This window comes from Gadus macrocephalus, chromosome 9, assembly GCF_031168955.1.
Source record: "Gadus macrocephalus chromosome 9, ASM3116895v1".
NCBI lineage: Eukaryota > Metazoa > Chordata > Actinopteri > Gadiformes > Gadidae > Gadus > Gadus macrocephalus.
In genome coordinates, this window is record NC_082390.1 from 23168941 (window position 1) to 23241029 (window position 72089).

General features: G+C 46.0%; 1 protein-coding gene and 3 long non-coding RNA genes across 7 annotated transcripts; 1 reads left to right on the plus strand and 3 right to left on the minus strand.

The window, feature by feature from the left end:
* Positions 1-13678: 13678 nt before the first annotated feature.
* Positions 13679-46056, minus strand: cpt1ab (carnitine palmitoyltransferase 1Ab (liver)). 4 transcript variants are annotated; one of them, XM_060061536.1, is made up of 19 exons: positions 45915-46056; positions 43698-43863; positions 39719-39861; positions 36101-36272; positions 34908-35009; positions 32543-32680; positions 31084-31161; positions 29838-29945; positions 28094-28178; positions 25162-25357; positions 24782-24970; positions 24389-24494; positions 22875-22988; positions 20098-20262; positions 19516-19647; positions 17998-18150; positions 16874-16987; positions 16033-16125; positions 13679-15392 (listed from the first exon to the last, which is right to left on the minus strand). In XM_060061536.1, exons 2-19 carry the CDS (start codon positions 43836-43838, stop codon positions 15306-15308), a joined length of 2316 nt encoding a protein of 771 aa, XP_059917519.1. In that variant the 5' UTR covers positions 43839-43863; positions 45915-46056; the 3' UTR covers positions 13679-15305. The 4 variants fall into 4 exon arrangements, with proteins under 4 accessions (XP_059917519.1, XP_059917516.1, XP_059917517.1 ...); XM_060061533.1 differs by lacking the exon at positions 28094-28178 and adding an exon at positions 28811-28898; XM_060061534.1 differs by lacking the exons at positions 28094-28178; positions 45915-46056 and adding exons at positions 28811-28898; positions 44554-44722.
* LOC132464896 (uncharacterized) lies at positions 31271-32536 on the minus strand. Its single transcript, XR_009527385.1, has 2 exons — positions 31805-32536; positions 31271-31466 (listed from the first exon to the last, which is right to left on the minus strand). It is a non-coding gene; the product is annotated as an uncharacterized LOC132464896 (long non-coding RNA).
* Positions 36966-37634, minus strand: LOC132464897 (uncharacterized). The gene is made up of 2 exons (XR_009527386.1): positions 37503-37634; positions 36966-37265 (listed from the first exon to the last, which is right to left on the minus strand). It is a non-coding gene; the product is annotated as an uncharacterized LOC132464897 (long non-coding RNA).
* On the plus strand, positions 44835-47568 carry LOC132464895 (uncharacterized). The gene is made up of 3 exons (XR_009527384.1): positions 44835-45723; positions 45820-46125; positions 46239-47568. It is a non-coding gene; the product is annotated as an uncharacterized LOC132464895 (long non-coding RNA).
* Positions 47569-72089: the final 24521 nt, after the last annotated feature.

Sequence of the window (72089 nt, forward strand, 5' to 3'; positions counted from 1 at the left end):
GCCGGCCCCGCCTCTCGCCCCCGTATCTGACGATATGCAGGGCGAGTGCTTTCGCACCCCATCTTCTTCCCGACGGGTTACCCAGTGCCCCTTGTTTCCGCCTGTGCAGCACTTGTTCACTGCTGCCGGTGGGAACCCTTTGACCCTGAAGGCCCCGGTGAAATCTTACACGGATTTCACCAACGTGGAGGGGTGGGCCGATACTCAGCCTCCCCTGGCAGCGCTTCTTTGTCCGGGCGCCGGACGGCGCCCTAACGAAAAGCCGCTGCCCCCCGACCGCCTCCAGAAGCAGATTGTCGGCCTAACGGACAGGGTGTTCGTTTGTGCCTCTCAATCCGCGGCGGCGGTCAACAACATCGCCCTGCTCTCCTCCGCCATGGTCTCCTTGTCGGCTGACAGGGAGGCCTACGGCCCGGAGGAAGCCGCGAGATGGCTGGCGGTTTCCCGCTTTTCCAGCGCCATCCTCCAGCTATGCCAGCCGATAGCCGTTTCGGCCGGCCGGCATATGGCGTGGGCAACCATGATACAGAGGGTCATATGGCTCTCCCACACTGCGGTGCCGGAACGGGAGCAGGCCAGCCTGGTCCAGGGTCCATTAGCGCTGGATGGCCTATTTGGTCCCCCGTTCTCCGAGGTTCTCGCGCACCAGCAGTCTGTCCGTGAGAATCGTTCCCGGTCCCACCAGCAGGCCGGGAGGAAGCGTGGTCCAGGCCGGTCCCAGCGTTCCAGGGGACCTCCTCCGAGCCCCGGTGCCGCAGCAACAGCCGCCGCCGCAGATGGGTAGAGCAGCGCCACGGACCGGGAAGTTCCAGAAGCTTGCTCCTACTTCTTCCTTCCCAAACAATAAAGAAAAAGTAAAGACCGTTCGGCCGAACGGCAGTACATGGTACCTAAAGAGCGATATTCCTTAGGCCACCTGCGTCCTACTGCGCCCTACTACGTGGTGCGTTCCTCCATATTGCCTCTTTCCCCCCCTCAGCCCGGTGGCTGTAGGGTGGCGGTCGGACGGCGTGTTCACATGGCCTCTGGTTCTCCTGCTTCTAAGAAGCGGCGTCCCTTGGAGCCTCGTGGACGGATCAGAGACTCGTTGCACGAGCCCGTGGATACGGCCGCTTGTACCGGTCTCCTGGTTCCCCACATTATCCCCTCTACCTCCCTTCAACAGTTTGTGGGAGGTGAGGAGACGGGTCCGCGCGCTGTGGCTACAGCCTGCGGACAGCGCATGCGCACAGGTGCGGCGGCCGGATGGCTCGCTCCCTGTTCAGCGGGCACGAGCGCGACTTCTAGACAGCTCGTTGTTTTTACAGCGGCTGGTTCTGGTACGTCTCCTACGCTCGCTGAGCCTCCTCCCTTTCATGGGAAGCCCCCCTTGGTTCACACGCAGTGTGGAGGCGGTAGGGGCCGAGGAATACGGGTTATTCCTGGACGGTCTTCCTCAGCTGTCGGCTCGCCCTCTCTCTGACCGCTATGCGTGTTGGCAAGAGCGGTGCGTTCTGCCATCGTGGTTGGACACCACGCTGAGATGGGGCCATCCCATACAGTCCCCCACCCTTTATGGGGTTGGTGGAGACCACGCTACGGGACCCGGCTGCGAGCACGGCTCTGGCAGCAGAGGTGGCACGTCTCTTGGTGAAGGGAGCCATCACTGTCGTTCCCCCCCACGAGTCTCACCTAGGGTTTTTATTCCCGCTACTCCCTGGTTTTCCAAGAAGTCAGGCGGAATGAGACCTATTCTGGATCTTCGCGTGTTCAACAGATTCGTTGCCACAAGGAAGTTCAGAATGCTCACTGTCGGAGCGTTGTTACGGTGTGTGAGAGAGGGCGATTGGTTCACATCCCTGGATCTCAAGGATGCTTACTTCCACCTCCCTGTTCGGCAGGCGCACAGGAAGTTTCTCCGCTTTGCCTTTATGGGGATGGCGTACGAGTACCAGTGTCTGCCGTTCGGCTACTCCCTGGCTCCGCGCACCTTCTCGAAGTGTGTGGAGACGGCGTTGGAACCGCTCAGGCGTCAGGGAAAGAGGATTCTCTTCTACCTAGACAACCTGCTTATTCTGAGCAACTCAGAAGAGACCTCGAGAAGGGACACCATGTTGGTGATAAACCATCTCTCTTTCCTGGGTTTTGCCATCAACTGGGAGAAGAGCTCCCCGCTCCCCAGCCGGCAGACAGTCTACTTGGGGCTTTGCCTAGACTCAGCCACCATGACTGCGATGCTTTCGCCTCCTCGGCGAGACGCCATCCTGTCAGCGCTCTCCCGTTTTCGCGTTCACAGAAACGTGACCGCACTGTCCACCATGTGCCTGTTAGGGCTGATGGCAGCTGCCCACCCCGTGGTCCCCCTGGGTCTGCTTTTTATGCGCAGACTCCAGCGGTGGTTTGCTCGCCGACGGTTGGAGCCCAGGCGACACAAGCTCAGGGTGCTCCTCGTTCCCCCTTCGGTGTCGCCAGACCCCGAATATTGGAAAATAGTCGAGCTCTGGCTTTGGGCTCATCAATATCTCCTCAATCTGAGAGCCCTGCATATCGCGGGCGCCCAGAACTTTGGGGCGGACCTCATGTCTCGAGGCGGACCCGCCGAGACGAGTGGCGGTTACATCCTGACATTGTCAGACTGATCTGGCAGAGGTTCCGGACGGCGCAGGTGGACCTCTTCGCGTCCAGGGAGAACACGCACTGCAGGAGGTGGTTCTCCCTCAGCCCTCGGGATCTTCCCCCGTTGGGGGTAGATGCGTTGGCACACACACCTTGGCCGCGGGCTCTCTTGTATGCGTTTCCCCCGCTCCAGCTGATCCTTCCTCTTCTGGAACGGGTCAGACAGGAGAGACTGTCCCTGAATTAGTGGACCCGGAGAACCGTTCAGCTCTGTGGTTTCCAGAGCTGGCCGCGCTCTTGCGGTCGGCGCCGTGGCCAGTACAGTTCAGGCCGGATGCGCTTTCACAGGCCCACGGGACGATGCACCACCCGCCCGATGTCTCGGGACGGCTGTTGGTTTGCCTCCTGAGAGGTTGATCCTGCAGGGCAAAGGTTTGCCTGAGACGGTTATCAACACTATTCAGAGTGGTGCGCCTTTTCTATTTGGTGTGAGAGGAACCACGCTGTCCCATCTCAATGCGAGGTGGGAAGCGTGCTTTCGTTTCTGCAAAACTTATTGGAAAAAGGTTTGGCCTTCTCCACTATCAAGGTCTATGCGGCAGCCATTTCGGCTGGCCATGCAGGCTGTGATGTTGGACCGATCTTCAGCCATCCACTGGTCAAGAGATTCTTGCGTGGGGCTAGACGGGTTAGGCCTGTTTCACGCGTGCTTACACCACGCTGGGATCTCCCCACCGTGTTGCGCGGATTGTCCAGGGATCCTTTCGAGCCTCTTTCTCAGGCCCCTTTGGATGCCCTGTCCTTTAAGACGGCGCTCTTGTTGGCCTTGGTTTCTGCCAAGCGGGCCGGTGAGCTAACCGCTCTGTCTGACAGCCCGAGTTGCTTGTTGCTAAACGAGGACAGCTCCTTCGCGTTGCTCAGACCTAATCCTGCGTTCCTCCCGAAGAACATTAATAGTTATTTTCGGTCTAGGGATATTGTGCTTGAGGCTTTTCACCCCCCGCCTCATTCTAGTGAGGCGGAGGCGGAGTTGCATCTCCTGTGCCCGGTTCGGGCATATGTACGTGAATCGCTCAGCCGCGTTCCGCTCCACACAACAGTTGTTTGTGTGTTGTGTGTTATAGCGACGCTAGCAGGGGCCGCGCTCTCTCTAAGCAGCTTTTCTCGCTGGGTATGTGAGGGTGTTTGCTTAGCCTACTCTCGGCAGGGCTTGGCGCCACCGTTGGGCGTTAAAGCTCACTCCACACGGAGCGTGGCCGCTTCAACGGCTCTACTCAAGGGCGTTTCGGTGGAAGACATCTGCGCGGCTGCGTCTTGGTCTTCCCCCGGCCCCTTTGTCAGTTTTTACATGTTAGACATGTCCAGGGGCTCACTCGGCAACTCTGTGCTGGAGTCCGGGACCCCTTTTACGGCTTAACCCATTGGCGCCGGATGCTGCGTCGCGCAACATTGCCCCTCCTGCCGGGATCTGCGTAGCGCAACATTAGCTCCTCTACCGGCTGCTGCGTGGCGCAGCATTTTGTACACGTGATTGTTTTCATGACGAATTCAGCAAATAACTCACTCTGGTTGGTTAAAATAAACATGAGGTGGGTCTTAAGGCTTTGGTAAAGATCTGGTGACCACCAAAATGCACTTTGGTTGGCTGAAAATCACGTCAATCAATCAGATATACACGTGATTTTCTATCTTTGTTTTTAGCGATACGGCTAGCTGGCGACCGAGAAGTAGCAATGAACATGGAGGATTTTGATAGCGATGGCAGTGATATTGACATAGAATTCAAGGGATTTGAGTCTGAGAGCGAGGACGAGAATGATTTTGTGCCGGTTGATCCACTGGATCGGGCACAGGAGTGGGAATTTTTGGACACCGAAGGAGAGGAGGAGGATGACTTTCGGGGGATTCCAGGTGGACTGGAGAACCGGTAATTACCAGCCTCGGAAAACAAAGACATTCTCTCGCACACCGGGGGTGAAACAAACGATCCCCTTGGATGCTAGCCCACTCGATGTGTTTTCCAGGATCTTTACCGATCCTGGAAAACAGGACGATCTTTACCGATCCCTATCAGTCGGTACGAGCTCAGACCCCCCCGACCTCAAAGTGGACCGCGGTCTCGAAAACAGAAATGAAAACATTCCTCGGGCTGTGTCTTTGCTTTGGAATTTTAAAGCTACCAGCACGCCGCGATTACTGGAGGCAGACTAACGTCCCCAGGGCAATGTCAAGGGACCGTTTCGACATGATCTGGAGGTAATTATTTATTTTTTCTTTTCTTGTGCTCTCTTCCGAGTTCCATTCTCTTCTCTTAGAAAACGGAATGGCCAGTAATGATAGTGGTGCTATAGCAATTACTAATGGTGATGAGTGTTGATAATGAATAAATACAATAATGTTAGTTATAAATACAATAATGGAATAATGAATAAATAGCGTAATAAATAGTAATACAATTATGAATAAATATAAATACTATAAATAACATAATACAAATAAACACAATGATGGAAATAAATGTCAGGCTCAAATTCTTTGTCATATATGCATTTTCAGATATCTACATCTAGAAGATAACTTGGACCCTGCCTTGGATAAATCCGATAAGCTGTGGAAGATCCGGCGGTTCATGGACCTCCTCTTGCATCAGTTCCAGGCCCTCTATGAGGTCAATGGGTTTGTGAGCGTGGATGAGTCCATGGTAAAATACAAGGGACGCCTTGCCTTCCGGCAGTACCTCCCCATGAAGCCGGTGAAGTGGGTGATAAAGGTGTGGGTCATGGCAGAGAGCAATACAGGCTACGTAAACAATTTTCAAGTTTACACAGGGGCCATTGCAGGCAAGACCGAGACAGGCCTGGCTTACCGGATTGTGTCAGACCTGGCTAAACCGTATATTGGGTCAAACTTGTGTGTTTACATGGACAACTTTTACACCAGCGTGAAGTTGTTGCTGGATCTGCAGGTCAGGGGTGTGCAAGCGTGTGGCACGGTGCGTGCCGGGAGGAAGGACCTCCCTAAAAACAAGGAGCTGACTAAATAAGCTGGTCTAAACAAACACCAATTCAATGTGGCACAGCAGTGCAATGTCCCTCTGCACCGCGAGTGCTTCACGTACCACGTTGGTCGCGAGACCAGTTTCACCAGTTCCACCTCAGGACTTTCCCATGGGTTGGAACTGTGGTTCTGACCTTTACAATACTTTGGTAAAAATGTTATTGGTTGTATTTTATATCATTGATTTATACTGTTTTTTCTTCTTAATCTTGTTTTGAGAATGTTTTTAAAATGTTGCTGTTATGGTTGTGCTCAGGGAGCATGTCTTAATAAAACCTGTAATTCTTACCTTTACAATGCTTTTTATTTCATGTTTCTAGGTGCTCCAGAGGCTTAGATATTAAGGTTTATGTAGACGTTGACAATTCTTACTATTTCCTCAGAAAACCCTCAGGAAATGAGGTTCGTTGACAATTCTTACTATTTCCTCAGAAAACCCTCAGGAAATGAATTCCGGATGACCGTGCTTTAGCACTGGATGTTCCATCTCACGCATGCGCAGGTCGAGTAATTATACCAAAAAAGTCACCTGTGACACCTGGGTGACCCGAGAAAGTCTATATATTCCGGAGTAACCCGAGGATCTGTTCCAACTGGATCTTCTCGCGGAATCTGAGAAGTCTGAGTGACAGAGAACTCTGGCGGTCATCCGGAATTCATAGAACCGTAGGTACATACGTAACTATCGTTCTATTTCATTCCTACTGACCGCCAGAGGCGGTGCTTTAGCACTGGATGACTAATACCAAAAAGGTCACGAAGAGTGCTCACTTCAATCAAGGGCTCGAAGCCGCCGACAAGACAGCCGTCCCCACAGGATGAGGAGCAGCGACATTAACCCTGTAGTATCGGGCAAACGTACATGATGAGGACCATGTAGCCGCGGAGCAAATGTCCTGAAGTGGAACCCCCTTCAAGGCAGCCCATGATGTAGCCATACTCCTGGTAGAGTGGCACTTTATGGCCAAGGGCATAGGGAGCCCCTGTGCCCTATAGACATTCAAGACCACATCCACAACCCAGTGGGAGAGTCTCTGTTTCGACAGGGCAGCCCCCTTCCTGCAGCCCCCGTAACATACAAAGAGGTTATCTGTCTTACGCAAGCTGGTTGTCGCTTCAACATATGCCCTAAGCGCCCGCACCGGGACACAACAGGTCTGACACTCTTTCTGCACCCCCTGGAGAGCCTGGGGGATTGAAAGCAGCCAACTCGATTGATTGGTTTACATGATGGGGAGACAATCGTTTGGGTAGGAAGGATGGGTTCGGCCAGAGCACCACTCCTGACCCATCTGCGTGCCAGCGCAAACACGCATGGCTCACTGACAAGGCATGGAGTTCACCGACCCGTTTTGCAGTCGCAATGGCAAGGAGAAATGCCGTCTTCATGGACAGCCGCGTCAGGTCTGCCTGACTTAGTGGCTCAAATGGGGGTAGACATAAGGACCTCAGAGCTACTTGCAGGTCCCATGATGGTGCCCTCAGGGATCGCGCCGGTTGAAGCCTCTGGGCCCCCTTCAGAAACTGCCTGATTAGGTAGTGGGACCCTACCGTCTGGTTATCCACCCTTGCGTGTGTGGCCGAGATCGCGGCCATATAAACGTGCAGGGTAGACGCAGCTCTTCTGTTGTCCAACACAGACTGCAGAAAGTGTAGTATCACTACCACTGAGCAAGTCTCCGGGACTTCTCCCCGCGCCATGCACCACTGTGAAAACAACTTCCACCTGTTTGCATAGAGCAACCTAGTGGGGGGTGCCCTTGAACTAAAAATGGTACGGACCACTGACTGGTCGCAAGACGTCAGCAGTGGGTCCTGGCTCTCAGGGGCCATACGCACAGCCGCAGGCACCCTGGATTCGTGTGCCATATGCGTCCGCCTACCTGAGACAGAAGGTCCTGTCTCTCTGGGAGGCACCAAGGCTCTCCGTTGAGGAGTTTCAGTAATGGTGGGAACCATGGCCTTCCTGGCCAATGTGGAGCCACCAGAAGTAGGCTGTGACTGCCACGCTGGACCCTGTCCAGCGTTGCCAGTAAAAGGGGAATTGGAAGAAATGCATAAAGCAGGCTGTCTGGCCAAGCATGAGCCAGAGCGTCCTGCCCTAGGGGACTGGTCCTCTCCATCAAGGAGAACCAAAGGGGACAGTGGGTGGTCTCTTCGGAAGCAAAGAGATCCGCCACTGCCCTGCCATACCTGTCCCAAATCATCCCCACCACCTCCGGATGGAGTCTCCACTCTCCGGGGGGTGGCCCTTGGCGAGAGAGAAGGTCTGCCGCTGTGTTCTGGACACCTGGAACATGGAGAGCCCTCAGGCTTAGAAAATGGGGGAACGCCCACGGAAGGAGCCTTTGCGTGACCCGCAGGCTCTGCCTCGATCTGGTGCCGCCCTAATGGTTGACGTGGTAGACTGTGGAGGTGTTGTCTGTCCGGACAAGAACATGTCGGTCCCTCAGAACTGGAAGGAAGTGCCTGAGAGCACACCAAGAACACCGCAAGGAGTTCCAGCACATTTATATGCTCCAGTCTCTGCTGGGCAGCCCCAGCCAGAAAGGGAGGCGTCCGTCTCCACAACCTCCCGCCGGGAAGCTATCCTCCCTAAGGGCGACCCCGCAATCAGGTATGCCCTCTCTCTCCAGGGTCTGAGGGCCCGAAGGCACCGCCCAGACACCCTGACCATCCTGTGTCTCTGGCACTTGGGGTCCAAGTGGAGACCATTCACCCAGACCTGAAGGGGACGCAACTCCAGAAGGCCTAGTGGGACCACCATGGATGCGAGGTCAGCATACCTATCAGTCGAAGGAAGAGGCTGTATTCCAGCAACTTCCCCCTCCTGAAGCGCTGTAGCAGCTGCAAAATGGCAGCTACGCGCTTTGGAGAGAGGCAGGCTCGCATGGCCACCGAGTCGAGCACCAGCCCCAGATAGCTCAAAACCTGACATGGTGTAAGGTTGCTCTTGGCAAAGTTGACCATGAGGCCAAGCCGGTCCACATGGCTGAGGAGCATGGTTGTGTCCCTGACCGCCTGCTCCCAAGTTGGGGAAATGACCAACCAGTCGTCCAGGTATGGCATTATCGCCTGTGACGTTGGGTAATAGGGACGTGAAAGTAAGCGTCTTTCAGGTCTATTAATACGAACCAGTCCCCCTGAGCGATAGCCTGGAGGACGTCCGCAACACGCAGCATGTGGAAGGGAAGAACCTTGAGGAACTGGAATTGGAGTGTGTACCCGTTGGATAGCGTGGACACTATCCAAGGGTCTGTGGTCTGCTCTTGCCAGTAGCTCAGGTGCTGCTGAGAAAAGTGTCCGACGACCAGCCCTTGGACTTCAGTACCTACCCCCCCTGCCCCTAGGGGCCCTCGGAGGGCGACGGTTGGGCGCCAAACCTCTTGGCGCCTGAAATGCCACCCGTGGCGCAGAGCTACGGCGCTGGTCAGCCCATGCTGAGAAGTGCTGGCCCCTCGATTGTCCACCTGAACGTGGTTGAGAGCTATTGGCACAGGGTAACGCAGAGGCCCCCGGCCTAAAATAAACCAGAGGTGCACGTCGTAAGCTAGCAAACTGCTGGCCAACCTGGCCAACCTGTACACTTCGCTCCAGGGCCTGAAGAGCAGCTGGCCCAAACGTCTGGCCTGGGACCACTGGAAGAGAACGGAGGGTCCGTCGACACACCTCCGACAGGGGTGACTGCGCCAGCCAAACCTGGCGGCGCGCCAACGTAACAGTTGACATTAACCTGCCTAGCTCCCTAGTCATGTACGCAAAAGTTTGCAGTGAAGCATCACTGAGGGTCTGTGCTGAAGGATCAGCACCTGACCCCCGTATAGTCTAAGACAGCGCCAGAACGATGTGAGAAAGCGAATTCCCAAGACGTCCCACACGGGCAGCAATGTTGTAACTCCTGATAAGGAGGTCATCTGTAATCCGGCACTGGGGCCGAGGGAAGCGCGCATCGGTTCTCAGAGCCTCGTCCGGGGAGACAACCAGGGACGCTATAGCAGGCTCAATCGGAGCTAACCGGTCCAAGTCAAAAGAATCAGCAATGGCCATAGTTGCCAGAACTCTGCTATCACTAGTGTGCTGGGAGAGAGCCCTTGAATCTGGCCAGCATCTATGAAGCTCTGCAATGTACGGCTCCGAGGGGGGCAAAGAGAAAACGGAAGGTTGAGCGGCCTGTGGAAAAAAGGCGTTCACAGGTGCAGATGAAACAGGAGCTTCATCCAACCCCAGTCTTGCCAGGGCCATTCGCACGGCTGGTCTAACAGTGTCGCGTCCGGACACTGACCCTTTAGCCGAGCCGCCCAGAGACCCTTGAGAGAACGCCTGAGAGGCCAGGGACGCTTGCTCTTCCTCCTCTGTAAAGAGGCTACAGGACGCAGCTGTAGACAGCATGTCATCCTCTGTATAAGTGGGTTGCGCAGCCGCAGGAGCCACGGCTGGTACACCCTGAGCTGGTTGGAGGTTCTGTAGGAGGGCTTTAATCTGAGCAACCTCATCCGAAAGCGTATCCACTTGGTTCGCCAAGTTTTTGACCTTACGGGACTTCCCGGGGTGTCCCCCAGCTGCCGAGGCACGGCGCCTGATGCCACTAGGACCAAGACCCGAAGGGGGCAACCCTGGTCTGCCCTCCACCTCAGCCAACCTATCTAGCCTCAGTGCATGAGGCATGAAACTACAGTTCATGCACGGGTTATCTGACACTGCTTCCCTCAGGTGTTCAACCCCGAGACACGCAGGGCACTGGTCATGGCCATCCTCCGCCTGCAGGGAGGCCATGCAGGCGACACAATTATGGGCGCTTAGCATGTCGGCAAATTAATTGCAAGCAAATTAATCAGTAGGCTAGGCAATCAAGCTTTAGGCGAGAGCACCCGAGCAACGACGCGACACCCCGACAATAACAGTGACGGCAAGCTACAGGCGAGAGCACCCAAGCGACGCGACAATAACAGTGACGGCGAGCCTTGGAAACCCAAGCAGCCCACTGGAGAGCAAATGAACACAGGCTAGGCAATCGAGCTTTAGGCGAGAGCACCCGAGCAACGACGCGACAGCCCGACAATAACAGTGATGGCAGGCTACAGGCGAGAGCACCCAAGCGACGTGACACCCCGACAATAACAGTGACGGCGAGCCTTGGAAACCCAAGCAACCCACTGGAGAGCAAATTAACACAGGCTAGGCAATCGAGCTTTAGGCGAGAGCACCCGAGCAACGACGCGACACCCCGACAATAACAGTGAAGGCGAGCCTTGGAAACCCAAGCAGCCCACTGGAGAGCAAATTAACACAGGCTAGGCAATCAAGCTACAGGCGAGAGCACCCGAGCAATGACGCGACACCCCGGCAACAACACAGTGACGGCGAGCCTTGGTAATCCAAGCAGCCCACCGGAGAGCAATCAGCGCACGCTAGGCAATCAAGCTACAGGCGAGAGCACCCGAGCAACAATGCGCCAGACAATACAGTGACGGCACCAGGAAGATACAGTGACGGCTTTTGGAAACCCAAGCCACTCACTGGCGATCAAATCAAAGAACGCAACTGGCTAAATAAATAGTGACTGCGGCTTGGACCCCAAGCCGCGCACTGGCGCATACAAATGAGCAACCGGGCTTAGGCAAACGCACACGAGAAACGGTGCGAGACCGAAAGAATAACACAGCGACTGAAAACTAGCCGCCAATTAATGCTCTAAGCAAATTAATGCAACGGGTAGAAAGGTGAAATCAGCTGCCGCGCTAGCCAACGGCTAGTCGGCGACGCGTAGCCTACACACTTTACTCACCCCTGCCGAAATCAAACAAATTGCAAGTCGCAGCCCTTGGTGGACGAAGTCAAATCGAGGCACCAACCCTTGGGTTACAAGGCTACTTGCGACAAGCTAATATGGTATCTCTTACAACAAACAATGTTTGTGTGTCCTGCTAGTACGCTACCGCGAGAAAATAGAAGGAACAGATCCTCGGGTGACTCCGGAATATATAGACTTTCTCGGGTCACCCAGGTGTCACAGGTGACTTTTTTGGTATAATTACTCGACCTGCGCATGCGCGAGATGGAACATCCAGTGCTAAAGCATCGCCTCTGGCGGTCAGTAGGAATGAAATAGAACGGCCGAGAGAGACACCTTATTGGAGAGCCGGATTCCGTAGCTTCGCCCCCGGTGGTAGCGGCGGACCTAATGGAAACCATGTTGCTCTGGTTTTTCTTTTCCTTTTCATGGGTTCCATGAAGCACGGATTTGAGCCGGAGTCTTTACAGACTCACTTTTTTCTCCCTTGATCATTGCCTTGCTTGATCTAGGAGGAATTCGTTTTTTATTAAGCTGTTGTGTTTTACACTTCCTTGGCTTTTTTTAGTCTTAATGTGCTCTGGTGACTTAGGTCGTTTTGACCGGGGTCCAGCAGGAGTACATTGATCGGGCTCTGCTCGCAGCTTCACCTTAGCCCATAAGGCGAAGCCTAGACGGCGTAGCCTACATGAAATAGAACGATAGTTATGTTATTATAACTCTAGTTCTATGATTGTAGGCTTAGCCGTCTAGTTTCCCACCTGCTGTACCCTCCAAATGCTGAAAGAAAAGCGTGGAGGATGAGCGACAGTATATAACGCGTTATATAGACACGATACCGTGGGGAAATGTGGGCGGCGCCCACGCTGATTGTTGCATAGTTTGAATTTTCAGGGACAAGCCCATAAGGCGAAGCCTAGACGGCTACGCCTACAATTATAGAACTAGAGTTATAATAACATAACTATCGTTTCTTTGATCTTTCGCCAGACTCGCTGATTTTGGTGAGTTGATCAAGCTTGTGAAATGTCAGTGTCGGTTTTCGTGACGCTATTACAGATTCAACCCCGGAAAATTGACGAATGTCGAATATAAATCCTATTTCACCCCGGTGATTTACAATCGTGTCCATAAACTAAATTTAGGGAATATCAATGTGTACATAAATGTTGTAAAATGTAGATATTTCTGTTAATTGTAAACCAAATACTGGGGTCACATAGTTGAACAAAAACACTCGATGTGTAAATCCGTGTGCATGGTTTTGTTAATCCATTCCCTCGTATTCCCAATCGTTGCTCATGGATATGGTTCATTCTACGGATTAGGCATTCACCATGAGGCATTTGGACGGCTTCCTGGTCCTACCCACGCCTCAAGCAATGAGGAGAAGATATATTCAAGATAATGCAAACATAGTGTTCATCATCATTAAAAGAACTTCCAATTAACAGAGATATCTACATATTCCAACATTCATGATATTCAGCGATATTCTCTCAGTTTAGTTTATGGACTTTTGTAAATCAGCAGTTAGGCTCCAACATGATTGTAATGCCAACCTAACAGTACAGTCAAATGTGAAAAGATAAACCCTATTCAGTCATTCATACTGTATAAATGATAACCTCTACATTATAAGAACGTTGCAACAAAGGATAATTGTATGAATTCAATAACTTTTAACTTTCAAAAAAATTCACAAAATGTTTCCCTTTTCTCCACTACAAATAAGTGTATCGTTTTTTTTTGTTGCCTTTTCTGGAAATATTTAAGACGACCGGGAGTTGGAAATTGCTGTGCTATATGACCCAACCCTGCTGTAGGCCTACTGCACTAGTATTTTTAGTGGGATTTGAAAGAAGTCCTCACATGACAATAGACAGTATAGGTAGTACTTATAATAGTAATAATGGCTGTAAATGTCCATAAGATTAATAGTAATTAAACTGATAAATTGTAAGGATAACTTTCATGTATAACATTTCAGATTGCCTGCCCTGATTTGACGAGTGTCGAAGCCTCTGCAATAGAAAGCAGGCACCTCTGCGCAGCTTGTGAATATTGGTTTAATAATAGTGTATTATTGTTTTTCTAAAAGATAGTTTGTTTTGGGTTACTGTTTTTTGGGGGAATGCCTGTCATATCTTTCAAGATTCAAAGGGCTTGAATGGCATGGGAAAAAGAGAATTCACCCACATGCACACATGAATACAAAAGATATTGACCAGGTGATAGTTGTTTACATTCACTTTTATTGTGTTAAAACTTGTTTTGGTATATCCGCTGCTCGTATTTTTGACACAAAGTTTGACACCAACTTACAGCTCCCTCTGTGACATCATGCAGCAGGTTTTATAACCAGGTCTACAGAACGCAGGCCGTTAAGCTACACCACATTTTCTAGGTCTGCATCAACAAAACCTCTGCTCTGTTAAAAAGGAATCATAAAACATTTTGTCCTTAGTCATTTCGGCAAACATCAAATATTAACTTAGTGCTCATCCTTAGCTGGACAGTAAATAAATCCGGACTAAATGACTTGCAGGGCGGGAGAATCAAAAGCTAAACATTGATAATAAATAAATAAACATGAACAGGAAATAGGTTTGCATTGCCACCCGTACCCAAAGTACATCTTGACTGTCGTTCCTCTGTATTTACATCTTCACCGCAGCACAACAACGATGCTAGACGGCAACATGGTAACCAAGGCGACTACTACAACACCACAACGCTGTCCCAGAAGTGTTTTCAGACACCGCAGGTCCAACACGGGTCGCGTGCTGGGCTGAGACGGGTCGAAGCGTGACGCCAGCTGAACGCCGAATCTGGGGGCAAGGTGTGGCAGTGCGGGTTCACTCTGAGATCATGGGCCGCTGCTAGTGAGGGGCCTAACCCAGGGCACATGAACCCTCTGCTGAACTCACCACCCACCGTGTGCAAATGAGAACAAAAAGCCACCAGCCCGTGTTTGACCCAACGTGGGAAAACATCACTCTACCCTATAAATGCCTGCCCCCGGACAGAGCAGAGCAACGTGAGCCGGACCACTAGGTCTGCTTAATGTACATGCGGACGTGGGTAATAGTCGTGCACTGCTACAACCAGGGCTCGGTGAGAATGCTAGGCCAAGTGAATAAAAACCTGAGCATGAAAATTATGAATCAAAAACAGAACAGATGTGATCCGATGACGCCACACAATGCTCGCAGCTACCAAAGAAGAAACAAAAGTGTTACATACAATCGTCAGAAAGGCAATGGAGGAGATATTGTTCCTCAACTGAATTTGCTGTTGAGATTGAACTATGGAGGCCTTTTATCCCGATCCCTAAACAACAGGAGTGATCCTACGCGAGGAGAGGACAGCCAAAACAATGAGACAAAACCTTCAACACCAGCGCTGGACGGGCATCCAGCTACAATGGTCCACCGGAACTATTGCACCAACTCAACCTCCTATAAACGTACGGACGACTCCTGGTGATGCAGACTGGGTCTTTACGCTGCAGAACCCTCTCTTCCTACTGATCGTGTTCTTGAGTGGCTCTGTAAGGCACCGTGCAGACAGGCCAGCACGGACACAGACGCTCCCTGCACAAGCAGTCCACTAGAACCGTGTCGACGTTCACGAGCGCACACTCGCGCATACACACACACACACAAAACCAATCACAAAATAATCAATAATCTATCAAAATAGAACCCAAAACATGTGAAAGAAAAATCTTCCCACAATTCTTTCAACATCGATTAGAAATAAAATCCTACTGCAATTTCTTATTTTTCCTCTCTCTGTACAAGTGTCATGGATAATCTGCATTTACAAAACTTTCTGATGTGATTCACTTGGTGGGAAATCACTTGTTGGACTTCTTATCCAGTTGGAAGAGAGCCAGAATGTCCAACATGGCCTGTCTGATGTTGCCTCCAAAACGGTGGGAGTCCTAGACGAGAGCGAGAGAGTAGATGGACACACACACACACACACACACACACACACACACACACACACACACACACACACACACACACACACACACACACACACACACACACACACACACACACACACACACACACACACACACACACACAATTTTCCAGTACAATGAACACAACAAGTGGATACAATAAATAAAATAATTGGCTGAAAAAGGCTAAAAACAAGATTCCAACTAGGGATGCACCGAATATTCGGCCACCGAACATGTTCGGCCGAAAATGGCCCAAAACATAATGTTTGTTTTCGGCCGAAGGAGTAAAAAGGCACATTGTTCTTAAATTTTTCCTATAAGGTCTGCTGGAATGTTAGAAAACGTTCAGTATTAAATAAATATTTTTTATCAAATTTGTAATTGATTTTTTTTTATTGAAAAGCAAGACAAAAAAGTTTATAAAGGACATTTAATTGTTTGATTTATGCAATGGTGAAAAATTAAAGCAAAATGAATGAAAAACAGTAAAAGACACATTCGGTATTCGGTTTTGGCTGTCGGCCAACTGTTTCAGTATATTCGGTTTCGGGCAAGAGTTTTCATTTTGGTGCATCCCTAATTCAAACTCAACAAAAGCCGGCCCACTTACAGTTTCTGGGCTGGAGTGCTTGCTGGAGATGTGGAAGTTGATGAGGTTCTCACCAACAATGATGTAAGACACACCATAGCCATCGTCAGCCACCTAACATGTGCAGACAGACAGGTGGGAAAGAAGCGTCAGTTGACAGTTTTGTCAACTTTAACATAAAGGACAATGAGGTCAACCAACCTTCCTACTATAGGGTTCAGGGAAAGCCAATCACTTTTAAAACAAGTAAAACGCATTCAGAGAGTAGATGGTAATGAAATACACAGATAACAATCTATTGAGTGGTATAACAGACATGTATACATTGACACTGTATTGACCTTTAGATCCTACTTGAAAGACACAACCATATTGGAGAGGCAGAGACTGGCCTGTAAACATTTACATTGAGTAGTACTATGTAGTAGGGCTGCACAATATATCTAATTTTTATCGCGATGACGATATTGGCGTCCCACGATGACACGTAGTGTTCTCGCGATATCTTTTTTTTTTTAAATAATGCATCCGCAAAAAAAAGAAAAACAAAAAAGAAACAAGCCCCGCCCATGCAGTATACGCTCTACCTCTGCTGCAAAGCAAACCAAGCGCTCCCTGTACACCTGTCTGCGACTGCGTGAGTCCATCCTGCACACAGCGGCCCAAAGCCTGAAAGGGGGGGGGGGAGGCGTGGCCTGAAGGCAATTTGCCGCTGAGCACAGTGTGTGGCTCCTACCACTAGGGGGTGGGAGAAATTCTAAAGATATCAATATTGATCAAAATAATCGTGATAATCAATTTGGCAATAATCGTGCAGCCCTACTATGTAGTACTACGTGTCTAAGTGTACAGAGCTACTTACTGGGCCGAATCCTCCCCCAGAAGACACGTACTCCGGGTGTCTGACGAGGTCGAACAGTTCCACCTGCTGCAGGGGGGTCTGGCTGGTGGACAGCCTCCATGGCTCGGACAGCACCTGGAGGGGAAACACACACACACACACACACACACACACACACAGGAGATGTATTGTAACCTGACATCTCCAGACCAATTCGCTAATGAATATTAGCCTGGATCCTCATTTTATCCTCGCTTAATTTTAGGTTTCCAAAGGGCCAGAATGCCTCTGGTTGCATTTGGATAGACCAACAACCAATCAGAGCAATGCAACGTGTGACACATTACAAGATGGCGTCATTGGATGTTTTGTTGGTGATACTCACATCGAGAGGACTCGAAAGCTGTATTGTTATAAAATACTTAATCAACGTAAATATACCATAACCTAATTGCTAATGAAAACTTTGTTTTGCCACTCGCATGAGAAATCGCTAGTCATAGTTTCGAACACAACAATGTATCCCCATACTGACACATCACTTCACAAACTAAACAATGACTGAAGGACCATTGCTACCGACATAATAACACACATCCAACAATCCTATGCTTTCAAAATGGAAGAGGTTATGGCTGTGTCACGTTGTGACGTACACGTCATATTCAAAAAGGAGAACCCCTCACCCCACCTCACAAAAACACATTCAGGGCTGTTGACTGTAATCGCCCATTCAATTCAGTTTCGGGTTGGTCTCCACTTTAAATAAATCTGTACCCATCATGTGTCTAAGTTGGACATCTGACCACCTGGGGGTGCCACTAATACTGGTCATGACGACGTAGCCCTGACAAATCACAGACTTTATACTGTGATAGTTCTATATAATTATTACTATAATTATCCTTCATACCCATAACTGCTATATGTCCGATTTAATCAATTACATAAAAAATTAAATAATGAAATGTGCCACACATTGTGTCGTTGTACGATGCGTTGGGATAACTTCAAACCTCTCTCTGACATTATCAATCGCTGCCTAGACGAAGCTCCACGCGGAACTGGCAAGAACACTTGTAACGTCATATGGTTATCCCAATGATTTTGGGTTCCGTGGCAGTTTTCAGCCCCCCAGCTCTCACCTCCTTCAGGAAGGCGGACTCCTCCCCGAGGTACTTGGACACCACGTAGAGGCAAAAGAGGTGGCGGTCGATGCCCATCCCGGTCATGGCCAGGCGGTACAAGCTCTGGTGCTTCTCTGCTGCGTCCTTCAGTAGCTTCAGACACTCCTCTCTCTGAGGAACATGAGGTTCACATGGAACGCGTTAGATAGCACAGGGGTTTGACAGGAAGTATTTAATTAGTCAAAGTATTTGAAAGATTTTTTATTTGATAGAAGGATAAGGTAGATATTGGATATGCTTGAGGAAGTATTTGTTGAAGAAAGGATTAGGCAGCAGTAGTATTATATGACTTACATGAGCTTTTAGACCTTAGATAGAGTTAGTATCAGCTGTATTATCTACAGTGTCGCATAATGTTGCAATGCCTTCGGATAAAAATAACTAAATAGAGTACTTTAGCATTACCAAAAATTAAACCCCCTTGTGCATTCACTTGATACAAGTGTTCACCACCACTCACCTATCTGTATATAATTAATATTCCAGGCTGATTAACAAATTCAAAATCTGTCTTTTAAGAACCGTTTGACTGACATTGATATATTCAATGTCCCACTCTGCCCTGAGTATACAATTCTCTCCATCTTTTCAAGCTTCTTCAACATTCCTTGAATACAAAGGGGAGTGAATACTGCGGCATATGGAGAACGTTTCTTTAAATCTATTCCACTGGATGTTTGTCAAACGGTGAAATAACAGGCAGGAGGCAAAGTGCAGTTCAGACACAGTCTTACTATATGTCAGGTAACACTAGTGTTAAGCATCTGTCTAGCTGAGCAACACACGCACAGTACGCAACAGGAAGTAGGAGAGGAGAAAAAGTGTGAATGCCTCAGTGAATTAAAAATGAAAGGATAGCATATTCTATTTTTTTATAATCACTGATTACTTCAATTTCAAAACGAACACGTAACATTACTCATTACAACAAGACAGTAATCGATATACTCTAATCCATTTGTCACAACACACAAGATGAATATGTTATTCATCTACTATGTGAATATGTAATCCACGTATTTATTAGCTAGAAGACACGTTAGGTAGAATAAGTATTTGCTAGTTATAGCTGGAATTTGCTAGTATTAATGACAGGAGTGAGGCATAAGCCTAAACATGGGAAAGACAATAGGCACCAGATGATTCATTTCTTTTACTTCATGAAGGACAAAACGATGAATCAAAATGTCCACAGTATGATATAAGAACATTATTCTGATCAACCAGCGGGATTGGCCACTAGATGGCAACATTCTGTAAGGTGAGATGGTGAGATGAACTATCCTGCCTGGCTGTTTCTCAATAGGAGAGACCTGATTCATATGAGGGATGGGACCAATCACGGTCTGCAACATCAACTCCAAAAAGAGTCAAACCTTTCTGGGATCTTTTGTGTGCAAAAGGTGACATACTATTGGGATCCCTTAAGGGACAAGGTAGCGGCCCTTCAGTTGAACCCTAGGTGTCCTTCCTCACCGTCTCGTCGCGGAGCATGGCGCGGACGAAGGCGCACGTCTCGTTGGTGCAGGAGCGAACCGTCTCGGTGCGGCCCTCACGGAACAGACGGGTCATGGACGCCTCGTAGGTCAGGCAGAATTTCCCTTTGTCCTGTGGGGTGAAACGCGGGCAGAGTTAGTTAGCAGGAAGATACCCAGGCAGAGTTAGTTAACAGTAAGTTACCCAGGCAGAGTTAGTTAACAGTAAGATATCCAGGCAGAGTTAGTTAACAGTAAGATACCCAGGCAGAGTTAGTTAACAGTAAGAAACCCAGGCAGAGTTAGTTAACAGTAAGATAACCAGGCAGAGTTAGTTAACAGTAAGATACCCAGGCAGAGTTAGTTAACAGTAAGATACCCAGGCAGAGTTAGTTAACAGTAACACTTTACTGTGGGGTAGATACCCGGGCAGAGTTGGTCAACAGCAACACATTCATCCATATTCAACTCCTGATGCCAGATCACGACTGGTTGGTCTTCATTATACTTATAAATACGCTGAACAAGCAGTTTCATGGTGTTCCCAGTATCTAGGAGCCCTCGGTGGAGAGGCCAGACGTACCCTGAAGTGAGCCAGCTGCAGGGCGATCTGGATGAAGGCGTCGGGGCTGGTGCGGCACTTCTTGATCAGGCCCTTCCCAAAGTCACTAAAGGGGATGATGTGAGAGTCCACGTCCTCAGCCAGCGTCCGGGCAACGGACAGTGAGCTCTGGATCACCTCCTGACACTGGGACACACATCACCACGTAGTGTTTAGACTCAAGTACACACAAACACACGCACACATAAAATGAAAAATATGTTCATTATTAAAAGCATTCTTAAACCATTAGCCCCCTGATGGCTAGGGGGTTATTGTCTTGCGTATCCTCCCACTGGACAGCAGCTGTCTAAGTGCTACCGGAATATTCCAATATTTGAATGTCCCAACTACAAAACTAACCAACGATTTCATCTCATATTTGTCCATTCTGATGATGACTACCGTTACCTCAACTGAGGGTTGATCTGAAACCTTCTCGGACATCTAGCCCCTTACATATACGTATCAGACTAAATGTAACCCAGCCTTCTACCTTAAGCTTTTGAATATTGAATAGAGATTTGAATTAGGGCTGGGCGATATGGGCCAAAATGAATATCTCGATATTTTTTTACTATATCTCGATACACGATATATATCTCGATATATTTTGAATCTCCTCTAGAGCACATCATAAATGCTCGATTCAACCATGTCTGGCATAATGTTACGTCAGTAATAATTCTAGTATTACTGAAACATAAGTCTGCATGTAGATTACATGAAACAACATATTGTTTAAACTCATCAGTGCTTTCTATTGGAACAATTTAGAACTTGCACATAAGAAAAGGAAAATCACAGCAAGTTAGATTTACCAACACAGCATTTATTCAAACCGTTAATTATTTATTAACAGTTTGAATAATAATTATTATATATACACTGCCAGACGAAGGATCCAGTGCTATTCTTTTTCGAAACCAAATCCTCAGTTTCCATCCTTTTTTCTCTTTCTGGCTGTTCTCACTCACCAGTCGGAGGTACACGCACCTACAGCAGCGCGCCTTCCAGACTACGTCACACACGCGCGTCCATGAGAATCTCGTGGACTCGCAATGGGCGGGGGGAGTGAGTTTAGAGAGCCACCGGAAATAGCGAGAGAAGGGAACGCTGTGCGTTAAACAAACCCCGAGAAGCCCAATCCCTATGAGAGCTCCCCACGCTACGGCCATCAGGAGGCGCACAGAGCTTTTATCCGTGATATTATATAACCAATTATATTATATTATATTATATATTATTATATATAGAGCTCCGGGAGTCGCAAACGGCAACAATCACTTTCTCCTCCGTGCTGCAGTTCACCCCGGACTGCACTGCACCGAGTTTGACGGTTGAACGCTGGTTGGCTGTTACGTTACACATGTCACTCAGTGGCCACGCTGTTGAACGCTGATTGGCAGATACGCGTCTCTACGTTCACTTTGTATGAGATCTTGTCGCCCCGTCGCGTGAAAGCACAACGAGTATGCCGGCGGCGACAAAAAGAAACATTGCGTCCCAATTTATATTCGATGTTCGCGATATGGGCATTTTATACATCCCCTGGAGAACATCTCGCGATACATCGCATATATTCGATATATCGCCCAGCCCTAATTTGAATACATATCTAACAAACTAATATCTGCATGTGTGTCACCTTGACATTAGGGGCTGAGCCCCCTGAAAATTAGGATCCCACAATCCCTCCTGATATAAATATAAAATGTATAAAATATATCCCAAGGAGCCAATCATTAATTTCTCTGTGCAGTCACGCTGCCAGAAGGGGGCAGCTTAGGACTACCACTACAGCAGCTCAAAGTCAATGAAGTTAGACATCACTTTTCTCTTTGCTTCAGATTGTTATATGACGTTTGTATACATGTTTTACGTCTGCTAAGCTAGAAAAATCTAAGTCTGAGCCATGGGGAGTATTCACGCCCACCCAGAAGGCCCCTCAATTAGTGCGTGAAACAGCTTGTTTGCGCTCAAACTGTGACTTCAGAGTCAGAATGTGCAGTGGGCGGGGCTGGAGTGCAGAAGTCGCGCCTCCTTGCTACCCGCAATGTTTACAACTTCTCCGACACACGCGCGGTCAACCAATTGCATAAGAGTGGGCAAGCTGACCAATCACAGCAGACTGGGCTACTCGGGAGGGGGGCCTTAAAGTGACATGGTACAAAACAAAATGTTTTTGAAAGATGCTGAAATTGGTTTTGCAAAAATTAACAGTGTGAGAATAATAAGGAGTATTTCTAACATTCATACATGCATGCAACTTTATTCTAGTAGTACCCAAAAGTGCAATTAGTAACCCTAAAAAAGCATGATATGGGATCTTAAATGTAGTGAGAGGAGATATTACAGTTTTTCCCCTGTTGGGGGGTAGAACCAACTAAGGTGAGGAGCAGCAGCCAGTTTGCACCCTACTCTATCGGGGAGCTCCTTCTTTAGTGACCACCGGGAGGCAGGACACCTGGGTTAACACCCTACTCTAACGGGGAGGGCCTTCATTAGTGACCAACGGGAGGCAGGACCTTGTTTTCTCTGGGAGAAGGTGCTTTTCCCCGGCTCCATGCTGGCGCATGGGGGTGATATGTAAGGCAAAAGGGATGAGCGCCCCCTACTGGCCCTCCAACACCTCTAGAGCCACCCAAATTTCTCCCGTTCAAGGATCGACCAGGCTAGCTCCCACTGCAACCAGTGGTTCAAGGCGCTGGCTGTTGCCACCTGCCGTGCTGCTTGGATGCCGTGATCAGGGGTCTTACCTCAGCAGGAATGTCCCACTGCATTCTCTGTGGCCCCGGCAGGTTAGGGTGGGGCTCCCCACAGCAGTGGCCCTCCTCTGTGTAGCTCATCTTGGGATCACTGGAGAGAACATGCTGTAACAGAGATTTAGAAGGGTTTGAAACATAACCAGGGGCACTCAAATTCACGTGGTTAACAAACGTACTGAAAGATCCTTCCAACGGCCTAGCTCCACTGCAAAATAAAAATAAGCATGAACTTCAACTTCATTCATAAGAGTGTATGCTAAATTACATTAAATAATTCAATTGAAAATAACGCATAATTGAATAATAGGGTTAAAAAGGGCAATGGCTTTGGTTAACCTGACACAGCCTGCAAAAGCGTGCCGTGATTGGCCAAATCTGGGCCAGGTCTTCTGTGAATCTGTCTGAGCTTGAGGGGGGCCAGACGTAAAGGTCGGAGCAAATTTTTCTAGTTCCCAGGCTAAGCTTGGGTAGGAAAGTCGGAGCAAAGGTTTCAATGACCCAAGTAGCTCCTTGTCAAGCCTGGGGAGGTGGAGGTGTAGTCGGGAGAAGATGGGCCCTATCTTGCATCCGGCGCAATTGACTTAATCACTGGCGCATGTGTCGTTGCTAGTTTGCAACTGGCGCAGAGTGTTCTTTTCCCTCCTGCGCTACGCGTCGGTAAATTAGGGAATGATCTTGCGCCCCAAGGGGCGGCTTGGCGAAAGGAGGAGGCGTGTTCTGGCGCGAACTTTCCCTGGTGCTATCTTGCAGTTTCAGAAACCACTTGCGCCACAAACCAGGAAATACCTGGTTTAGGGCGTGTTGTTCAGATGCTATTTTGGCGCATGCATAATGTTGCTTGAGCACCTCGCGCATACACTTTGCTTTTTTCATCTACCTAGCCACACATTCTTGGTAAAATATTTGGGAAAGAACAGCTGATGCAGCGGTAATAAGTTGTAGTTTTAAATCAATGCATCTGCAAACACTGTACAGGAAACACATATTTTCTTGACACAGACATTGTGTACATGCCCATGACTTTTAGGATTGATGAGTATTTGCTCGTGAGAAAACATTGTTTTACCGCGAGTGAGTGAAATTTATTTGAGGACTCAGTATTTCTGTTTTTGAAGAAAGTTTTTGAAGAAAACCTTATTCCATGTGTGAATTAGGCCATATTATTTGGCCATAAACTGAGCCATTGGAAGTTTGAAATTCATGTGCATCTGTCTCATCGGAGACTGCATAAGCAGTCAAAATATCAACTTGTCAGATTCAAATGCGTGGCTCATGACTCTTAAAGGGGATGGGAGCTGGCACTCTCATTGGTTTATTGCACGTTACGCCTAAACCACACCTACGGGTAATTAGGCTACTTCAGACCAACCCTTTTTAGATATTTTTCGCGCCGGTAAACTAGCGACATCGCCGTAGAACCGCCCACAAAGCTACTTGCGCTTGGCGCTTCTCACTTGCGTTTCAGGGCCCGATGAGTGAACTAGATAAGTAGTTTATGTCCAGACCTCCCAAAGATGTCCGACGATGGGAGCATCAGCCCAGGAGTGCTCTGCGTTCAGACCCATGGTGCCGTTCTTGAAGACGATAAGGTTGAAGGACTTATCGAACCACCTGGAACACAAGAAGGAGACTTATCAAACCCCCTCGAACACAAGAAGGAGACTTATTCAACCACTTGGAACACAATAAGAAGAAATCGTATCAAACCCGCAGGAACACATTAGGAAGAAGACTTATCAAACCCCCTGGAACACAATAGGAAGAAGACTTATCAAACCCCCTTAAACACAGGAAGAAGCAATAATATTAAATACCAAACCATCTGTGTTGACCTCACAGAAGGGCAAACCAAAGGACGTTGAGAAGCAGGACAGAAGGACAGAAGCAGGAGGGCGTACCGGTCGAAGCACTGGCCGTGCAGCAGGGACTTGGCGTAGCTGGTTAGGGAGGCCACGGGGCTGCCGGCGTCGTACCGCTGCTGCGTGTCGTCCAACGTCACGAAGAAGGCCGCCTTCTCGATGGCGTCCAGCGACTGCTTGTTCTTCCCCCGGCTGAAGTAGGTGACCCGGGCGTTGGCCCAGGGGGTTCTGGGGGAAGGACGGAGGGTTGGGACAACAGGGTGCATATTGTACAAAGGCCTGTCCTGATATGTACATTATAAACCTAACAGAGATATTTGGATCTGCAGCTGGATGACGGGGATGATGAAGAAGGGGGAGGAACTTGTGGAGGGTGGAGCCTATAGGGGGAGGAGACTGAATGAGGGGGAGTCAACTACCTCGCTCCTGCAGTCAGTGCAGCCAGGAACGCCTCTCCTGGGGCAGGCTCCGATTGGTCGTTCAGGATCCTGTCCATCTGCTGCTCAATCTCCCGGGGCAACAGCAGTCGTCCGTCGTAGAAGACCCACACCTTGTAGAAGCGGCCGCGGTGGAACACAGCGATGTGTTTACTGTCATTCACGTGCTGCAGGACGTCTGAAACGCAACCAGCCCAGCAACAAATACAGGGAAGAGACAGGGATGTGGAAGGAAGACGTTAACATGGTTTATAGCAGTATCTCTCTCACACTCACACACACACACACACACACACACACACACACACACAGTTGGGTATGGGTGAGAAGGTTATGTAAGAGTAATGTACTGTGCTTGACAAAATATGTTTGGTAGCTTTTATTGAATTTCATCGTGTGGTAATTTTACCATTACCACCTCTACACCCAAATATGATAGTATGGAATTGAGTAGCACTATACCAAGTGTATCCAACACATGATACACCATTACACGACTACACATCTACGAGACGTACATCGTGTGGGGGGGAGCTGAAGATGGAGGGAGGAGGAGATGGGCGGTTGATGACCGTGTGAGGCATGGTGAGGCACGTCTGTTCGTTTGATGAGCATCAGCAATCAAACTCAAACGTTATTTTGAGCGTCATATCGTAAATAAGCATTCTGCTCTGGGGTGATGCTCAGATTTCAAACAAGCAGAGGAGCCAGAAGGCGGAGTCCATGTTAGTCCCCTGCTTTCCCCGGAGCACCGTTACGCCCCATATCCAGGATAAGTGTGGGCTTCTGCCCCAGAGCAAGGCTGGGCGGGGAACCTGCCTCTCTAGGAACCAGGCGGGCCTCAATTCTGCTGGCCATGATTGACAGTTGCAGCGTAACTGACACCATGTCAAGTTAACTTGTTATATATTTAAAACGCAAACTAGTCAATTTTCTTTGTTTTCTATTAATGTCATTTTATTTTCCCTGACACAATATGGTTGGTATATATATTGTTTGAATATATTTGTATGCCTGTTACCAATAATCAAAGAACAGGCTCCTCCGAGCTGGTTGTGGCTCTCGGGTGCGTGGTTCCTCCATGCTGAGACCATAGGGAACGCACTGCAGCACTGAAGCTGGGCTCTCCTGGAGCAGGTCATGGACAGGGGCCTCCTTAGTGTTGAAGCTACAGTGCAGCAACTTACAGCCCACACCTCCTTCTAGGTTGTGAAGAATTTGATGTAGATCAGAATTCATGACCTCTGGAGGAATAGCCTTTACACAACAGGCCTGACATGGTGGAAAGAGCCCTTTCTTCCAAGTCCAATATACAATCCAATGGTGTCGCAATTTACTTTAAACATTGACGTAGTCAGAGTTGAATCTGTTCTCAATGGCTGTGATAATTTGTATATTTTGTTGACGGCCAATAAATGGAGATAATGATCAAGAGTTCAGGACTTTCCACATAAAGTATCTTCTTGTGGCTCAGCTCAGCGGTCACCGTTTAGTAGGTAGAAGGTTTCTACATGCAATAAATTGATAACTCAGTCACTAATTATTAATTGACCCAAGATACCATCAAGGTCTTTAAACTACCATGCCATATAATATAAATAACACCATAAAACTATTATTAATTATGTCAAGTAGTGTAACATCTGTTTGATTCCTGTTAAGCACTTTATAAAACCTTTGCTAAATAAATAAAAAGGTTATGTTTCATCTTTTTTTAAATGTTTTTGTTTATATACCTCAAAACAACGTAAAAGCACAACTTGCAGGCTGGCGTCTCCGGTTAATACATGAGGGGAACATATGTAGCAAATCCATTCCTACATTTATAACCATTTCATTCTATTTGGCCTAAGCAGGACTTTTAATGGAACGTGCTTGACCAGACCATCCATTGGCGACATCAGGGGTTTTCAAAGTGTGAGAGAGTGAGCCCCCCCTCAGAGAAAAAATTTCAGCTGAAAAGTTCTAAATACCTGTGTTTTGAAAGCTATTTTAATTATTTTACACATTTGAAACATCTCTGATCATAATTTTAAAACATTTTATTTTTTTCCATTTTGCTAAAGTTAGCCAGCAATATTATTTTCTAGGGCTGTCCCCGACTCTGAATTTTCTGAGTCGAATCAGATCTGCCTTTTCAGTCCGGAGATTCGACTATTCAGCGGGGTTTGTTTACCGGCGTTGCTATGGTGACCTAAATTATTATAAGGAACCGAAAACGATGCCAGTTTGAAGCTAAAACTGTGATTCTGCAAAAAGTATAAATGCTATCAAAATTCCGTTTCGATAGTATTGAAGATACAAGTGTGTAGATTTGTTTAATGGTTTGGACGATGGTAAACGGTTGAAAAAGGAATGAGTTACGATGTCTAGAAGTATGTGTATCAGAATGGCAGACGTCTTCAATGAAAACAGCTGAAACGAAGCGGTATGAAACTGAAACTGTGATTCTGAAGAAATTTTAAATGATATCGAAATTCTGTTTAAATATTATTGAAGACACAAGTGTGTTTGCACGAAGATAAACGGTTGAAAATTGATTTAGTTATGTTACTTCTACAGTTGAAGTACGACTTTCAGGTTTTTTTTCGGGTTTATTTTTTTCTCACGTCGCGCCCCCCCTGAAGAACCAACTGTGGGGCGCCCCCCAGGGGGGGCGCGCCCCACAGTTGGAAAACCACTGGGCTACATAATACATAGATATGAAATAAGCGGGGATTCAAACCTATAAGTTGCTCTTTCTTCTCATTTTAGGACTTGAGACACCTGGCGGTTTAACCTCACATGCAAATCAGGACCGGCCACGCCCGTGGGCCAGGTCACATGCATAATCTCATACATGGGATTGGTCCGGACGGAGGGAGGCTGGGCATGCAGAGGCGGTGTGGGAGAGGCGGTGCCACTAGGACTCTACCTGTGTCTACACCGGGAACACGACTGGTGTTGAACATACGCTCGTATTGGGATGAGCACATGGGGATAGTGTTTAGGAGCATGAGCTGAAAAGCAAATGGGGAGAGTCAAACAGAGAGATGATAAAACAAAACAAAAGGTAAATGAAAACCCTGCAAGTAGCCCAGAACACACATGGAAAAACACCTAGGGACAGCCACCTACGGACAGACACCTAGGGGTCAGAAACCTAGGGGTCAGACACCTAGGGGACAGACCCCTAGGGATAGACACCTAGAGTTCAGAAACCTAGGGGTCAGACGCCTTGGGACAGACAGCTAGGGGTCAGAAAGCTATGGGACAGATGAGCAAGACCAGAAGGAGGATGGTTGGATTGAAAGCGGTCCTCGTAGTTGGAGGGGGGCCGAGCGGCCGAGGGGTGAGTGGTGGCAGAAACCAATGACCTACCGCCTCCATGACAACCAGTACCACAACCCTGGAACTTAGCCCTTCAAAACAGAGCCGATTTGATGCTCGGGTAAAAAGGAAAGTAGCTTGAGGGGTTTCCCTTTGGGGAAACGGAGGCAGGCCAATCAGAGAGAGCGGATCAGGGCGGTACCGGGTGACATAGGAGCACAGGAGGGGGTCAAGGGTTTCACATGGGTTGCACACGGCGATGGCGCTACGTTCGGGGGCTTGGGTCAGGGTTCAGCGTGTCAGGTGTGCCCTCCCGTCTTACCTGTCTCGGCCCCGGGCACGCGGGTGGTGTTAAACATGCGCTCCCACTGAGCAGAACACAGGGGCACCTTGTTGGCCAGCAAGTAAATCTAACGCAGCGTCCAACACACGAGGCAGGGACAAAAACAGCAGAACAGAGACAATCTTTATTGGGAAGGTGGAGGCACTGGAAGAGCAGGAGAGGCCCCCCCCTCTACCTGGGGTGTGTATGAGGAGGCAGCTATGTATATCATGGTGTCGACTACTTCCGGCTGGATTACCAACCACGGAGGCGAATGCCACTTAACGACGTACCGACATTTTCAGCTGACGTCTGGGCTAAGGAACGTTAATAGATGGGGTGAGGCTTGGGGCTATTTCAAGACACATGTATGGTGCGTTTAAGTGTGCAAGTTATATAAGAAACCAAGCATTTGAGCGCCATGCATGTTGGGGGGGGGGGGGGGGGGGGAGGAACGACAATTGAGAGCGAAATACAACATGCGGTTGAAAACATTGGGAGGAGATTGCTGGGAACAAAACACAATAGTCCTAACCATGATCCTACAGTGATCATGGCCATATCGTAGACCCACATGCTGCCTCCAGCATGGGCTTCGTGGTAATCAACTATAGACAAATATATACAATACTAAATCTCCCCTTTAGACCAAGTCCCCTACCGCTCTGAATAAGCCATCAATTCAGATATATTGATTTTGTTTTCAGAAAGGTATCCTTCTAAAACAGAGATCTGTGTTGGCATAATAGACGGAGAGACAGAGAGACACAGATACAGAAAGACAGAGACAGAAAGACACAGAGACAGAGAGACACAGAGACAGAACGACAGTGACACAGAATGACAGAGACACAGAGAGACAGAGACACAAAGACGAAGACACAGAGAGACACAGACAGAGAGAGACAGAGAGACAGAGAGAGAGAGAGTCAGACACAGAGAGACAGAGTCAGACACAGAGACAGAGAGACAGTGTGACAGATACAGAGTCACCGACAGAGTGAGACAGAGAGCTAGGAGTACTAACTGGTTTAATCTGAGCCCGGTCCAGTTTCCTCCGATACAGCATGATGGAGTGGATGGCGTTGCCGGCCCGGGCGGCTTGCACCGACGTTGGGAACACATACAGGAAGTCCTACAGAGAATGAAATTGCATTAATTGATTCATAAACATCACCATTATCCTAAACATTCCCTGTACTCGATGTCCAACTGTGGGCAAGCAGCAGGTCATGGAGAAAAGCAGGCTGTTGGTTCCTCCTCGCTAACATAAGGACAGAAGTTATGCTGTGCGGTCGTTACCCAGGTCACTATTCCACACGTCTCTTTAAAGGTTGTATCAGTGATTCAGAATGAAACATAAAGTATCCCATTCATCTGCTTTTTCCTCATGATCTGCTAGCTGCCCGTCCCATAAGCAGGCTGTCAAAAAAAGCGTCTCTCTAGGCAGCCTAGGCTCCGAGATCGCACACAAAAACAAATGGTACTACCAACACCTCAAAATCTAAATAAACAGTGTCCCAACCAATCACAGACAAGGGGTGGGTGTTGTGGTGTTTCGCGCTCGTGCCTGGGCTATGCGACCCTTCGATTGTCGTATGTGTTGCGCGTTCATGGTCATGCACGTTCATGAAAATGCGCGTCCATGATAATTTTCAAAACACGGGAGGGAGGGGCTAGCTGGCTGTTTATTTGGAATCTCGCAACGGAAGTCAGAGCAACCAGAATCGCTGATACAACCTTTAATGATCTATTATATTGGCGTGAAAATGCCAAGTCCTATGATAGCAAGGGTGAATTGGAGAATCAGGTTAGGGAAGGTAATGCACCACAGCTCTGTTCACAGATCAGCTGCTATCTGCTTCGGCTAGTTAGCGATTATGCAAATTAACCATGATGCATTTGTAAACATTTTACTCAACAAGTCAATCTCTTCAGGAAAGAATATCTGTTCTCAATGTCCTGAACGCGTATCAAAGAGACTTGCCTGATAAAAGGAGGCTATGAAGGTAGAGTAGGCTGGACTACATGTCTGATCAGAATAATGAGGACTGATTCAACTTCCTGTTGAACCCATCCTGGGGTTTTGAACCCTAAAGGAAGCTTTTCGTCTTGGTTTCAGGTGTCAGAGCACACCGAGTTTTATTGCCGTCATCGAATGTTAATCATCTATGTCTGTGGTCGTTACCTACTTGGATCAATATGTTTGGAAAAAAAGATCAACATTTGAATAAGGCAATAAAATGTATTATGGTTGCAGTGTTGAGCCTTACCATGGCGTAGTAGTTGCTGTTGACCATGATTGGCCCGCGCCCTCTCAGGTAGATGTACTCTTCCCACCAATCACTGACCTGGATCCGGTAAACACAGGAGGTTTCAGATACAGGCTGCCACAGCTCCTCCTCCTCCCTGACCACGGTGACATGCCCACCTGGCCGGTTGTTTTTGCTCCTTTTAAAACGTTTGCAATTATTTCAATTTAACGTGAAATATTTGTAATATGTATAATTTTTTTATATTATATTATCGTAGGATTTTGGGCAACCACAAAGTTTGTTTTATTTTTAGGGAACTGTTTGTTGCCCGACCAAGTCCAGCTGGCACTGGCCAACAAGCCCGTCAAGGTGGTAGATGCCGGTAAACCTATTTTTAGTCACTGTGGGGGGACGTGCGACGTCTGGCCTGCAGGGGGAGTATGGGCAGGTTGGGAGAGCACCGGATTGGCTGGGGGGATTGGACCTGAGTGCGGCACTCAGGCCAATCAGGGAGTGTTTGTATTTATGTGCCTGCTTTTGTCTTGTAGTGAGGTGGGGAATCCAGGAAGGATTAGGAGGAGAAAGGAGCGGATCGCCACCAGAGATCGCGCCAAACAGACTTTGATTTACGTTTTGTCTCATTGCCCTTGGTTTATACGTTTATGGAAAGCAATAAAAGAACTTCCTTGGGGAAACAGCAAAACCTGTGTCCAGCGCTCAATTGACCCGTTACAGTCACCCCTTGTAAACTTGTAGAACTTGTCTCCCATATGCTTCCACCCGCTGGGATCTCCCACGGTGTTGCGTGGGATATATAGGGACAGGAGCCCATCCTTCAAGACAACGCTTTTATTGGCTTTGGTTTCTGCCAACATGCCGGTGAGCTTGCCGCTCTGTCTGTCAGCCCGAGCTGCTTGTTACTTATAGAGGATAGCTCCTTTGCGCTGCTTAGAACCAATCCTGCGTTCCTCCCTAAGAATATCAGTTGTGTTTGGAGGATATTGTGCTGAAGGCTCTTCACAGCCCGCCTCATTATAGTGAGTCAGAGGAGAAGCGGCACCCTCTCTGCCCGGTATGGGTGCCGCCGATGTACGGGAAGCGATCAGCAGTGATCAAGGATCATTACCCATGTCTCAGGTACGCTCTGCATTTGTAGAGCAGGCTATGAGTGACATCATGTCACCGGGTGGATACCGGTTACGCCCATAAGGCCAAGCCTAGATGCCTACATTCATAGATCATACAATATAGTTTTTTACATGATTATAAAATATATTTAATATTATATGACGATGGCGCGGCCTGACAAATCATCCAAAATTGTATTCACCTGATTAGGTCTATCAAAAATTAATATAAAATTGTTGATGACCAAATAATTGTGAGAAATAATTAGTCCTGAGGTTTAGTAATGAGCACTAAATGTGAATTTGACACAAAAGGCAGAGTGGAAAAGAGGGCTTGTCCCCCGACTCACATAGTTGGAGGCCCACCAGGACTTGAGCTTGAGGTACCACTGCAGCCTGGGGCCCAGGTTCTTCTCGAAGTCCTTGGCCAGGCCCTCCATCCTTGCATACTGCTCATCATCCATGAGGGGCCGGGCGGACTCCAGGTACTGCAGGAGACAGACGTCATGCGGTCAACCCCTGTTACACCAGCCCCCTCTGATAACAACCTGGGGCCGTATTCACAAAGGATTTTAGGGCTAAAAGTAGGTCCTAACTGGCGAATTTAGGAGTAACTCCTAAAAATAATGGGCGTGTCACTCTTAAATTTAGGACTCCTAACTTTTTTCACTAAGAGCAATTCACAAAGTATTTTAGGCCTAAAAGTAGCACCTAAGTCTAGGAGAGCTTAAAAGCCCTCAAGAGGACTCCTAACTCAGTAAGACCTATTCACAAAGAATCGTAAATGCCTGCGAGACGAAATGTTAGGGTATTAAACTTGTTGTGGAGTTAATCGTAATGCAATAACATCCCCGACTAACAGGAATAATCCGATTAGTCAAGAAATAAAATGTTTGGCCATACTACGTTATTTAGCAACAGGTGCAATGCAACTTTGCAATGCCGACGATTTAAAAATATCGCAACCATCAGTCAGCCGTGCCATAAACTTTCCTTTGGACATTCAACAATTACACAGGATCAAAGCCAACTTCATGGCAATTGCAGGTATGCCCGGTGTGGTCGGTGCTATTGACGGGACGCACATAAAAATAATTGCGCCATCAAAAGACGAGGACGTGTTCGTCAATAGGAAGAAAGTGCATTCCATCAACACGCAGGTTGTTTTTGATGCAAATTTTAACATAGCCTGGATGTTGTTGCAAAGTGGTCTGGATCTTCAGCTACCCATGATTCGCGCATTTTAATTGAGAGCGGTGTCACTCTTAAAGGCAGCTTGAGGCAGCTTTTTGAGATGTACCAGTTGGGTGTCACTTGCTGGGAGACAGTGACTATCCATGCAAGACGTGGCTCTAGACACCCTACCTCAATCCACAACCGGGAGCACAGTTAAAGTATAACATGTAAGTGATTACGCATATTACGCTTAGTCCTACGTGTAAAACACATCGTATTGGCTCTTTGACGCCTTTTATTTGTTGAATCCATATTTATTATTGTTTACTGATTTCTTCCATGTATGCTAGAGCACACAAACATACACGAAATGTTGTGGAGAGAGGAATTGGGCAGATGAAACATCGGTTCATGTCCTCCACGGCGAAATACGCCTCACCCCAGAGAGGGCAAGCACAGTCATTACTGTATGTGCCATTCTACACAACCTCTGCAAGCGGAGGAACATTCCACAGCCAGACGATGATGATGATGATGATGATGATGGCGATCAACATGACAATGAATTTGGCCGGCATTTAGGGATCACTTTGAAAACACATTTTAGGTAAACACCTTGGCACAAATCAGTCAACACTTGTGTTGTTCATAACATTTATTTTCTTTTAAATTTTACGTATTTTTATTGTTTGCTTTCTCTCTCTCTTGAACGTGCAGGCTACAACGTCATTATCGTGGTCTGCACAAAATTGTCATTGTTTTTTCTGCTAACTGCACTATAACTACTTAATAGGAAATCAATTCTAGCCTAGGCTATTTCCTTGTTTTTCGGTGATTCAGTGGGCTCGTCTGAACAACCAATCACCGAACTGACTGCTTCTAAACTCGTGCACGAGAATTGACGTAATCCATAGCAACGGCGCGTCACTCTTAGTTCACTCTTTGTGATTTATCCTTAGTAAGAGTAGGTCTCAGCGGCTTTGTGAATAACTTAAGAAAAAACTCCTACGTAAAATGTTTTAGCGCGAGTTAGGAGCACTCCTAGCGGTAAGATAAAATGCTTTGTGAATACGGCCCCTGACCATTAACCATTACTGGACGACCACAGTCTGCAGGCATCCTGGACTCAACTGTAACCATGGACACAACTTGCCCGGCTAACCTTCCCTGGAAGGAGGGAAAGTTTACATATTTTTAGATGGCTTTGGGAGGGGGGGGGGGGTCATATACTAGGGGCCTGCAGAGCCCGTTGAGACTAGCAGGTTGTAAGGTGGCTCATGCTTACACCTGCCTCACATGATCTTATCTAACAGGTACAGTCAAATCAAGGGCAGGGGGACGACTGATTGGCTGGCTTCCGCTTCGATTCATGTCTGCTTCCATCACTGAAGCCCAGCAGGGGACTGTTCAGATGATTATGAAGGGCAGAGGATTAACCCAACTCTCTGGAAGCCTTCGAGATTAATTTATCCATTTGGTCTCTGCAGCGTTCCTTCTGTTTAACAGCGCGCACACACACACACACACACACACACACACCCTTCTGCAGGTGTCCTTCACGGGGGGCACAGGGAGGCGAGGGAGAGAGTTCTGGAAGCTGTACAGCATGGGCTTCCTCCCAGAGAACACCTTCACCAGCACCTGAAGGAGAACGGGAATCACAACACAAAGAGCGGGGCTTGATATACACTTAACAAACATGCAATGTAAATATATGGACACCAGCCAGCAACACTTAATCATATCGTCTACCTGCTTAAGCTATTAAGTCATATTTAAAAGCCCTAACCCTGTTCTTGATACCTGGACAACATAAGACCGCTTTGAACCTAAAATCACAGGATCTAAGGGTTCATGAGGGGGTGAACCCTTGTTTAACACTGTCAGATTTAGTGTGACGTAGTAAACATTTTAAGACTTAACTACACGCCTGAAGTGAAATCAGGCTAGGGAGGAGAAATGTCCCTGAACATGTCTGTCCTCCCACTCTGTCCCGGAGTGGGAGTGAGTGAGTGAGTGAGTGAGTGAGTGAGTGAGAGTGTGTGATTGAGTGAGTAAGTGAGTGAGAGTGTGTGATTGAGTGAGTAAGTGAGTGAATGTGTGAGTAAGTGACTGGGTGTGAGTGAGAGTGTTTGATTGACTGAGAGTGAGTGAGGGAGTGACTGATTAAATATTAGTGAGTGTGAGTGAGTGAGTGAGTGAGTGTGAGGGAGAGACTGACTGAATATTAGTGAGTGAGTGAGTGAGTGAGTGACTGAGTGACTGAGTGACTGAGTGAGTGAGTGACTGAGTGACTGAGTGAGTGAGTGACTGAGTGACTGACTGACTGAATATTAGTGAGTTTGAGTGAGTGAGTGAGTGAGTGAGTGAGTGAGTGAGTGAGTGAGTGAGTGAGTGAGTGAGTGAGTGAGTGAGTGAGTGAGTGAGTGAGTGAGTGAGTGAGTGAGTGAGTGAGTGAGTGAGTGAGAGTCTGTGAGTCAGTGTGAGTGAGAGTGTGTGAGAGTGTGTGAGTGTTTGAGTGAGAGTGTGTGAGTGAGTGTGTGAGTGTGATTGAGTGAGTGAGAGTGTGAGACTGTGTGAATGAGAGAGTGTGAGTGAGAGTGTGAGATAGTGTGTGAGTGAGTGAGTGAGTGAGTGAGTGAGTGAGTGAGTGAGTGAGTGAGTGAGTGAGTGAGTGAGTACGCGTGTATGAGTCAATGCATGAGTGAAAGTGTGTGAGTGTGTTTGTTCACCATCCAGAGTTTGGCGGACCAGGACACAGAACCGTGCTGGACGTACATCCAGCCATGCCACGACAGCAGGCACTTGAGGACGTTCCTCATGACGAAGATGATGCTGACCCACAGCCCCGTGCCCACCAGCACGCCCCCCACCGCCCTCTGGTTGTCACAGGACAGGTACCGGCTGGGGAGGGACAGAGGGAGGCACAGTAGGGGGACAGAAGGTCGGACAGAGGGAGGTAGAGGAAGACGGACATAAGGAAGGCCAGTAGGAGGGACCGGAGGAGGGACATGGGGAGGGACAGGAGGATGGAGATAGGGAGGGACAGGGGGAGGGACAGAGGGAGGGACAGAGGGAGGGACAGGTGGAGGGACAGGGGGAGGGACAGGAGGAGTGCAGGTGTGATTGAGTTAACAGCTTAATCAGACATGTTGATAGAGTGCTCAGTCCTCAGTATCACTCATGAAATGCCTCTTGTCAAATCAAATTACTTGAAACAAACTATTTTCTAAAACGTTGATTTATTGGCCTTATTCTAAATTGGACTGTCTCCTAAATAGAGATATAACCCTGGAGTCATTTAAGGTAAGCATCCAGCCATGTGACCGCGTAGAGCTTGGCTCACCCAGAGCCCTAGCAAGTGCATGGGCTCACAGAACAGGAGAAAAGCGAGGCGTTGCATACCAAGCAGCTCTGCAGATCTATTCACTTGGACCGTGGGCCCGTCAGTGGCCCCAGTAAAGACAGTAGTTCAGCACAGCTGACATCATGAGTGAATGCTAATCAAACCCTGGACAGGAAAACGCAGGAGCAGGGATATACCTCACAACACATTTATATCATTTGTTAAATTGAAAATAGTGAGAATCATTGATATTGTGTCACTTGCTAGTAAAAAACAATTAATGCAAGTAGGATTTCAAATAATTATTTGCCTTTTCCTTTTTTTTTGTTGATTATATAAGAATTATGTTTAGAATTAGTTAGTTAACAAAATACTCCAGACAAGTTACCAGACTTGTTTTGCCTGACAAGCAACCCAGAAAGAATTTGGAACTAATGACTTAAAGTGGACATATTATGAAAACAACACTTTTCCTGGGATTTGGTGTGTTGTTTTGGGTCTCTGGTACCCCGCCTACAGTGACCAAACGAGCTAGTCAGTTTCGGCGCCCCCTCCTACGTAGGAAGGGGGCACAGTTGAATATACCTCCCACTTCCCCTCCAATCAGAGCATAGCTAAGATTTTGTGGACCAACGGACGAGCAGCCCCAGCGGGGTGAACTCGGGGGCAGCCCTTCACAGCTAAGCTCCAGGAGTACAATCCCATTCTCTGCCGAAGCTTTGGCGGCAATCCGGAGGAGGAGACATGGAGGAGAAAGGGATTGTACTCCCAGAACTGAGCTGCCGGACTGCCGCCGAGCTACCCCCGCCGAACTGCCGCCGAAGCTTCTACCGCAGTCTGGCCGCCGTCGAAGCCACCCGGCCGCCCCTGAAGCTTTGGCGGCAGTCCGGCAGTGTACTCCGGGAGCTGAACTGCGGCCGAAGCTTTCCGGCTGCTCCGGCGCGGGGAGCTCGGCGGCAAGTCCGGCAGCTCAGCTCCAGGAGTACAATCCCTTTCTCCTCCATCACGCGATTCATGGACTTCAGAGAGTCAAGGCCAAAGTGCCTTTCCCGCAATTTCCCTCAACCATGACCGAGATATCCCCCACTACCAGTCTTGTTGTGGAAGTGCCAGAGACGTCAGACGCAGTCTTTATGATTCAGAATAACATCTGAGGTGCACATTACTTTTGGCCGTGGATGTAATATTATATAAATACCCATACATAATATTATTATTATTATATTATATGAAATAGAGCTCCAGGAGTCCGCAAACGGCAACAATCCTTTCTCCTCCATGCTGTGGTTCAGTCTGACAGCTCATTGGTCAAAGGGCAGCATCTCATTTGCATTAAAGCTACAGACACCAGAAACAGCGCATTCTGAAGGGACTGGAACAGAGGGGAACAGCGGTAGGCGGGATTTTTTTCATAAAAGCTATTTCCAGCAAACAGCTTCGAAAACATGTTTTCTAGAACTCAAATACTATGTTTATTTGTTGGGAAAACACCATAATATGTCTCCTTCAAAGCTTTGGCAGCACTTGAAGCATACCAGCACCAATTGGTATCTTGGGGGTATATTTAGTCCTGAACACACACACACACACACACACACACACACACACACACACACACACACACACACACACACACACACACACACACACACACACACACACACACACACACACACACACCCCCCCCGAAGTGAAAATATTGACCCACAAAGCATCTATTTGTACTAGAGGACCTTATTTTGTCAACAAGTCATAAACACAAACTTTAGTCATTATATCTGTAAACTACAAGATACCTCTATTACTTTGCTGTGTTCTAATTAGGGCTGGCCCGAATTATTCGAATATTCGAATACTCGTTCTGAAAATTAGTATTCAAAGCTTAAATCAGTATTCGGAGCTTCGTTGTTACACGTAGGGGACGTTACCAGAGCGAGGGAGGCAAACTATAAGCGACACCAAGCAGAGAAGCGAGAGAGGTGAAGGAAGAATAGATATCTTGTTTCCCTTTACATTATAACAACATTAGCGGGATCTCGGGAGGAAAAGAAATGCTTAGTGAAATGCTAACCTTAGTCGTTTGTTTACGTTCGCTGTACAGCGCCGCGCCAATCAACTGTGACTGGCTTGCTGCAGAGCGTGAGAGTCTTGCGAATACCCGGTCAATATAATAGATATAATATGGACACATAAGACAATCAATATTCGGTATGGATTTATTGTACAAATTCCCTGAAAAGATGCACGTTCCAGAATGAATTGAAAAGCTCCCGCAAGGGCTGAGATGGCAGAGGACAGCTGATTTGGTACGGAACAACAGCTGTTCGCTTCCACAGGGAAAAAACGAAGTTACTCCAACTTACTTAGGCCTACTAATTAACGTTCAAAAGCTATTAAATCTTCAACAACATATGCAGATACTGTCAAAATCGGTACCAGGGAGTATATAGGGATTATTAATGTTGTTTTTGATAGTGTGTTTTTCTGGAACGAGTATTCGAATATTCGCTCGGAAAAAAAACCAACGAGTATTCGAAGCCTGAAAAAATGGCATTCGGGCCAGCCCTAGTACTAATCTAGTCACCGAATTGCCTTTGCCAGGCCATTACAGGATCACTTTATAAAGCGCTGCATAAGCGTAATGAGTTTTGATTATTATTTAGTGGTAGGATCTTATACAGGCCTTTTGAGTGTGAGGGCACGGAAACCACAAATATCACACAGGACCCTTCCCACCCACTCCACAATCAATACAGCTCCTTCCATCTGGTCATCTGAACAACATAGTCAACAGAACACCAGAACAAATCCCATTGCTTCCAATGCCATCTCCAACTCATAATGCATTCCCTTCTACACCTGAACCTCCTCAAACCTGCTCATTCGGATTGTATTTGCTACAGTATTTGTGTATTTGTATTGGTTCAATGCTTTCAGGAATCAAACGTTTGTGTCTGTAGATGATTTTCTCTTAACGTTAAGAACTGAATGACAGCGGCCTTACCCAATAGGTATGTGCTGCCCCAGCTTGGCCACCAGGCCCTGGGAGGGGTCCAGCTGGTTGTACTTGTTGTAGGACAGGTAGGCTCCCACCACCACCATGAAGCCCCCAGGGCTGCCCGGGTACACGCCGGTCATCACCCCGTTCTGTTAACAGAGATGAGGGTATTAGTGTCACCATGGTGGGATCAGGACATCCCAAGACCTACTGAAACCTTATTTGTTTTCCTCACAACCAGGTTATAACAGATCTTACTTTATTCAGGTCCCTGTGTAAACAGATGAGTTGCTGAACACCAAGACCAAGAGACAAGAGATACAGCTGAACGAATGTGTAGATGGTAGATAAATAGGATGACCTACACAGGGGATACTTTGTTGAATTCTTAATGAGATAAAGTAAAAATACATACACTGTCTTATTAGGATGATCAATACCAAGATAAAAGGATCCGTCTATCTGTGTCTGTCTGTGTGGATAGTGAATCAAATGCAAGTCACTGGGTTCATGTGACACTGCCTAGCTTAATTTCAACTTTATGTGACGTGCAGTGAAAAATGCAGTAAGGGCTTTTTGCATGATCTAAAGCGATCCATAAATTTATCGTGGAGGGCCTGGTTCGACGCTTTCATCAAAGTAACAGAGCTCTTAATTAGTTTGTGATAAGTTGATGTAGTATGAGTTTTGCTGAAATACTTTCTTTCCCATCAAATAGATTAAAATAAATAATATCAGCTATATAATAATAATATAAATATCCGTAGAAATATAGGAATAAAAAGTTGTTTTTACACTGCCAAACATGCCCTTCTTATACCTGTCTTTTTCGCGGCACGGTCATTAACACTGACCGAGCTAATATGCCGGCTTGATTTCGCATCCCAATTTCCCCTCACGAACCCTACAAATATTCAGGGTTTAATTTTCAGGTAAATGCGATCAGACAGCATTGCTGTACCAGGGGCTGGACTTGGGTAGAGTTGTGGCTGGATTGTCTCTACAACAGAGACAACGCAGCGACATCCACATGAGTAGTTCTAAGCTGCTCCGTAGTATAAACTGCCTCTTATTCCCCTTTTCCGCTGACAGTACCAGCTCAACTCGCCTCGACTCGGACCACCTTTTTCTGCGTTTCCATCGTCAAAATCTGGTGCCTGGTACTTTTTTAGTCCACCTCCGTCGAGGTTCCATGAGAGCTGATCCGACACTTTTGTGTGGCGTTAACAGGCTGCTGGCCACTGATTGCCCAGAGAGTGACGCCACTGGACGAGCCCGTCGTCCGAGTCTGACACCCGACACCAGGTGTTGCTAAAAATGGATTCCCGGTCTGAAATCGCAGCCCCTCTCCGCGTTATAGCAGTGTTTATATCATATCGTTACAAGATGAGCAACTTATCACGAAAGCGATGTTAAATTGAATAGGCGACCCACAATATCACATTCACGATAATGAACTAGGAGGGCACTAAAATACATAATAGTTTAAAAGTCATACATGCATGCATGATGTGAACCTAAAAGGCACAGACGAATTAAGCGAAAGCGTGTTCAAGCCGAGAGGGGGGGAAATACTGAAATGTATGCCCAATGCTGGAATGAAGCAGTAACGAAATAGTTTAAATAGTACAATGTTCTTTGGGGTCGCGAGCATCCCGTTCTGCCGGTCAACTGATGGTTGAGTGAGCATCTGTTAGTGCTTGGAGAAAATGCAGATTCAAACTTTAGTAAAATTCTGAACTTTTTGACAGATTTAGAATACAAGGCAGTATTCGTTGAGACACAGTAGCTTTTTTCTGTTTTCTTTTACTCGTAAACTTCTAATGTAAATGAGCATATTGGCTTTACATTGACACAGTATTGGTAACATTTTAGGCCTCGATTATTTTCTTTAAAGGTCCCATGACATGCTATTTTATGTATTCTTTAATATAGGTATTAGTGGGCAACTAACACAGTATTCAAAGACGTTCCCTAAATTCAGCCGTGGTGCAGAGTTACAGCCACTCCGAGCCAGTCGCACATTGAGCTTCCCCCAAATGCGCTGTTTCGGTGGGCGTGTCAAGGAGGAGGGTGGGGGTGTGGCCCTGAGCAGCTTGCAGCCACCATGCGCTCTGTTTACAGTGTTCGCAATGGCGAGCCGCACACAGCCTTTAGCCGTGTTCTGTAAATATTCTAGAACACACGGGAGTCCTGGAGCTCTATATCTAAATATTATCATATAGCCTACACAGATATCTATATCATATAATATATATTATCACGGCCAAAAGCTGTGTGAGCCGATATTATGAATCTCAAACGACCGCGTTGGGTTCTCCGACGTTCCTGGTTCTTCAACGTCCACATCAATGTGAATACACACACTGTAACGCAAGTGTTTCTTGTCGGTTCTTTGACGTGTCTTGTATTTCCACAACGAGACTGTCGTGGGGGTTATCTGAGCCATGGTTGAGAAGGAATTGGGGGAAAGGAACTTTGATTTGACTCGCTGAAGTACATGAACTGCGACATGCCGCCGGTTGCCGCGAGGCACCATCGCCCGGCAGCGGGCAGCAGGCAGCAGGCAGCGCGCGGTTCAGTCGACTTCAGGTTGATGTGAAAGTGGAAGAACCAGAGACGTCGCAGAACCCGAACCAGAATGGCGCATAACACGTCGGACTCTCGTATCTGGTATTTCTACAACGAGACTCGTATTGGGGGTTATCTCAGCCAAGGTTGAGAATGAATTGGGGGGAAGGAACTTTGTCATTCTCAACCTTGGCTGAGATAACCCCCAATACGAGTCTCGTTGTAGAAATACCAGATACGAGAGTCCGACGTGTTTATGCGCCATCACACCAACAGCAGAACGGTTATCCAAATAACAAGGAAGTGTACAACACTTGCGTTACAGTCCTGGAGCTCTATATCTAAATAATATCATATAATACATAGATATCTATATCATATAACATATTGTGTGCGCCTCCAGGCGATATTATGAATCACAAACGACTTTGTCGGGTTCTGCGACGTCTCTGGTTCTTCCACTTTCACATCAACCTGAAGTCGACTGAACCGCGCGCTGCCTGCGGCCGGCTGCCCGCTGCCGGGCGATGGTGCCTCGCGGCAACCGGCGGCATGTCGCAGTTCATGTACTTCAGCGAGTCAAAACAAAGTTCCTTTCCCCCAATTCCTTCTCAACCATGGCTTAGATAACCCCCACGACAGTCTCGTTGTGGAAATACAAGACACGTCAAAGAACCGACAAGAAACACTTGCGTTACAGTGTGTGTATTCACACACACACATGTGGCGCTCGCACGGTCGAGTCTCATTGGCGGGCCAACGTCTCTGGGCGGGCCAGGCAGAGTAAGGGGAGGAGCTGAGATTCCTCATGACGTCATGAGCACAGATTTCCAAATCAGCGCGCTTGAGCCTCCGTTTTTTCAAAGGCGAGCAGAACAGCTAGTGCTCGTTTTACACCAAACGCAAGTTTTAGCCACTGGGGGACCATAGGCAGGCTAGGGGAACTCATATTTATGTTAGAAAACCTCATAAATTGAGATTTTCATGTCATGGGACCTTTAAAGTCTTTGTGTTTGCATAATCGACCAATAAGCTGCTTCGGAAATTAGGCTGCCGAATTTTGGTTCATCGACACAGGATACAAGCAGAGGCTTTATTTAAAAAAAAATCAGTAGTGAAGCAAAAAGTGAAGGCACCGTGTTGAAACACACCGATGTTGTATTCTAGTTGCCCCCTTGTATCTCTAAAGCCTTAAACCAGGACATGGTGTCATATATGGACATAGCAGACGTGACATTATCTTTTGTTATCCACGCCCGCTTAGTGGTGTAGATCCTGTTCATAGAGACACCGTTTTGTTTAGATTTTGGTAACAGAAACACTCAGCAGTGGACAACGTTGTCAAAAGGACAGTCGGACACAGTCCCTTTGGGTTTGTGTATGATGGTGTGTGGGAGGCTGGAGGGCGGCTCACCTTGAAGCGGATGAACCGCTTCTTCCAGGAGTGGAGGCCAGAGAGGTAGATTTGTCGCAGGGCTTCATGGCACAGCTGGAGATCGATCCCATCCGGGGTGACCGTGAACTGGAAGGCCACAGCCTGATGAGCTTCTGCCATGGTGGGCTACTGCTGCTGGGGGTCACTGTGGAGATGTCATACCCTTGATCATTACTGCCAAGAGATAAGCCATGTACCTACAAAGCTTTGTTCCACTCTGAACCAAACAATGTCAATACCAACAAACACTATTATTCATGTAAACAACTACATTTAGGGATCATATTTGCAGCCCACCAAGTCAAATTGTACACTTTTGAATTGAAAACAAAAGACAGGACGTTTTTTGGAAGTTGCAAATAGAAGGCAGGTTGTCCAGGCCTAAAAATAGAGACAGATTATCTTAATCAGGCCAGGAATTTCCCATTGCATGTTCCACCTGTTCTGCATGTACTGGTATATCAGGCGTTATCGGAGTGTTACGCAGTGTTACGGAGTATACACTCTTCAAGGACTCTCTCAGGGAGCGCGGGTCCAACGTCCACTTCTAGATCAGACTGCATAGACTGTTTGGTTACCATGATGCCACGGCAACCAATTTGGTTTGGTTCGAGTAGCAAGGGAATTTAACCGTCTTGATACACCAAACACAGGTGAAACTCGGACGTAACTATTCCTCAATAGAAGGTCAGTTTACGCTCTGAATGATGTGAAAATATGATATATGTATACGTGTCAATCTGATAATAAAAAAAAGCATTCATTAACCTACAAGGCTGAAAATAACATATCTTACGTTAAAATAAATCCATCATTGCTTTCGCATGCACCGCACCTGCTATAGAGAAATGCCAACCCAAAACAAAATTTCAGCACTGCAAATTCTGCACCATGCCAGTAAAGAGCATCCCTTCCACCAAATAGCCTTCGGGAAAATACGAAAAAGGTACGGCCAAAAAGCTTGTGGCAAATTCTATAATGCTGCTGTATGCGTAGAAAAATGTGATCCGATAGTTCTCCATTCCCATTGGAGCAGAAGCATCTCCCTCCCCCCAGCCGGTCGTCGGTCGCGTCACGTGATCTGCATGCGCAGAATGGAACTAGGGGAAAGGTCGCGCGCGTACACACACACACACACACACACACACACACACACACACACACACACACACACACACACACACACACACACACACACACACACAGAGAACACCGAGCCTGGAAAAAAAACCCGGCAAACTCTCATATCTTGTGGAATATATACATTAAGGGACCTGACGTAACCTACCTTAACCCACCTTCAAAAGTGTAATAGCATCCAGCCCGCCCTGTGTGCAGCCCAGCACCTCACTGTGTAATGTTGTAGCTCAACAACCAGCACAACCATACAATGGAGCTTGCTTTAATATCATACAACCCACATCATAATGTGAAATGTAGAGACGCGTATAGAACGACATGGGACGCATGTTGGGTCTCATATTCACAGTATTCTGGTCATTAACCACGTGGCCTGGTCAGAACTGGGTAAACAGGCAGAACGAGATGTTTATTCACGACAATATTAAGTATTTTACTTCATGTTTATGTCGTACAGCTGTTATTCCATCATTGTTCCCGTTCAGGGACAGCACACGTTGACCTTCAACCGGTGCAGTTGTAAAATAACCAGAATAATCCACTTGACACACATTGACCACGACCTGTCACCTCAACGTGACCATGCAAAGTGCAGGATCATCGTCAAGTTTTCTTCAGTGGATGACCTTTACTTAAACTTGAACCGGATAGGTATGGCTAATACAACGCCAGACTGCAGACGATGGAGAGTTGTATTCTATAACATTATAGATAGACAAATTAGTCCTCTGGCCTTTTTAAGGCTAAATCAGAATGAGAAACAGAGCGGACAGAACACCGGGCTGGAGACCAGGGATGCCAGGGACTCTCAAGTAACTGGTCTTTAGACTCTCTAGGTCCTCACTACAGGTCCTACTGACCTCAGGTAATGACACATCACAGGGGGACATGCATCGGGTGAACTGTGAACCGCATGTCTGCGCATTTACGGACGTTAAGTTGGGCGGTGTGCTCCCACCAGGAGCCGGCCATGTTTACGTTCCGAACTCGGAGACCTGCGGGGACGCATCGACTCCATGAAGGACCGTCGGTTCAAACAGGGAACAGCCTACTCACCGAGCCTCCACCGGAGCTGCAGAGACGGCCTGTTAACGCGGACCTTATGGTGTCTGGAGATGTGTGGATGATGATATGTGGTTGAGGACGTTTGGCGGAGACTGCTGCTGTAAGTGGCGCATGAAGGGAAGCCGAGTGTTGTACAGCACCGCCCCGTCTGAGACGTCACGTTCACCGGCAAGCCTTACCAGGGTATGGTGAAGGACGGAATGTAAGAGCAGGACTTTCTAATATCCAATACACACCGAGAATGACGGAAAATTCATGAAAAATATGAGCAATGAAATCAAGGGCATTAATTGAACATTTTATTGTTATTGTCAGGCACATGCGACACACCAAAGCACCAGAAAACACCCTGCCAACATTGGGGGAGATTTGGGGTGAGTTGAAGGTGGGTCATGAACGGCCATACTTTTTCTTGAACTTCGACGAAGCAGCGCCCCCTGCAGGATCTTCTTCTTCTTCTTCAGTGGGTTTTTATGGCAGCTGGCATCCAAATTGTTGCATTGCTGCCACCTTCAGGTTAATTTAAGTCATATCCTCATATTCTTTTAATCAGACCAGTGTCTGATAAATACTTTAAAAAACAACACCTTCCCCTCCCACTTGACCCCAAATTTAAAATACCTTTAACTGAAATCTCTTCTAGACCCAACTCTCTCAATGTCTCTAGTAACTCCTTCCTTTCCCTGCTGTATCTCCTACAATGTATAAGAACATGAGGCACTGTCTCGGGTTGTTGACGTTCATCACACATTCCATCTTGATGTTTCCCTATGATAAAAAGAGTACTATTCAATAATGTGTGACCAATTCTCATTTTAGCAATAGTAACCTGTTCTTTCCTTCTCATCCCACAAGGTTTAGTTGACTCAGTCACTCTTCCATTTAATGAGAATAAATGTCTCCCTTTAGTCTCTCTCTCCCATAATTGTTGCCACTGGGGCATGATCCCCCTCCAAACAAGACATTTCCCCTCAGCCTTAGACAGCTGTAATGTTACTGACACAGTTTCCTTCTTTACAGCTGCTTTAGCTAATTTATCAGCTTTCTCATTTCCTGAGATTCCTGTATGGGCTGGGAGGGGACCCACATCAAGATACTGATGGCTCTTTGCTGTCCCTACCCCAATACTAGTGATGGCTGAAACAGAATCTCTACAAATCAATACCTTTTGATTTACAAGTTGCTCAATCCACTTTATTGCCATTAAAATAGCATATAGCTCAATAGTAAAAAACATGCAAAAAATCTGATGTCCTCTTAGATGACTCTACCTTTAACCTCTGAACCATAAAGCCGCTCCTGTTGCTTCAGTTTCTTGATCTTTTGACCCATCAGTATAATTAGTAGATGATCCCCATAATGTTCTCTCACATAACACTGAAACTCAAATACCATATCCGCTTCATTAGATCTGTTACTAACAGCTCCTTTGCCACTACCTCCCCTGTCCATCCAAAGCTTGACAACTTTGCTACCCCCTTCTCCCAGCTTGCTTGAGTCGCCACTCTAACTGGATGATCTTCCCTCTGTCCCATCAAATTAACCCAGTAATTAGCCAGTAACTGTTTTCTCCTTAACCAAAGTGGCATCTCTCCTGCTTCAACTTGCAATGCACATACTGGGGATGTTCTCACAGCTCCCAAGCATATCCTAAGTGGCAGTGCTTTAGCTTGAATTATATCCAACTCAGACAAAACTGACATAGACGCAGACCATATACAATACTTCCATACTCCATCCCAGATCTTATGAAGCAGCATTTGCCCCCCAATCCATTCCAGATAGGCATCTCATAATATTCAGTACTTTTTTGCACTTGTCTAAAACTTTTGTGATATGGACCCTCCAGGTAATTCTTTCGTCAAAAAACAACCCTAGAAATTTAAAACTCTTAACCCTCTCCACATTCTTATCATAGAGCCTCACCTTTATCTCTTCATCTATTTTCTTTCTTTTAAAGAACATCATTTTGGTCTTCTCCATAGAAAACCTAAATCCCCACTTTCCCCCCCCCCCACTCCTCCACTTGTTATTGATTCCTGCAGTTTCTTCACAATATGCTTAACATTCTTCCCTCTTTTCCATAAACTGCTATCATCTGCAAATAAAGATCTACCAATTCCAGGCTGTACATTTGAAAAAATATCGTTGATCATGATATTAAACAACAATGGGCTTACCACACTGCCTTGAGGGGTACCATTTTCTATCACAATCCTCTTAGACATTTCTGGGCCCATTTTAACCTGAATACTCCTATTGTTTAAAGAAATCCAGAACCAAGTTAAACATATTTCCCTCAATCCCTAATGTGTGCATCTTGATTAAAAGACCCTCAACCCATAACATATCATAAGCTTTCTCAATATCCAAAAATATTGCCACCACAGTCTCTTTGTTAACCTGAGCCTTCCTTATCTCATCCTCTAAACATATTATTGAATATGTAGTGCTTCTCCCTTTCCTAAAACCACTCTGATAACTGGTCATCAATCCCTTTTCTTCCATAAAGTGCATTATCCTCCCATTGACCAACCTTTCCATTAGCTTACCTACATTGGATGTTAAGGCTATTGGTCTATTGGTTGGCTTGCTTGTATCTTTCCCTGGTTTTCTGATAGGAACTATCATTGCCTCCTTCCACCCAGATGGAATCTTACTCTCTTCCCAAACTTTATTATATAACACCCTCTGTAATCCCTCATCACTTAAATGATTTAACATATTATAGCAAATGCCATCCTTCCCAGGAGCTGACTTTTTACAATTAACCAGTGCATTTTTTAATTCCGCTACCGTAAATGGGACATCGTACTTACTCTCTGATCTTATTTTCCTTTGAATACCTCCAAATAACCTTTTCGTTTCAGCTCTCCCCATTTTCTCTTCCTCTGATAAATTATCAGAACTATGTACCCTACTCAGTGTATTCACCATCATTTCTGCCTTTTCTGTTGGTTATAGCCACCTGCTCCCCATCAGACAAAATTGGATGATTCCATTCTCTTCTATTTCCCTCCATTTTCTTGTTCATTCTCCACACCTCATCTATAGTGGTTGTACTTCCTACAATACTCCCTCCAGGATTCCCTTTTAGTTTGTCGTATATTTCTTCTCACTACTGCCTGTGATTGTTTATATTCAATCAAGTGTTGAAAATGTGTATTTTTAAGTATTCTGAACGCTCTATTTCGGTTTTTTACTCCCTTTTCACACATCGTTCCACCATAGAAACTACCTTCCTTGCCAGTTTTCCTGCGCTTTTTGGAATGGAGTTTATTGCAGCTATGTATATACTATGTCGCACATCTGATTCATGTCTCTCAACAATCTTAGATAGGCATCACTTGTTTCCACAAACCTTTCCCAATTTGCTTTTCTAAAGATCCATCTTTCATTGCTATTCTCTGATTGCAGTGTCATTTCAATATCTAGACTACTCATTATTGGATAATGATCACTTCCAATAGTGCTACCTCCATACACTTCCCACTCACACTTTGGGGCTAATCTACTTGACATAAATGTTAGATCTAAAACTGACTCTTTACCAGTTCTGATGTCCCTGTCCTTCTACCATCATTCACACATACTAAATTCTTATCATTCAACACCTCCTCTATTATCTGACCATTATTGTCTGTCTTTTCTCCACCCCACAAAGTATTATGAGCATTAAGGTCCCCACACCATACAACATTATCACTATCCAGTCCTTCTATTTCCTCTAATTTATTTAAATCTATCTGTTTACAAGGGTTATAATAATTGATCACTGCTATTTTCTTATTACCCACCCATATTTCCACCACTACATATTCTTGTTCTTTCCCTATACACAACACCCTATAAGGTACACCCTTCTTTACAAAAGTAGCACAACCCCCACCACTTCCTTGCTCTTGGTCTCGTCTGACAACAATTTAGTCAGATAAAACAAAATCAAATCTAGGCCGTAACCATGTTTCTTGTATACACATTATATCTGGTTTCACCCTCCTGTTGTCTACAAACTGTTTAAAATCTTGACCATTTGCCAACAGACTCCTTGCATTCCATTGCAAAATGATCATGATTATTAAGATCATCATTTACCTACTTCCTGGCTTGCATGAATAGCAAGACAATCCCTTTTTCTTCCCATTTTAAGTCCACCATGCCCAAGTGTTGAACTGCGGCCTTTATAATCATTTTAATCCTTTCCGTTTTAGATTTAACCTCTGCTGTAGCATTAATTACCCCTGCAATGAAAATAACCATATTCTTTTTTCTTCCAACTCCCTTTCCTCCCGCTCTCTGAACTGTTCTTTTCTCTGTACCCACACATTCCCTGTTGCTAACTCCCTTCTATCCTTTCCTTCATTAGCCCTCTTTACTTCCTCAACTCTTTTAACTGCTTCTGTATAAGGAACTTTATCCTTCCTTTTCACACTTTCAATTTCTGTCTCCCTTCTCATTACTTCACACCCCCAGTAGGCTGGGGGTCACAACATTTAGGTCCACAATTACAACATTTAGGTCCACAATTACAACATTTAGGTCTTACCTCATCACACTCCCCGTAGTCATGCTCCCCACCACATTTAGGACACCTTTTAGTTCCTTTACATAGCTTAGCTATACGACCACATTTCTGGCACTTATAGCCAGGGCTCCGAACCAGTTCAAGGAACGAAAACCGAAAACGAACAGAATTTAACGAGGAACGGAAACGGAAATAAAAACCAAATGGTCTTCAACTGTTCCGGAACAGAAACGTTATTCTGAAATCCCCAAAACCGGTTAATAACGTTTTTCTTCATTCTCTATATAGCCTATAAAATTTCACAAAAGCATAGCCTATTTCATGAAAAAAAAAATATATATTTCCGGTTGCCGCGTTCACTTCGCCGCCCGCTAAGCTCAGTTGTCACAAATTCCCACCACCACCCTGGCGAGAGGCGATTTGGAAGCAACAGTTGCGCTGAGCTCTATCTTCGACAAAGGTAACGTGAGCTAAATTAACCGAGTCCACTATATCGCCTTTGCATTGTTTCTTGTTGGTGGGCGTGCCCTTAACCTGCGTCCAAGTCCAAGTTACTTTGACATGATCAAACAGCCCGCCCGCTCCCTGATGACAACCTTCACTGCTGTCTACACACAGCTATTTGATAAATGCCAGATTATAAAACACGCATTTCAAAAATCTAGTCTGACTGTCAATAACAATTAGGGCTGGCCCGAATGCCATTTTTCAGGCTTCGAATACTCGTTGGTTTTTCCGAGCGAATATTCAAATAGGCTACTCGTTCCAGAAAAAACACACCATCAAAAACAACATTGATAATCCCTATATACTCCCTGGAACCGATTTTGACAGTATCTGCATATTTTGTTGAAGATTTAATAGCTTTTGAACGTTAATTAGTAGGCCTAAGTACGTTGGAGTTACTTAGTTTTTTCCCTGTGGAAGCGAACAGCTGTTGTTCCGTACCAAATCAGCTGTCCTCTGCCATCTCAGCCCTTGCGGGTGCTTTTCAATTCATTCTGGAACGTGCATCTTTCAGGGAATTTGTACAATAAATCCATAACAAATACCGAACATTGATTTTCTTTTGTGTCCATATTATATCCTTTATATTGACCGGGTATTCGCAAGACGCTCGCGCTCTGCAGCAAGCCAGTCACAGCTGATTGGCGTGGCGCTGTACAGCAAACGTAAACAAACAACTAAGCTAAGGTTAGCATTTCACATTATAGCATTTAAATATACCGGTTCCGTTCGGAGCGGAACGATTGAAAAATAATTTCGTATGGTTTTACGGGTTTAATGGTTACAAATTCTTTACTCCTGGCTCTTCAAACCTCACATTGACCTTAAATTTCTCCTCACTTTCTTTCACTGCCTTAACCCGCTTTGCTTTATGTTTCCTTCTTAACTCCCAATCCCCTCCACCCTGTGCCAAATCCTCTTTACTACTACAACTATCCTTGTTCTGCCATGGCAGAGAACTTTTGTAAGTTTGTATACCGGACCTTACAGGCCGTCGGCCGATACTCCCGCAAAATATTCTCCCCCACTAACAATTCCAAATCCAACCATCCCCAGGTGAAAAAACACTTTTCCTCCTTTGCTCCTCGTCTCGAGATACTTGTTCCCTATCCCGTTCTAAACTTGTTTTGGGGTATACTAGAGCTGTCAAGCGATTAAAATATTTAATCGCGATTAATCGCATTAATGTCATAGTTAACTCACGATTAATCGCAAATTATTTTTCTATGCTAAATATCCCTTGATTTCTTTTTCCCATAATTCTTCTCATTTTAATTCTCTTATCAACATGGTGAAGTGCATCGGCTTGCCTTGTGCAAATGATTTTTTATTGATAACAACATTGGCATATACTGATCAAAACAGGACGATACAAAAAAAGAGCCTATAGTGCAATTAAACTACTGCTTTGAACAAATGTCATTTGAACATAGCAGTCAGGCTACTGCTTCTTTGTTTTGAGCCAAAGAAAAAATATATATATAACTAATTCTTTAAATAAAAGAATTGCGTTAATCGCGCGACAATTTTTTTAACGCCGTTAAAATTGGTTTGTGTTAACGTCGTTAATAACGCGTTTAACTGACAGCTCTAGTGTATACAAATCGCCTACCTAAGAAGATGGGTCTGTTTGTTACGATGGTTCATTGTGACAGGAGACATATTGTACCACCTTGTGTGAGTGTGATTAGCCATTACAAGCCGTTTTGAAAACCTGCCTCTTCTGATATCACAAGTGGTATTAATGGTGCTGAGTGTTCAAGAGTGTTCAAGAGTGTTCAAGATCGCCTTGAACACTCTGTTAGGTCGCAGATTTCCCTTGGAACTTTGTGCGGAAGTAGAGCAACCCGAGCCTCCGAGTTGACTTCACAACAATGGCTGCCTATTTCATTGATAGACTGAAGTGAACTTGCAGCAAGCACTAAGGGTGCACTCACACTAGGCCATCTGGCCGTGGCCGTTGGCCGTTTTCACACCTAACCGTGCTCAACTGGCCCCATTGTTCTCTGGCCTGCACTCACACTAGGCCATCTGGCTGTGGCCGTTGGCCGTCGCAACTGTGGCCTGGCCACGGTAGGCTCTTGTACATACGTCATCACGTCGTAAGTAACACGTCATCACCAAGCGTCCGCTGCATGGACCATAATAAAGTCTGCCGCCAGTCAGAGTTTTAACAACAATGGACAACAACACAGAGAACACAGTTCACACTTTGCTGAGTCTGTTGCTTATTTGGAGCCGTTCTCAGATAAAGACCACTCTCACTGCTGATTTTTTCGAGTACGCAAACAAGCGTAAACATTGCTTGACTCCATGTTTACTGTTTAATGGGAAAGAAGGCTCGTCGCCTTTATTATGTCCATGGTCGTCGCATGGACTATACGTCATCCAGCTCAGGTTATGTAGCCGTGCGTGTCCGTGTGTCGGCTAATTAGCATCTGTACCGCGGCGGCCCGTACCATAGCAGCACACCTCTCCCAAGTGGCCAAATTGGCCTGGCCTGGCCAGATTGGCAACACACTCACACTGGCAGATTTGAGCACGGTTAGGCCGTGTTCACATCTAGCGTTTTTTTAAATCTGCCAGCGCTTGTTTTACATTATATCCCTATGGAGCAGAGCGTTTCTGGAAAAAGTCACGGCCGCTTTTTTAAACGTCGCTCCCAGCGTTTTTTTCTGCCATACGGAGCGTTGAAAAAAGTTCAACTTTCAAGAAGAAAGCGGCCGACGTCAGGCGTCTTTTGGACAACTGACCAATCACAAGCGGAACATTGACACTTTGTCACGAACGAAACTCTCAACTGTCAGCTGTCAAACTGTCAACTGTCAAACTGTCAAAACAAGAAAAAATGGCGAAAATATCAGTCGGGAAAGTGCCGGTGGAGCGGTTAATCGTTTTAATAACGGAACATATCGAGATATACGACATGTCTAATGGGCTCTACCACAACACCCACCACAAGAAGTCGATATGGAAGCAGATCGGGTTGATCCTTGAATGTCCATGTAAGTATAAAATATTTTCAACTATTCCGGTTGGTAGCACACAGCCGTTTAGAGTGGTAGGTTATGTCGTTGGAGACGGTTGATAAATGTGTTCTGGGAGATAGTTCAAACAAATAAAGTTTATCTGATTACAGTGCACAACAAGCAGACCTAGACCCAGACGTAGCTAACTGTTGTTTACCTATCTACATAGGGGAGGCCTGTCAGGCTAAATGGAAGTATTTGAGGGACATGTACCGGAGGCAGAGAAAGGAGCAAAAAGAATGAAAAAGTGGATCAGAGGGAGGCACCAAACGTCCGTGGAAGTATATGGGGATCATGTCTTTCTTGGAACCCCACGTCCAGGACAGAGAAACAACCTCAAACTACTCCAAATCTCAGGAAGAAATGACAGAGACAGCAGAGAGTTTACTAAATTCCATATACGAGAGTGGGGGAGAAGGAACAGCAGGAGAGAGTGAGGTAATGATAAGTAGGTTAAATCAAGAGTCATTATGTCAAATGTAGCTGAAGCAGTAGGTGATTTAAGACAGTAGCCTGCTGTGATGCTATGACACTGAAGGGTTATGTCTGTTAACAAGTCTCACCTGGTATGGTAATAGTATAAGCCGTGAAGGTTAATTTATTTAATTGTGTTTTCTGGTCCCTGACAGGCTGCAATGGATGACTCTGTGCACAGCAGTGCAAGTCCTAGGCCCCAACCACCACCACCACCACCACCACCAAGAGGAGCTACACGAGTCCCAGGGAGGAGGAGGTCGCAGGAGAGCACTGTGACGCCATACCAGCAACGGGTGCTGGAGGCTATGAACAAGGAGCAGGACGAGCAAGAGTTATTTTTATTAAGTTTTGCCCCTGCACTGCGAAGGCTTGATTTTCACAGACAGGCAATGGCAAGGTTGAGGATGCAAGCCCTATTTTTAGAAATTGAATTTGGCGAACAATAGGATCATATAATATAATAGGATAATATTTTTTTTTGTTAGTTAGGTAGTAGTTAATGAAATAGCTGTAAATAAATGAATTAAGTTAATAGTTAGTAGTTAATTAGATAATAGTTATTAGTAGTAATAGTTAGTTAATAGTTAGTTGTAATGAAGTAGCTGTAAATTAATGAATTAAGTTAATAGTTAGTAGTTAATTAGATAAGTTATTAGTAGTAATAGTTAGTTGTAATGAAATAGCTGTAAATAAATGAATTAAGTTAATAGTTAGTAGTTAATTAGATAATAGTTATTAGTAGTAATAGTTAGTTAATAGTTAGTTGTAATGAAATAGCTGTAAATAAATGAATTAAGTTAATAGTTAGTAGTTAATTAGATAATAGTTATTAGTAGTAATAGTTAGTTAATAGTTAGTTGTAATGAAATAGCTGTAAATAAATGAATTCAATTAATAACATCCACATTTTTCCAATGAAGTTAATATTTTTACGTTGTTTAATTCATGTGATCCCAATAAATCAAAACACTGTTATATATGTATTTGCTTCCTTTTGTACCAAAGATATTTTATAGATTTTTAACTTCCTATTATTATATTATTATATTATTTATTATTATATATATTATCACACTATTTCAAACATTTTGAGATTGCCAACACTATTTTATTATGTCAATAATTCAATTGTAAGCATGATGGGCTGTAGGGGCTGTGGCAAGGAATCAGAGGGTGGGCTTCTAGTCTTCAGGTTATCTTCCAGCGCAGTCAGAACCTCTGTAACCTGCAGAGACAAACAACAAGCGGAAACATGAGGTATATTCAGATTGGATAAATTGTCAAGCTGCATTAAAGAAAATAATACATTGTGAAATGTTTGTAAGTGTTGGATGGTGATGGAAAGGAATAGCTTTTATTGGTTTTGGGTAGCTCTTAAAAGAGCTGTTGGTTTGCAGAAGCTGTTGGTGTGCCTCAGCGATCCTGCCAGTGTACTCGCCCAGCTGGAGACATGAAATATGCAGCAAATTTCTCTCTCACAGCCACTGCATCTCTGGTGGCATTGTTGGTACCAAACCGGGGTGCACTCTGAAGGCCGAAAGATGGTTCGGTGGATGCTCCACCAGGTAGGCCTGGGTTGCCATCCCACCGCAAGAAATTGTGTAGCATGCAGGTGGCCTTCACGATGTTCTCCGCTACCTCAGGAGACACGCGCAGCACCCTCCGATACACCCTCCACTGTGATGCAAGTATACCAAAGGCGCACTCCACCATCCTCCGCACATGGGAAAGACGTAAATTAAAAACGTTCTTCTCCCCAGTGTTGTGGCCTGGGTAAGGGCGCATGATGTTTTGGCGCAATGGAAATGCCTCATCTGCCAGGAACACATGAGGCATTGGCCCAAGATGTTCTGCGCCTGGGAGAGGGGAGTCTGCAGGAATCCCCAGGGTGTTCTGACGCAGGGCAGTACCAAAGGCTGAGGCCGACAGTGTGCCCCCATCGCTGTTCCTCCCATAGGCACCGATATCCACCACCCTGAATCGATACTTCGCATCTACTACTGCAAGTAGCACTATGGAAAATGTTCCTTTGTAATTGTAATACAAAGAACCACTGCATGGAGGAGCTTCGATGACGACGTGTTTCCCATCCATTGCACCAAGGCAGTTGGGAAAAGCAAGGTGGCTGAACTCAGCAGCTATCTTCCTCCACTCTGCTGCATCTGGCCTGGGCATGTAATCAGAGAGAGAGTTCCAAATCGCCTGACACACCTCGTTCACTATTCCAGCCGCAGTGCTGGCACCCACCCTGAAGCAAAACGCAACAGACCTGAAAGAATCTCCTGTTGCCAAGTACCTGTAAAGTAAAAGCAATTCTGTTATATATGTACTTGATCATGTATTCATATAATGATTTCTCTTACATTTTAAAGACTAAATGCATATCAATGGATTCAAACATTAAGTTAGCTTACATTTTAAATGCCCTTGTAAATCTAGGCTGTGCATTTCAGATTCGACTTTAGGCCTATAGGCTACTGTACAGTTTGGGCAGCTTGTAAAATGATACTGACTTCACTATAATCATGACATGGTAGGCTAGATCAAAGAGGGAAGTTAGCAAGTACAACTCACCGTAGACAAATGCAGAGCCGTTCTTCTGGGCTAATGGCCTGTCTGAACTTGGTGTCCAGCTTCGCGATGGATGGCGCAACGATCCGCAACAGCTGTTCAAACTGACATTTATTCAGCCTAAAGTACGCCGCAAATCGCGCATCATCAAAACGAAGCTCCTGGACTAAATTGTGGTAGGCACCTTGCTGCTGCCTTCCCCGAGTGATATTGTGCAACCACAAACGTCTAGGTACATGCTTCTCCTCGTCGTCAGCTAGGGCCAATGCAAGTGCCAATTGCCGGTTCCTTGCCATTTTGTAACAACTATGTGGGTAGCCTGGGTTCGTTGCTAGGCAATAGAAAAAATACTCTCGGCGCTTTCATGACAAAAAACGCTGCCAGCTTTTTATTTTTTTGAAAAAACGGTCGGCTCAACTTATCCCTATTACAAAAAACGCTAGATGCGGCCACGGCCAGATGGCCTAGTGTGAGTGCACCATAAGAGGCAAACTTAACATTTGCATTACGATATATTATAGATTACAATTATTAACATCACCTGATAAATTCTCGCTCATGTTCAACCATCGTAAGCAGTTCTAATAACTGATTCATCTGATTCAGCAAAGAAGCGCAAAGAGGTCCCTGTGGGCATCCATACTTGTTGTTGTTATGAAGTCTAGTCTCAAGAACAATCTGTTTTTCCGGTTTTATGTCATAGCCTACGAACGTTTCCTGAACACTCCTATTTCGGAAGAAGGGAAGGTTTACGTAAAGACTAGGGATGGGAATCGAGAACCGGTTCTTGTTCAGAACCGGTGCCGAGTCAACCGATTCCTTGGAATCATTAGCAAGCCTGCTTAACGATTCCGCTTATCGGTTCCGGTCGCGGCAAATGCGTCATGACATCACACACACGCTACTTTGTTTTTGGTTCAGAACGCAGCAAACATGGCGCCGCCGAGGAAGAAGTGCATTGTGCGTTCACACCAAACGCGACGGGGCGACAAGATCCCATACAAAGTGAACGTAGAGACGCGTATCGGGCAAATCTTTCGCGAGAGAAAACCTGCGACAAGTTTTGATTTGTCGCGCCACATTTTCGCCGTGCACAGGCGAGCACGTTCACGAGGATTTGTGCCCCGAAAAATTCACTTGAATTGAAATATTTCAACTTTGACGCGAATTTCGCGTGATGACAGCCAATCAGCGTTCAACAGCGTGACAACTGAGTGACATGTGTAACGTAACAGCCAATCAGCGTTCAACCGTCAAACTCAGTGCAGTGCAGTCCGGGGTGAACTGCAGCATGGAGGAGAAAGTGATTGTTGCCGTTTGTGACTCCCGGAACTCTATATATAATGGTATATAATATAATATAATTGTATATATAATATCACGGCCAACAGCTCTGTGCGCCTCCGGATGGCCGTAGCGTGGGGAGCTCTCATAGGGGTTGGGCTTCTTGGGGTTTGTTTACCGGCGTTGCTATGGTTCCCGGTCTTGTGTGTTCCAACGGTTTATTAGGTAGGCCCATCTAATAAATCTCTGTCTAATCAATACTTCATTTTGTTTATGTCAGTTGAATTTTGTTACAAGTTGAACACAAATGAGCACTGTTAGTATTCCAAAAGGCACAAGCTCTTACTTGACTGTTTTCAGTCTGTGTTTTTAGTTTTATGCCACATAATGATGGTATTTGTACAATTTCCTAATGCTAGACTTACTTCTGATCAGATATTAAAGAGATTTAATACAAACAAACACATTTGTACTTATTTTCTCACCCAATGAGAATCGATAAGAGAATCGATAAGGAATCGGATCGATAAGCAGAATTGGAATCGTGAAATTCTTATCAATTCCCATCCCTAGTAAAGACACGTAAGAGCTTCCGAACCTCCGATCTGCTTTGAAGGCGGCATAAGTATCCAGCAAACATATAGCAGTCCCTCCAGGATTTCACTGGCCTTTTTTGAGATAGTTGCGGCCTAAAATGCCTGATGTCGCGTGAGCTTTTCCAAAAAGTTGCGATAAAAGTTGCTGTGTTTTTTAGGTTTTTGTTGCGATATAGGGCGAGAGAGGAAGTGAAAGTTGCGATTTTCCTGATGTTAAATATGTTAAATATTACTGCAATTATCCCAGTGTAATTTGTTAAATATTAAGTTATTACTGTAAAAAACATTAATTAAAAGAACAAAAACACTGCGAAATGCTCCTATGAATAATTGATTCTTGATTCTTTCCGTGCTGGCAATTGACTTGGATGCCACAGCCTTTGTGATAGTGATCTGCCTCGTCGTCTGACGTCATGCCTGCAGTTCTGTAGTTATGTTTTGCGGTGGCAAAATGCTTATCAATGGAAGATTTCCGCTTATGTTCCACCACAATGTTGCATGCAGTGCAAAATAATTTTAGAATACCAGGATACTGCTTTTCGCGATCTTTCGCAGTTATTTTGGTCGGCAAGTGGTTGGATGCGCACATGCTGCATGAATGCTTGAATCGCTTGAACGGAAACACGGATGTAAGGCGGAAGGTGGTTTGTCGACGTCAGTTCTAGACGACGCCATTGATAGGTCAAATTTGCGGGAAAGTTGCGGTGGTTGGTTAAAATTGCGAAACCGGCCTGAATTCGCGGTGATTGGTTGATGCTGCGTTGAAGTTGCAAATCGCAACATTGCGAAATCCTCGAGGGTCTGATATAGGTGGACACTAGGGCTGTAAAGACGCGTATCGAAACCAAAATAACGACACTCAAAGCCACGAACCTGGCTGTTTTCCAATGTGAAGGCTGCAGCCTTGCTAGGACGCGTCCTTGCTAGTCGCGTCCTATGGAGATGAGACTAGAGTGCTAGCTCGAGTGCTTCCTTCAACGTTCAGACTTTGGAATGACTTGCTAGTCTGGAAGCGCTTCCGCTTCCGCTTCCGCTTGTAAACACATGTGCACTAGTGGTGGATTTAATGATTTGTTTACATGAACCAGTTCGCGTCAGTCAGTTCGCCAAGAGGAGTCGTTCCCGAATCGTTCGTTCGTTCGTTAGTCCAGTTTCCGTTTCCGGTAGCGGTGAATCGCATCATGGAATGCACCCATTGCATGGTTCTCAGCTGAGTCAGTCAGACTCAGTGCTACCGGAAACTCGACTGAACTGCTCGTTCGTTCGTTCGTTCGTTCAGTCAATCCAGTTTCCGTTTCCGGTAGCGGTGAATCGCATCATGGAATGCACAATGAGTCAGTCAGACTCAGTGCTACTGGAAACTCGACTGAACTGGTTCAGTCGAGTTTCCGGTGAATCGAATCATGGAATGTGTTTCACACAGTGAGTGAACGAACTGTCAGCGAGTCCTGGGTCTGGGAGGAGTCGAGTCTGAGTCACGAACGAGACGAATGAGAGAGAAGAACCAGTTCGGTTCGTTCGTTTTAACGATTCGTTCATTCGAACAAATCAGTTCGCGACTGAACCACCTCTAATGTGCACTTCTGAATAAAACATGGAAGAAATGAAGATGATCAATATTTATTTGCTGTGGTGTTAGCTCTCCAGCTAACACCACAGCAAATAAATATTGATCATCTTCATTTCTTCCATGTTTTATTCAGAAGTGCACATTAGAGGTGGTTCAGTCGCGTGGTTCAGTCGAGTACCTCAAACGACTTTATCGGCGGCGGGTTGAACGGAGGAGACGACGGCTCTGTTGTGGGAGTCTCTGCCATCAGAATGTCGAGGTATGAGAACTTTGAATGTCTGAATTGTATTGAATTGTATTTTAAGGAATTGTTGCATTGAGAATAGTGCTGCTTCTCCTGTGTTTTTGTAGGGGCAACGCATATTCTAACGCATATCCTACTTGAACATGGTGGTCTAGCTGACGGTTTATCAAAATAAGAGTTTAAGCTTCATAAGTTTGCGCACATTTTTTCTGACAGCTAGCCCCGTCAAGTGTCACACGTTTAAATCCCTCTGTGAACGCCCCCTTGCCTCTCTTTGGGCAGGATGAGTTAGAACCATAGGCGTTGATTACGCCGGGGATGCATCCCCACCACTTTTTCCAAATACATTGGAAAAAGACACACTGTGTGAAGTTATTTTTTCGATTTGGCAAGTGGCCATTACTAATAATACCAATACTCTTTGGCTGGGATGATGAGGCATCAGACAATCAAGTCATTTTTGCCTGAATACATAGGTAAGAAGCACCAGAGCAGGTTGCTAGTACCATGGACAGTATCAGAACGATAACCTGTTGATGGATGTGGTAGGCTACACCACGGGATGCATGCAGACCACTGCCACATAAATAAAGGTAAGACGTGATATTTATTGCTTAAGATTTGCTGGTGCTGTGGCGATGTCTTTTGTGTTTTTTGCACTCAAGTGGTAGGCTGTTTTAACTTGCAATTGATAGTCGGTGGAGTCAGTCTCTCAAAAGACACAAAGTGACTTTTGGTCATTCTTGAATTCTGGAATAATTGAGGGATGATTTTGGTCAGAATGCCTGATGTAGGCTAGTTTTGATGGAATGCGTGTTGTGAATTGAGAACAGCCAGCTCCTGATGTGATACAGCGTTCAGCTGTGCAACAAATATTTTTTTCTTTTTCAATCTTGACGACTTTTGTAGTGCTGTGTGTAGCCACACCTTTGGCCCTTCTGAACTTAAACACGCAGTTCAATTCCTTTCCTAGCTCCTCTTGTTTATGTTGTTAGCTTAGCCATATCATGTCACAGCAGAACATAGTGGGTCATAGGGTTAGGGTTGCTTTTTGAAAACGTTTTCTTCATAAAACGTGCCAGACAGATTTTGTATACATTTCAAGATGTGGTGCGGCGCGAATTGGCAACCATGTTGGAGTTGGGCGTGGTCGAGGAGTCTCACAGTGACTGGTGCAGTCCCGTCGTGCTGGTGGGGAAGCCGGACGGGTCTGTCCGGTTCTGTGTAGACTACCGTAGGGTGAATGCGGTGTCGAAGTTTGACGCCTACCCAATCCCTCGGATCGACGAGCTCGTGGACCGGCTTGGCATGGCCACCTATTATACGACCCTGGACTGCACAAAGGGCTACTGGCAGATTCCGCTGTCTCCAGCAGCCCGTGAAAAAACAGCCTTCTCCACTCCGCTGGGTCTTTACCAGTTTAAGGTGCTTCCGTTCGGGTTGTTCGGGGCCCCGGCCACGTTTCAGCGGCTTATGGACCGGGTGTTACGGCCCCACGCCGCGTATGCTGCTGCCTACATTGATGACATCGTAATCTATAGTGGAACGTGGGAGCAGCATATGCGGCAGGTGGCGGCCGTCCTTCAGTCGCTGAGACGGGCGGGGCTCACGACCAACCCGAAGAAGTGCGTGATCAGGCGGAGGGAGATTCAGTATCTGGGGTTCCACCTGGGGCGGGGGAAGGTCCGGCCGCAGGTCGGTAAGACCGCGGCGGTCGCCGCCTCCCCTCGGCCCAGGACCAAAAAGGAGGTGAGGCGGTTCCTGGGGCTGGCGGGCTACTATCGGCAGTTCATGCCGAACTTCTCCGACCTGGCCAGCCCCTTGACCGACCTCACCCGTAAGAGGGCCCCAGATACAGTCCAGTGGTCGGAGCCATGTCAGGTGTCGTTTGAGGCTATTAAAACAGCCCTCTGTGGAAAGTCGGTCCTGTGTGCTCCTAACTTTGATCTCCCTTTCTCCCTGCAGACGGACGCGTCGGATAGGGGGTTGGGCGCGGTCCTGACCCAGCAGGTGGAGGGGGTCGACCGCCCGGTGCTGTACCTGAGCCGGAAGTTATCAGACCGGGAAGGCCGGTACAGCACGGTGGAGAAGGAGTGCCTCGCCATCCGGTGGGCGGTCGGCGCCCTCCGCTACTACCTGCTGGGGCGCGCGTTCAACCTCTACTCAGACCACGCCCCCCTCCAGTGGCTCCACCGCATGAAGGACGTCAACGCGAGGATCACCCGGTGGTACCTTGCGTTGCAACCCTTTAACTTTCGGGTCGTGCACAGGCCTGGGGCGCAGATGGCTGTGGCGGACTTCCTCTCCCGCTCTGGGGGGGGGGAGTGAGTGGGCGGCCGGATGTGACCCCGGCCTGTGTCGGGCGGTGGGGGTGTGTGGGGGGACGTGTGACGTCTGGCCTGCAGGGGGAGTATGGGCAGGTTGGGAGCGCATCGGATTGGCTGGGGGGGGGGGGGGGGGGTTGGACCTGAGTGCGAGCAGGTGTCAGCACTCAGGCCAATCAGGAATGTTTGTATATATGTGCCTGCTTTGTGGTTAGTGGGAGAACCGGGGAGCAGAGAGAGAGAGGCAGGGGCGATCGCCACCAGAGATCGCCTGGAACGCATCCTGTGACCGCTTGGAGTGGAGTTGTGATTTACGTCCAAGGAATTATGTTTTGTTGGACTGAGCGTTCGAAATAAAATGACTTTTCTGCTGGAAAAAGCAAACCTGGTGTCCAAGCGCTCTGTGAACCTGCTACAGTTTTATTGTAGCAAAAGTTTTTAGCACCTGTAACTGCAGAATTTGAATGCGTACACTAAAGTCACAGTAAATTTGAAGTCATATTTATTTTACTTCTAATTTTACTACTAGTAATAGTAGTATCCCTGGATGGGTTAAAGAATCCCCCCAAGGGGATTAATAAAGTATACATTATTATTATATATGATATATCTGCTGATCAACACTACGAATGCTGGAAACACACCAGACACACCATGTGAAGTTATTTAACCCGATTATTGTTATTTATATCCGAGATTATTTAATCTAACCCGATCTAAACTCTATCACCCAAACACGGCGACGTTTGGGTTTCCTACCTCGGACTCCAGAGCAGCCATGTCCATGGCAGCCACGGCCGGCAACTTTCTTTATTCTGAGTGGAAATAGTAACATAGTTACGCCATTAAATGCGTTTATGGAAACATTTCTAGCGAGAAATGTGCATTTTACTCTCATAATGTTCGCTCGGTGAATGTGAAGGATGTTTGGTTTGATAGTTATGACGAAGAGTGAACGCTCCGTTCACTTGCATGGACAGAGTCTCTGATTGCTAAGCAACCTCAACGTCTTGGCGGACTATTTCTCTGCTGATCAACACTACGAATGCTGGAAACACACCAGACACACCATGTGAAGTTATTTAACCCGATTATTGTTATTTATATCCGAGATTATTTAATCTAACCCGATCTAAACTCTATCACCCAAACACGGCGACGTTTGGGTTTCCTACCTCGGACTCCAGAGCAGCCATGTCCATGGCAGCCACGGCCGGCAACTTTCTTTATTCTGAGTGGAAATAGTAACATAGTTACGCCATTAAATGCGTTTATTGAAACATTTCTAGCGAGAAATGTGCATTTTACTCTCATAATGTTCGCTCGGTGAATGTGAAGGATGTTTGGTTTGATAGTTATGACGAAGAGTGAACGCTCCGTTCACTTGCATGGACAGAGTCTCTGATTGCTAAGCAACCTCAACGTCTTGGCGGACTATTTCTCTGCTGATCAACACTACGAATGCTGGAAACACACCAGACACACCATGTGAAGTTATTTAACCCGATTATTGTTATTTATATCCGAGATTATTTAATCGAACCCGATCCAAGCTCTATCATCCATCCAAACACGGCGGCGTTTGGGTTTCCTTCCTCAGACTCCTTAATCCTCGGACTCCTTAAATGGTCAGATACGCCCGTATGCGTACGCGCGTATCTGACCATTTTTGACACAAAATGGTCAAGCAACATTTTCGCTGCGTTACGCACGTACATGGTACGCGAGGTACGCGCTTGGTGTGTTCGCACCATTACAGGAGCTTATATCCAGCCTAGGTATTTTCGGGAACTTTGAAAAATGAATCCATACTGTTAGATCCGATGTTGTTCTTTATTGCCATATAAAATCTGTTTTCATCGCGTATTTTAGTTAGGGATTTATGCTAATCGCCTGTAAGCATGTGGTCATTAGCATAAATGCAGGGAAAAAACCTAAGGACTTCTTAAAAGATCATGAATAGTTTCTATTATGTATAACTTATATTTATTTTATAATTTTCTCATCACTTTTTGACTCCCAAGACTAAGAAGAAGTGTTTTAAGCAATAACAAGCTTATCATCGCTCTCTTGTCCTCTTCCCCTGACTCTCACTGTCTCACAAAGGAGCTGAGCTCACCTATTTGTAGTGCTAAGGCTCACACTGATTGGTATTCAATTAGCTTTATTTTTTATTTTTCATGTGTGTGAGTCTGTGTTCTTTTCAAATTTTAGTTAGGTTTATAATTTAAAAAGATGTGTTTTGCCCATTGTTGCAGGGGATTTCATTTTTGAACAAAGTGTCTTATGTAAAAAACAGTTATGCTTTGGGCATAGCAACCATGTTTAGTGTTTAAGCATTAGGCAAAAATCTGTAAATAAATTGTGCAAATTATATTTGCGTTGTGGCATTTTTTGTTTAAATATTACTATACAAAAATATAAAAATCTGTAAATGAAGACACAAAAGGCAAAGTTACAACACCAATAATCCCAAATATGGTCGATAGTGTTTAAATGTGGTCGATAGGGTTTAAATATGGTCGATAGTTTAAATGTGGTCGATAGTGTTTGAATATGGTCGATAGGGTTTAAATGTGGTCGATAGGGTTTAAATGTGGTCGAGAGGGGTTTACATGTTTAAATGTGGTTGATAGGGTTTACATGTTTAAATGTGGTCGATAGTGTTTGAGTGTGGTCGCTAGTGTTTACATGTGGTCGATAGTGTTTAAATGTGGTCGATAGTGTGTAGGTGTGGGCGAGAGTGTTTAAATGTGGTCGATGGTGTTTGGATGTGGTCGATAGTGTTTGAATGTGGTCGATAGGGTTTACATGTTTAAATGTGGTCGATAGTGTTTAATTGTGGTCGATAGTGTTTAATTGTGGTCGATAGGTTTTACATGTTTAAATGTGGTCGATAGTGTTTATATATGGTCGATAGGGTTTACATGTGGTCGATAGGGTTTACATGTGGTCCATAGTGTTTAAATGTGGTCCATAGTGTTTAAATGTGGGCGATAGTGTTTAAATGTGGGCGATAGTGTTTACATGTGGTCGATAGGGTTTACATGTGGTCCATAGTGTTTAAATATGGTCGATAGTGTTTAAATGTGGTCGATAGTGTTTACATGTGGTCGATATTGTTTAAATGTGATCGACAGTGTTTAAATATGGTCGATAGTGTTTAAATATGTTCTTTTCACTCACTCTCCACCTCATCCCTAACTCTCCACCTCAAGCTGGTGTGTAGTGAGCGTTCTGGCACCGATTGGCTGCCGTGCATCACCCAAGTGGGTGCTACATATTGGTGGTGGTTAGTGAGGTCCCCACTTCACTTTAGGCGTCTTTGAGTGTTATTAATTATTATTATTCTTCATGTTTAACCTCTGTTTTCCTTTTATTCCTAGTCTGTTTTACATAGTTTTGAATGATGACTATATGCTCTGTAAGGTGACCTTGGGTGTCTTGAAAGGCGCCTCTAAATTAAATGTATTATTATTATTATTATTATTATTATTATTATTATGTGTGTGTGTGTGTGTGTGTGTGTGTGTGTGTGTGTGTGTGTGTGTGTGTGTGTGTGTGTGTGTGTGTGTGTGTGTGTGTGTGTGTGTGTGTGTGTGTGTGTGTGTGTTAGTGAATGAGACTAGGAAGGAAGGAAGAGCAGCTCAATTCTTGAGGTTCAGGGAAGTTAAAGAGGCTGAGGGGAGGACCTCCTCTTCAAAGCTTAAAAAGATACAGGCCATTACAGTGAAGGTAAGTTAATACAGAGGTTTTAGGTCGTAATGTGACTATACAAGACCCAGTAGTCATGTTTGTTTTTATTTTTTTCTCTTCTTTTCTGATTTCTGTAGATTTCGAATGGCATCATTTCAAGAACAAAGAATGGTTTAAAACCTCAAAGATGGAAAACCATGCCGTTAAATGTTGAACCCCAGTGGTCAACAACACAAATCTTGCCAGCTGCTTTAAAGAAGCAGCGAGATTTTAATCAGAACGCAATGGACGATGGAGAATATGTGCTTCTCTATCCTGATGGCTCTCAGGTACAAAATATACCTGGTACAGACAGACCTTTTGTTCTGGAGCATTATAAAGAGGCCATTGGGAAATCCTACCAAAGGATTACACTGTACATCTGCCTTCTTCAGGATTTGAGTAAGTATTGAAATGAACCACATGAATGTAAATAATAATAATAATAATAATAATAATACATTTTATTTATGATGCACTTTATATTCAAGAATCTCAAAGTGCTTCAGAGAACTTCTACCTCTACCTAGTGGGTAAGGTGAAGACTATTGAGGCCCAACTTGCAGACATACCTGATCCTGAACTCAGGAATGTTCTCCATGAGGTAATTGCTTTGTGTTTATAAGCATATTCAATAAAAAGAAAATATTATTTTGATGAACAATCAACAATTTGGACACCCCAGTAGCTTTACAACCAGTGTGATACTGGAATAAAGCCAGTGACTTCCATGTTTTGTGTCACTTCTATGTACATTCCAATACAAACCCCTGTCAAATCCTATAGTCTCATCCTTGGTGATTTGTTGGTAACCCTTCCTTTTACAGTCCCCCAATTACTAGGTATTTACCCGGTACATACATGGTAAATCATAGTGTATTACTGGGTAATTACCACTGGTAATAAGAAGGTAAATACAGAGGTAGTTACCCGGTAAATACATGGTAAATCATAGTGTATTACAGGGTAATTACCACTGGTAATAAGAAGGTAAATCAGGGATGCAAACACATGTATGACAAAAAAAGAGAGAGCTACCCGAAGTCGGAAAACATATGACGGCATGATATCCTATTATCATGAGAAGGCCTATGCTATATGCTATATGCCAAGAAAGATAAAAAATATATTAGTTACTCGGTTAAAGTGCCTTTTTAAACTAAGTTAATTTATTATCACACACACACACAAACACACACCTCTGCATTGGATATGTGATCACAGGTACAGGTACTGGCAGTATAGGCCTGGCACTGTCCCTGATCTTATCTGCTGCTTAGGGGGTTTCTGGAAGAGGGTTTCGGAGAAGCTATGCAACACTTTGTGTAGTTATTGTTGTTGTCACTTTCCTCCGATGAATGTCTGCCTTACAGTGTTCATACAGGGCATGTACACCCCTGCTGGCATAATTCATTTCTTTAAAGTTATGGAAAGTTATGCTTCACTGTATTCACCTCAGTCGTGGCTTCTAATTTTAGCCATGACCACTTCCAACTGCACTTGCACCCTGCGTCCTGCTGCACAATAAGTGCATCCTTCTCCGATATTTCCCACCACTATCCTCTGGCCGGGTCGGGCCGGGCCTTTGATCAAGCATTTTTATTTTTATTTTTATCATTGGTTTATTGGCCTAATCTGAGGAGAAATCCATGCCATAAACAGAAATATTACAGGCCTTTATTACACAGGTCTTCTCAATGCCGTGGAACACTCCGTTCACTTTGGTAGCTAGTCCGGTGACTTGTTAACCCCAGTGTCTTCTGTTGCTAAGTGACGTCACCGTCTTTGCGGACAATTTATTATTGCTCTGCTGATCAACACTACGAATAATAATAATAATAATAATACATTTAATTTAGAGGCGCCTTTCAAGCCACCCAAGGTCACTTTACAGAGCATAAAGTCATCATAAATCTTTTAAAAACAAGACATTGTGAAAAAATGATGAATGAATGCTGGTAACGAATAAATTGTAAAATGGCGCACCATGTAAAGTTATTTTTTAAGTTTTGGCAAGTAGCCGTGTAATAAGCGGGATCATGTATAGAACGTCGCCGGTCATTTTCGAAAATAAGCCCCTTCAGGGCGAAGCAAGACGCCTTCGCTGCGCGTCGGTGTACTGTTCGCCCTGTCGGGGCTTATTTTCCCGATAATGACCGGCGTTCTATGCATTATCCCTTACATATGTATTTAGCTGTGTAGGCCTAGTAACAAATGTGTACAAAGTTACATATGTGTTAAAATAAATGTCGGGTTGAAATCGGGCTAGGGCTCATAATTACAGTTAATGTGTCAGGACAGAACGTGCAGCGGGTCGGGGTCGGGCTTGATTTTCTGAGCCCGATCTAAGCTCTACCGTGCGCATGCGCATCCAATATTTCGACGCGACGGCAAGGGCTGTGATTGGTCCCATAACAAAATCATTTCCGGAATCACTTTTCTTTACTTACTGCACGGGGGGATTACGGAATATTGACACCTGTACGCGCGCACCGATCGACGCACCCCCCCCCCACAAAAAAAACTCTTCGGATCTGCACGAACCACACAGGTCCCCAAAATGTATGATAAAAAAGCGAGTCAACATACTAAGCCCGTAATGTATTGCACTTATGTTGATGAATCCGATTGGGTGGTAAACCGAATATCCGGCGAATATCAAACCGGAGGCTAACTTGCACCTGTTGAGGTCACGAGTGGCATGCTCCGGTTGAGCTGCTCTTTAGCATCGCGCTTACCGGGGCTAACAGAGCCTGTCTCTTCCCGTCCTATTAACTGTACTTATGGGAGAGAGCCCGATTAAATCCGGATATTTTATTAAATTGGGTGTTATAGGTTTTAAACAACATGCCCGAGTTGTTTGAATGACAGAAGCTCCGCTAGCTCAATGCTAAAGTGCTAACTGGAGCTAACAGCCTGTCCCCTCCCGTCCTATTAACTGTATTTATGGCTATGTCTTTTTCTCTTTTCAATATGACCAAACACAATGGCCAGAGGACCAGCATCCTTTCTTAACTGATAAACAAATAATCTTTGAGTTCTGCATGTTCTAGAAATGTTCATTAATTGACAGTCCTAATGTTTATTTTCTTGTCTTCTGATTCTTTATTACAGTATGGAAGGGGATATTTGAAGGTACCTGGTCAGGTCTTGGTCAGCCTTCAAATCCCAGATGTGGAGACTGCAGGGATACCTCACAGAGATAACACTAAAGAGTCATCTCTCATTCATCGAGTGGACTCATTGGTTTGCGAATTACCACAAAGATGCTCCCATAGGCAGATTGCTGCATGGCATTCACCACTTATTCAAATTGTAGAGGTTGAAGCAGTCTTCCTTGTGGTCACTTGCCATAACACTATGTGTTTTATCAAAACACCATCAGTAACATTTAAATTTAGTTGATGTTGTAAACTTTTTTTTATCCGATTTTTTCAGTGTTTCAGTGAGATATGCATTGTTTGAAAGATAAGCCTTTGATTTTGTTTAATTTTAATCTGCCTTTAATCTACAGTGGTTTGGGATTTTATAACAACAATTAAAGTGCTTAACTACTGGTGAATGATGTTGCAGAACATATATGGTTTGTGTTGATTGCATGGAAAAGGGAATAACCAGTTACATCTTACAGTATATGGTAAGAGCCTGGTAATACCATGGAAACAAACGAGGCTTCCTTTTACAGTACAGTTTCAGCTTACTTAATGGGTAAATTGTCGTGTTTTACTTTACGTCGCAGAACGTACATGGTACAAGTTTGTGTTGACTGCATGGAAAAGGGAATGTATTACAAATTATATAGTAAGAACCTGGTAATACCATGGAAACAAACGAGCAGGGACGTGCACAGGGGGGTTGCTCAGGTTGCCTTGGCAACTGCCCATATGCCCTCCTCGACTCACGTTGCCCTTCCGAGGAAAAAATAAATAAATACAAATTTAATCATTTAAAGGGACTCTCACCTTTGTTGCATTTTTACACTTTTTTTGGATAAGGTTAAATTGGTATTAATAAGGTAATAACACTCTAATATGCAAGACAGACCCACCAGGAGTAAAAACAAACAATTATTTTACTCTCATAATATTTAGTGAAAACTTCAACCAATAAAATTCTTCGGACGGAAGGACCTTATTGGCCGACAGACCTGTCTGTTTGCTGCATGGATATATAAGCTTCTTGTGGCGCATTCGGGCCCGCGTCATCAAGGCGCGTCCTCAACTAGAGGGTTTGTTTTGATTCCACGGCAGACAGTAGCGAGTAGCGACCGTAGCGACTGACGATGGCAGACCAAAGTGGTCCACGGCGTACTGAAACTGCACCATTCAGTCCGATTAGGGGACTCATCTCAGACTCGGACTCACAGAGTTACCCTCCTCTGGAGCCTCAGGAAGACCTCCAGACTGTTGGCCACCAACTGCACCATTCAGTCCGATTAGGGGACTCATCTCGGACTCAGACTCACAGAGTTACCCTCCTCTGGAGCCTCAGGAAGACCTCCAGACTGTTGGCCACCAACTGCACCATTCAGTCCGACAAGGGGACCCGATTCGGCCTCAGAAGCCAAGTGGTCCCGCTACTCTGGAGCTCCAGGAAGACATCCAGACCATTAGCAACCAACCGCCACACTCAGTCCGATTACGGGACCCATTTCGGACAAAGACGCGACTTTGTCCCGCTACTCTGGAGCTCCAGGAAGACCTCCAGACCGTTGGCAACCAACCGCCACACTCAGTCCGATTACGGGACCCATTTCGGACTCAGACGCGACGTTGTCCCGCTACTCTGGAGCTCCAGGAAGACCTCCAGACCGTTGGCAACCAACCGCCACACTCAGTCCGATTACGGGACCCATTTCGGACTCAGACGCGACGTTGTCCCGCTACTCTGGAGCTCCAGGAAGACCTCCAGACCGTTGGCAACCAACCGCCACACTCAGTCCGATTACGGGACCCATTTCGGACTCAGACGCGACGTTGTCCCGCTAATCTGGAGCTCCAGGAAGACCTCCAGACCGTTGGCAAACAACCGCACCATTCAGTCCGATTAGGGGACCCATTTCGGCCTCAGACGCTACGTTGTCCTGCTACTCTGTTTGTAATGCTCATACACCTTTCTTATACTCAGTGGGACCACTGTCCTTCAACATGGGGCCTCAAAACGGTATCACACGAAGCCCATAAAATTACAGTGAGCCACCTGCTAAATTTCTTGTTTACTAGACCCCTGGTAGATATTATGACCCCTGGGAGTCTAAACACAACCCATGGGAGTCTAGAACTTTTGTACTCAAAAATAACGCTT

Excerpts from the sequence above, each read along its gene's own strand:
- cpt1ab (XM_060061533.1), bottom strand. The coding sequence starts at position 43,838 with ATGGCAGAAGCTCATCAGGCTGTGGCCTTCCAGTTCACGGTCACCCCG. Across the intron at positions 25,358-28,810 it reads CGTGCCCGGGGCCGAGACAG|ACGTCCTGCAGCACGTGAAT; the intron begins GTAAGACGGGAG and ends GTTGCGTTTCAG. Across the intron at positions 24,971-25,161 it reads GCACTGACTGCAGGAGCGAG|AACCCCCTGGGCCAACGCCC; the intron begins GTAGTTGACTCC and ends TCCTTCCCCCAG.